Consider the following 70,752-nt stretch of genomic DNA (forward strand, 5'->3'; position numbering starts at 1 on the left):
TGTGAGCTGCTGCCACAGCATGGCCACTGACAGACAAGTGGCGTAGGTCCATGCCTGGGAACCGAACCCGGACCGCCAAAGCAGAGCACGCTGAACTTAACTGCTGGGACACCAGGTCTGGCCCTCTCCCTCTTTTGGAAGGACATTTTTGTCATATATAGACTTCTAAGTTGGTATTCTTTTTTCTTTCAGCACTTTAAATATATCATCTCACTGCCTTTTGGCCTGTAAGATTTCTGCTGAGAGATTCACTAAAAATCTTATTGAGGACCCCTAGTATTGAATTGCTTTTCTCTTGCTTCTTTCAAGGTTCTCTCTTTGTCTTTTGACAATTTGAATATAATATGTCCGAGTGTGTGTATCTTTAGGTTTGTTCTGCTTTGAGTTCGTCTAGCTTCTTGGTTTGTAGATTCTCTTTTCTCATTCTTTTTCTTTTTGTTCCCCAGACTTAATATTTTCCAATGATCTATCTTCAGGTCCACTGATTCTTTCTTTTGCCTGTTTGAGTCTGATATCGAACTTCTCTAGTGAATTCTTTACTTTAGTTATTGTATTTTTCAACTCTAGAATATCTGCTTTTTAAGCGATTTCTCTTTATTGATATTCTCATTTTGTTTATACATTATTTTCCTGATTTCTATTAGTGTTTGCCCCTGCTTTCCTTTTTCTCTTTCAGCATATTTAAGACAGTTATTTTAAAGTCTTTATCTAGTAAGTCTGATAACTGTTTCTTCAGAGACGGATTGTGGAAATTTATTTTGTGTCTTTGAATGGGCCATATTTTCCTGTTTCCTTGTATGCCTTGTGGTATATTGTTGAAAACCAACCATTTGACAAAACAGCCATCTCTCCCGGTCCTTATAGACTGGCTCTGTACAGGGGAAAACTTCAGTTATTAGCCTGGTCTGAAAGCTTATGGCCTTTACAGGTTTTTCTGGGCATGTTTCCTCCCTCAGCCTCTCTGTGCTTTTTCAATTTCCTCCATATATATTCCTGCTTTTAAATATCTTAATTTCCCAAACAGTGTTACCCCTGCTTTGTCTCAGGGCCCTAGCTATTCTGTTCTATTCCTCCGCCAGTAATGTCTTGTTCCAAGTACCTGTGGGCCGGCAGGCCCCTGCATCTTTCCTGAGCCATGCTCACTGCCCTCCATGGTGTCCCAGCCTAAGTTAGCTGTCCGTGCTCTCAGTTAGTGAAATAGAGACCAGTCCTTCAGGCAGCCCCAAGGCAGATTAGAACATTGCAAATTAGGTACACTTTGCTCTCTCCAGTTGAAGGAGGGGAACTGGGGACTGGGTCATCACATCCTTTAAACCGTGTTGTACCACACCAGGGTGGGTGTGGGGCAAAAGCAAGTAAAAACATCACAAACTTTCCTACCATTTCATGGCTTTTTCTTGATTGAGTGTCTGCTTGGTTGTCGTAGATCTTTGACGTCAAGATCTCTTATAAAGTGATTTTAGTCTGCCTCTAGTTGTTTGCTTAAGCTGTGTGCAGGGGAGCACGGGCCTGGGACTTCCTAGGCTGTCATCTTGCTGATGTTGCTCCGTTCTGAACATCATCTCATTTAACCTCATACCAACCCTATGGTGTAGCTACACTATTAGCCCCATTTCACAAGTAGGAAACCAAAGCCCAGAAAATTTAATCAACTTGCTCCCAGTCTAGGAGCAAGTAAAATGCAAAGTGGGATTCAGAGCAGGCAGCTTGGCTCCAGAGTTCACCTTCTGAACCTTTCCACAGCAGCTTTCTCTCCTCTCATGAATACTTGAAATTAGACCATGTAAGGGCCCTGATGTCAGTAAATTCGCTGGGACTTAGAATTCTAAATCGGTTCTTGTTATTTATAACTCTGTCCTAACAACAATGCTCTGTGTCATGTCACATGTCATCTTTCCAACGTGCTTGCGGGTGCCACACGGGGCGGACAGGAAATGGCATTTAGTAGTCACCTCTTCAAAAGAGTCTCCAGTGGTGTTTTCAGAGCCCCCAGCTTCTGTCCGCCCCCCAGTTGTGCAGGGCTTATCTTCCCTGAGGTTCAGAGTGTTAAGTGAGATGAATTATGTAAAGTGCTTAGAAGGAAGCTGCGCACAGTCCAAGCCTTTGACACACAGTAGCCTTGAGCGTATCTGTATTGTCATTATGGCCTCTCTCCCGGCACTCTCCACAGCCCGACAGCAAAGGCCCAGAGCTGGCGACGCTGACCCACCTTCATTGGAGGCATTTCTCCCTGGTCCAGACCTCTTCTCAGGGATATCCTAATTGTGCTGGATTGCAGTTTTTCTGGAATCATCCACTCAGGCTTGCCTCCAAAACTGGGTTGCAGGAAAGAGGTCTGTTAGGATTGACCAGGAACAGGAAAAACGAAACAAACCCAAACAAAAGACAGCGGACTGCAGTTCCAGTCTGGCCGGAATGTTTGCCTGCTGTAGTCTCCGGATAACTTTTGGAGAAAGCTAGTAATCTGAGACGTGTGTTTATTTTCTCCTAAGAGGGGCTTAACATCTTTGTTTTGGGAATGGAGTTGGAGCTGGTTTCAAACCTCAGGGTGAGAAGCTTGTAAATTCGTCTAGTCTGATGATTTCGTGTGCTGTGGCCCTGGAGGTGAGTAGATTAGGGGTTGTGCACCAGGGGTTCAGCCGGTTCCTGCCTGGGGCTAGTAAACGTTAAGTGTTCGTTATACATGTTCACCTTGTCCAGTGCTCATCCCCCAGAAGCAGGGACCCTGGCGACGTGCTGAATGTGCAGGCTGCTCTGGCCACAGCGTTGCTTGGGACAGGACCACAGTTTTCCCCCTAGGTTTTGCTTTATGTCTGGACATAAATTAACACCGAATTAACACCCTTGAGGACACCGGCCTGGACCTTCCACGAGTGGCGCTTGGAAGGGGCAGAGGCCAGGTGAACAAATCTGGGCCGAGTGTAGAAGCTAATTACTGCTGCCCAGTGGCCGCGGATGTGTGCCGCCACATGTGCATGGAGACCTCTCTAACAAAGCCTTGTGGCCGGGAGCCCTTCACACTCAGCCTACTGAGCAGTTTTAACAACCATAGAAATGGTTTCTCGCTCAGCTTGACCGCAAGCGGGGCCATGCCAAAACCTATTTTGAAAGCCCTTCTCACCACAAAACCACCCCAGTTCTGAGCTCTATCAATGATCAATTTCTAATAAAGAAAAGAAGCCAGCTACCCCCCCACAACCCCCTAGTTTTGCCTCTTCCTCCATGAAGTGATTTGATCTCTTTGCCAAGTCTTCCCCGAACTCTTGTGTGCTAAATGTCCACGGTGTCTCAGTCACGGTACGGCCTTCCGCTCAAGGCAATGGACCTGATGCCTGAGATGATAAACCCGGCGATGTCTCGTAAACCCACGTACTGGAAGAGGGCTACTTGAGATTGATAGTAGTAAATATGAAGAACTGGTAAAGCTTTTCCTACCATTCCGGATTTTTCTCCCATAGATTAAAAAAAAAACTCCACATTTTTCTGATTCTTAGGGGAACAGATGTTCACAGTAGAAAATTTGAAAATATAGGGAAGTACTGAGACGCAAATAAAACCTCCCATAACCTCGGCAGAGAAAGTTGATGTCAACACCACGCAGGCATTTTCCCAGGTGCTCACTTGCAGGCGTGAGCAGTTAAGCTGAGTTAGAATCGTGTAGAATACACTGCTGTGCATTCCTGAAACTATCTTGCTCTATGGTGATTATTTCTCATGGCGGAAATCTTGTTCTCAGTGCAGATGTGGGTGGCTGCCTCGTCTTCAACTGTACGTGGCCCCAAAGTTCATTTACTGTAGCCCCCGCAGTTGACCACGGGAGCTGTTTCCAAATTTTCACAACTCTAAATAAAACAGGGGTAAACACTTTTTTTTTGGTGAGGAAAATTGGCCCTGAGCTATCTGTGCCAATCTTCCTCTATTTCGTATGTGGGATGACACCTCAGCACAGCTTGATGAGCAGTGTGTAGGTCCACGGCCGGGATCCAAACCAATGAACCCTGGGCTGCTGAAGTGGAGTGCACGAACTTAACCAGTACACCATCAGGTCGGCCCCGACAAACACTTTTGAATGTACAAGTTTGCATTTAACGCATTATTTTCTTAGAATAAATTCCTAGGATTAGAACAACTGGGATAGGTTTCTGGGGCTCGTTGCCATTTGTACCCCAGAAAGACTGTACAGATTCGTCTTCGCATGCAGTCTTGAGACCTGCGCCCCGCCCTGCAGCCCTGGGTGTGCCCTGTGTTGCCCACGTGAATGCTTAGAAAGGTAATGTTTGTGTCCTTTTGTGTGACAGTCAGGTATGGCCGTAGGAGGAGACACAAAAACCCCCAAAAGTTATTATACTCCCAGGTCCTAGAGAGGGGCCCCCATGTGCCACGCACGCTCACTGGGTGAGAGTGGGGGGAAGAGCCAGGTTTTAGGAAAGACGCAGAAGACAGGAGTGAGGGGTGAGCTCAGGCCACATCTTTCTTGGGGTTTCCGTGGGAAAGGCAAGACGAGGCGGAGAGACCAGTATAGGACTGGCTAGTCTGAACAGTTTCTGTGGGCTCTAAGCTAGGCAGGGGTCTCTAGGGGCCAGGCACCTGGCTCTGGGGCGAGGAAGATGAGGAACGTTGCCTCCCGTGGGGCATAGGCGGGCAAGAGGAGTGAGGCTCTGACTCGGCGAGTGTGCCCATCAAAGGCACGCTCCTGCTGGGGCCTTTGCTGTCTTGAAGAGTTGGCTAGCCCGGGAGGGGCAGTATCTCCCCAGCCAGAAAAGCTTTTTTTTTAGATGTCAAAACATCACATTATACAGAAAATAAAAATTGATACCATACAGGTGAACCCTGTTCTTACATCTGAACTGCAAACTTAGGAGCCCACCTGAGCGCGGGGATCCCAGGGCCGCGCGCCTCCCGCTGCGGGACTTCCACATGCAGCTGTGACTAGTCTTGAGAGGATGGAGCAGAGTCTGTAGTTTTGGGGTAGGTTTAGCTGTCAGTCAACATCTCCTGAGTAGTTGATAGAAAAAGGAAAGCACTTACCCCAAGATATACCCCAGGCACTACGTCTGGCACTGGACCCTCCCTGCCAGTCACGTTAAGTTGCATTTTTGGTTTAGGATGCTTTGAAGAGGAAGGGCATGGGGCGGGACACAGGACAAGGTGGGTGTGTGAGGGCTGGCGGAGCATCACGGAGGTCCACTTTGCCCATGTCCTCCCTGGCCAAGCTCAGTCCCCTCCAGGAGCCCAGTGGAGTGGGAAAGGCTCTCCCAGCTGCAGAGGACCTCCCTTCTCACAATGGTGTGGACAAGCTGGTCTCCACACCAGGGGATCTCAAGGCACCTGTCGGAGACCACAGTCATCTGCTGAGTGTCCCCCTGGCTTCAGGGCAGTGACGGAGCTTGCTTAACAAGGGGCGTGAGCTCAGCATAGTACACAGGGGGGCTGCTCGCTATGCAGGGATTCTAATCATAGGAGTAATAACAAGAGTGCCAACAGTAGCAATGAGTATGAAGCATCTCTTGGCACCAAGCACAGCTGGCAGAGTTCCCTACATGTCACGGTGTGCTGAGGAGATTATCCAAGCTCACATGCATTGTCAAAACGATTGTCACAGCAGCCTCATGCGGTAGGTAGGAAAAGTGACATTTCCATCCCAGAGGTAAGGAAAATGAGGTGTAGAGAAGTTAAGTGATTTTGCCAAGAGCTCAGGGCCATAATTTAATGGAAACAGGAATTATCCAACTTTATTCTAACAGTTAGCCAATACTCGCTCCACTATTAGGCACTGCTTCTATCAAAGACTGGAGCACAGTTGTTTTGTGATTTTATTGAGTCTGTAGGGGCAACAAGACGTATTCATGACACTTGACTGGATTTTGGAGAACCTGAATCCTTGCCCTGCACAAATTTGCCCCCAGACTGAAGAGCTTCCTGTTTGAGGTGTACGTAGAGGGGCCTGTGTGCCTTCATTGGGCAAAGTTTGCTCATAGCGGCACCAAATAGCTTAAGCCAGAAGTCAAAATCCATCTCTTTTCCTGAGTTCTAATGGATCTCTCATTTTAACAACATTCACAGATTGTATTCAGGAAAGTTACAGCATTTGTGGTTAAAATTCATAGACAAAGAGCCATATCTATCAGTTCCATCCATCCATCCGTCCATCCATCCATCCATCCATCCATCCAGTCTTTCATTCATTTATTTATTATATTTTCCTATTGGGCAGCTCAAAAATGAACAAGTTTTGTATCAATTAGGGTAAGCTTGGTTGTGCTACAATAATTCACTCTTAGTGAATTTAAACAGGAAAAGTTGACTTTTTATGCACATTACATGTTCACTACCAGTTGTCTAGGGGGCTCTGCTTACTCTGGGTCCAGGCTGATGGAGTGACCCCTCCCTGGAATGTTGCTGGTCACTGTAGCAGAAGGAAGGGGGGCGGTCTGAGGCAGTTAAATGCTTTGGCACTTCCCTGTTCTAGCCTGGAAGTGGCAGATGCCATTTCCATCATGAGTAATTGTGCAGAGCCAGCCCCATGGCCGCCCCTACCAGGGGACCAGCAAGGCCAGTCCTTTCTCGAGCCTGGAGGGCAAGAGTGGCTAGTGTTTGCTGACAGTGTTCCTCACCACAGAGCTCCCTTCTCATCTGTCAAGAGATGGTTTCCAGTCACACCTGGTGATGCGACAGTTGTCCACATTGGTCAAAACAAGTGTCGTCCTCCAGTATGGGGCTGAGGTTAGCAGGAGGAACCAAGACGAATACAGACTGTAGGCCACCGTTTGATAAACCCCACTGTCTGGGAACAATTTTCCTCCTGCAGCTTAAATTTTTCTTTGCTACGTATTTCAGATGAGGGAGATAGCAAAGGGAAAAATAACATGAAATGAGGCGTGCACGCACTCCACCCCAAACCCTCCCGCTTGAGCCTCACGGGGAGCTCCCTCTCCGTCCGTTTCGACTTGTTCTCTTTCTTCCTCCTCAGCTCACGGTATTCACTTTGTTCAGGTCATTTTAATCACTCTATTATTTCCTAAGTTAAAAAAAATGAGACTACTAATATTAGAGAGACTTAAAAATTGTTCTTTTTTTTAAAATACTTCTTTGGCTCCTTGTCTTTGAAAGTCTTGGCTTTGCTGCTTTATTTCTTTAGACGCAGCCAGAGCAAACGCCCTCCCCCGTGAGGTGTCTGCAAGGTCTGCTGTCTTTCATGCTGGTCAAGGGCCGGGAAGGAGCTGCAGCCCAGTGGCCATCTGGCCTCACGTCTGACCGTCTGACTCGGTGCTGGGGAAACCCCTCAGGGACAAGGTGCTCGGAGCCAGAGACAACAGCTTCCCCCTGTTTCTGGCAGCCACTTAGTTCCCCCGAGCAGGTTGTAAGTCTCCTATGGTGGGCTGACCCTCCTTGAGGCCTCACGGCTTCTCAGAGATATGAAACAGTTAGCAGAAGGATTTGGGACAAGTGTCGTCTTGTTTCCGCACAGTTGTCACCTTGGGCCCCTCGTGGTCTTGGCCCTCAGGAGGACTTCTACCTGGAGACACCAGTGCTTTTCCCTGTAGATGTGCCCCTTACCCTGGAGAGAAACAAACTTGATACAGCTGCAACTAAGGGTTTTCTTGAGTCCTTGTCACTGGTGATTGCGTAAAGCGAGCATCTGGAGTCACAATTCCTCCCAAGACTTCAAAGATCTGTCTCAGGCCTTCTCAGCAGGTCTGGGGGCCAAAGAGAAACAAATTCCATGCCCCCACCACCATCCCCGTGCACACCCTCGCCAGCTCTCTCTGCGCTAAGCTTGCCGTGACCACAGAGACTCTGACACTGACCCTGACCGGAGGCAAAGCCACGCTGTCACCAGCCGGCCCTGCAGAGTCTTTAGCCCACTCCCAGAGGCCGACTGTAATCCTGACCTTCTTTATCCTGACAAGACAGAGGTCCTCAGCTTCCACCTCGCCTGCCTAGAGGTCCCTGTTTCTTTTGAAATCCTTCTTTTCTTTTACATTCTGACTCAGAGGAAGGAGTTCCCGCAGGTGCGTCCCCTCACCTTCTCCGGGGTCCAGATCCACCAGCTCCATCCTCTCCATCTGGAAGCAGCCCTCCTCCCACATGCAGACACAAACATGCACACACACCACACACACACACCACACACATGACACACAGCACACACGCAAACCCACACATATACACACTGACACACAGACACCACACAGCCACACACACCCCGCCCTACACACACCCCGCACATGGCGGCCAGCCTGAGAACAGAGCTACGCAGAGCTGGACCCTGAAGGAAGCCGAGAGATCACCCTGTTCATGTCGCTGGCTTCAGAGGAGGGAAGGAGAGGCGGGCGGGTCGTGGCGGGTGGGTTGCAGCAGCTGTGCTGTCCAGAACCATCTCCTGGCATTACTCTCTGCTCCTCTGCCTGAGGGCTGCCCAGCACCTCTGGAGCCTGCTCAGCCTGGACATGACTGGGGACACTCAACCCCAGGGACTGGAATCCGTGGTAAGACCCCACTTTTCCATCCCTTCATGCGTCAATTCTGAGTTGCTTCCTACCTCCTTCCTCAGAAGGTCCTGGCAAGACTGGCCCCGCTTGCCCCCGTGGTCCCCATGTCATGATGTGCCCTGCCCTGGGCTCCCCTCCTCCACTGTCTTGCTCTCCCAGCCCCCCCCCGCCTCCTGGGACCAGCCACATCACAGTGCTCCCCAGTCCTTGTGTCAGGGTCTCTAGGGGCTCCCGGCGACTCTGGCACAGCTCACACAGCTCATTGGATCTCTTCGGTGGTCTCTCAGACTCTTTCAGTGGTGGCTCCCATCTCCCTTCCAAAACTGGATCCTGTCCTTGACCTCTTATCTTAGGGGTTTTGGGTCTGTCCTCTGTATGGGCTGAATTGTGTCCCTCAAAAAAACTACACTGAAGTCCTCACCGCCAGAACCTCAGAATGTGGCCTTATGTGGTGACAGGGTCTTTACAGAGATAATCAAGTTAAAGTGAGATCATTAGGGTGGGCCCTAATCCCAAGAGGGTCTTTATGAAAAAGGGGAAATTTGGCCACAGAGGCAGACACATGGAGAGGGAAGACGCTGTGAAGAGACATGGGGAGGAGATGGCCTGGCCGCCAAGATGTTTGCCTGGAGCATCAGGTCTGGGGACCAACCATGCTGCCTGCATCCTTCACTCCTTACAACCTAGCCTGCCCGCAGGCGCTCAGAAAAGTCTCTGGGCGATTCGCACCATGAGGGCAGGTGGACAGGAGCCTCCATGCTCTCCTGAGGCCTGTGAGATGCCGCACAGCAGCCCTCACTGTCTCCCTTCCTGCAGGTGAGCGTGGCTGGCGACAAGGTGTTATTTTAATCACTCCAGGCCTATCTGCAATGTGACTGTGGGCTTCCGGCAAGTGGTCCGCAGACCCTCGGTCTCTCCCTGTAAGATGTGAAATGGAACTCCTGCCTTCCCAGCCGTGACTGGGGCGGCTTCCAAAGCCCCCTTGAGGAGGGAAAGCATCATTAGAGAAGGCGCGTTGTTGCTGCTTCACTGGTCGGCCCATAGGTCAGTGTTTCCTCAGATTCCAGAAGCCCTTGGACCCTCCTGGAGGTGCCCTGCTGTGGTGAAAAGAGTGTGGACAGAGTTCAAATTCCAGACCCACTGCTCCCTGTCTTTCTGACTGACCTGAACAATGGGGACATGCCTGTGCACCGCAGAGATCTTGTTCTGAGCCCTCGGCACCATGCAGGCACACTCTAAATGTGGTTATCAATATCCTAAAAGATCGCAGTGGCAGCCAGTGACCCAGGGATAAAGCAAAGGTGGGGAAAACGGTGGAGAAGAAACTCGCTGGGCCCCTGAGCTACCAGGGGAAATTTGGGTAGGTGCTTCGGAAAAGCATCAGGAGTTAGCCAAAAAGGTCTTTGGAAGGAAAAAAATCAGGCCCTCAAAGAATGCCTCTTCACACCCTGCGGCCAGGAGGGCACCAGAGGGCTCAGGCCCTGATGTTCGTTCATTCAGGGGCGTTCTTGCCCCGGGAGTAGGACTGACCGCAAGATGCAGGAGGGGACGGGGAGCGGTCCACCCTGTAGTGTGCAGCCTCCAAGATGCCAGAGGATTTTAAACATCCTCCCCGGGGCGGGGGCGGAGCTGGGCCCTGGGTGACAGACCTCAGGTAGAATCCTGTTTTCTTTCTCTGTAACAAGCATGTTGGGGGCAGCCTGATGGGCCATCTGGTCTGGGAAGGAGCCCCATCTCATCAGTGATTTGCAGCTGCTGCATCTGTTCTTCTCTGGGAACAAGGCGGTTGTCCTCAGTCGCCCCCAGGATGGAGTCTGCAAACAAAGGCATCTCTTGTCCAGAGAAAGGGAAGGGGCTGCCCTGGCTCCAGGTATCTGACGGGCCGCTGGAGCTCTCTGGGTTCCCAGGCAGGGCCTGGTCTGGGTCTCCTGGGTTGGGCTGGCCTTCTGGGTGGCTCTCAGTGGGACAACGCCCACCCAACGCTGTGACGGAGCTGCAGCGCGCAGTCTGTGGTCCAGCATTTGGAGAGGGACCGAGGAAGAGGGCTGGGCGGTGAGGAGAAGGCCGCTCCCCCAGTCCCACACGTGGTCCGCCGGCAGCTGCTGTGGTCCCAATGCTTTCTTCTGACCCTCACTGTGACCTGGCTGTTCCCTTGGAAAGGTTTGTCCAGGAAGCTGCCAACATCCAGGATGGAGACTCTGGGGACGCCGTCTCTGGAGCAGCCCACATGTAGTTTTAGCTAGAAAGAAAAGGATAAATTTCAAAAACCAAAGCAGATCTTCTGTTCTTGGCTTTTGACAATTCCTATCACTCAATGTTCTCAGTGGCTATTCACAGGCTCTGTCACCTCCGAGGAGGGCTGTGGACTCCTGGTCACCTGTGTCCTTGTACAAAGTCTGGACAGCTCGCAGTTGACCTGTTTTCCTCCTTGGGGTCATTTGTCCCCACCCCCTGTGCCTTTCAGCTTTGGGAAAGGTGACTCTAGAAAGGATAACTTCTGGTGTGTGCAGTGGCAAATTCGATCCCAACAACCATCACGGAGTGCTTGTTCTGAGCCAAGAAGCATGCTCCATGTGGGACGAACACTTCTCTCAGACAGGGCTGGGCTCCGTACCAGCAGTGCACCACAGCCCAGGTAGAAGCACGGATGTGGTTCCATGCCCAGGGGTGGAGATGGTGCCAGGAGAACCTTCCTGGAAGTCTTCATGGCAGAATTGGGTTTTGAGGGATGAATAGGAGTCTGGGAAAGGGGGAGTGTGGGAAGGGAGAAGGAGGACATTGTAGGCAGGCCATACAGCATGTTCAATGACACAGACAGGCCACTGTGTTTAGGAAACCAAGCAGCTCAGACTACAGCAGGCTACACTGTGAATGGGTCGAGAATACAGTCTGAGCCTCCTGATCACCTTTTCCTTCCGCGTTCTCCTCAGCCCAGCGTTCAGCCACTCCTATAACCCAGGTTCCTAGAGCCCTCCTGCTGGCTGCCACGTAGCCTTCTGGAGCCCTCTCTGTCCAGGTGCCCATCACTTGCTGTATGCTCAGCTGGTGATGCTCTCCTTCTTCTGCCACCAGCAAAACGTGGGCATCAGCATGGCCAAACCTCCCTACATACCAAACTCTGGATTCTGAGTCAGCTGTGCTTGCTGGGGCGTCGGGACCTCTCCCCTGATTCTCACATTTGTCCCTGAGAAATGGGTATTCTGAGCCCCACGTCCAGGTGAGATAATGGAGGCACCAAGCTCATGACTTGTTCGAAGCCAAAGGGCCAGGCAGAAGAGAAGCAGGGCCTCCGAGCCTGCCTTGGAGGAAGTCTCCCCAGCACGCACGCCCGTGGCGCTGCAGTGTCAACAGGAGGCCACCGCAGCGGGGAGGGACTTTCCCCTGTCCCTGCGAGTGGGACGGGTCCTACAGGTGCAGGTTTGAACCCTTTGAGGGGCTGAGACCCTATGAGGGTCGAGGCCGATGCTTTCGGAACCCCCACTGTGCCTGCCTTCTCTGATTACTCCTCCTCACTCCTCCTAATTACTCCAGCTTCTCCCAGCTCTTCAGGCGAGGGAGCTGAGGCTTGGCTGAGTCAAGCGACTTACCCACGTGGCCAAGTCCGCAGCCTGGACAGGAAGGCTGAGCTTGCTCAGGCCCTCCGCCCTGGGGACCCAGCCCCCGTGGCCGCTAGGAGCGGAGGGCAGATAAGCAGCTGGATCCTGCTGCTGCTTCCCCAAGAGGCAGGGGGAGGTGCAGGGCAGCCCGTGCCCGCCCACCTCTGGCCCTCAACCCCATGGGCCTGCCGCCAGGATGTGCTCTGGCTGGGAGAGAGCACGAATGCCCAACCCTAAAGAAAGAGCAGCTCCAGCCTGGGCTCAGGAACGGCTGTGCTGTCTCAGCCATGAGCCTCCCCTCTTCAGGGCTGGCACAGTGGGCTGGCACACCGTGGCCTTTGAGGAGGGCCGCCCTTCCTGTCCCCCTCCCCTCTCTCAGGCCCTTCACTGCCCCGAGCACATTTCGATTCCTGGACAACTCGGATACAGTGACCAGCACTGTGGACGGCGTAACGACACACGGTGATTAACAGTGGGATTTGGAGACATTGACTCTGCACGTGTGGAAGTGCTTGAAACTTGGTGTTCTGTTTCCAAGTTGAAAAGTAATCATAACATTTTACAGCTGGCGGGCCTCAGATACCATGGAGGCTACCTCCTTCCTTCACAGCTGAGGAAACAGGCCCAGGCAGGCATGCTGTGTGGCCGGGGCTGGTGGCTGTCCCCACTGTGGTCTGGAAGCCCTGTCCTGTGATAAAGAGGTGAGTGCTGGAAGCATCGCTGAGCCCCCTCCCACCCCATGCCCATCAGACACTGGGATTCAGCCACAGGGGACTGAGTGAGTGGCTGAATGCAAAGACAGATGGATGAAGGAATGACAGTCCAGTGGCTCCTGGAAGAGAAGCCCATGGTAGCTACAGGAACAGCCCTTGGATTGCTAAGCAGCAGAAGAAAGCATCCTCAGTTGGACTGGGAAAGACGAATAGGTGGGGTCCATAGAGAGGCAGACCCGGAGACGGGAACAGCGTGCAGGACTCACCGTAGGCGTGCTCCCAGGGTCCCCCAGCAAGCAGCCAGTGGGGCGAGGAGCAGCTGTCTCCGGTGTAAGTAGTAGAACTGGACAGTGCCCTCCTCAGCATCTGGACAGCAGGCTGGAGGCTCTGCTTGGACCCGGTGGGACTGGGCCATAGCACAGCATGTGGAGAGAGGACGCAGGCAGCTCTCAGGGGAGGCCCTGACTGCTCCAGAGCTGGTCCAGCTCCCACATTGGTTTCAGGACCATCCTGTGGGAACAAAGGGAAGTCTGATCCATTTTTTGTGTCGTAGTCTTCAGGCTCACAGACTGAACCTTTCTGACTCCATTTGTTTTGTCATCAGAGTCTGGGAGGTGGAAGCATGCCGGAGAGGTAGCCAGGGGCTCGTCACGTGGCCTTGTGGGCCGAGGTAAGCATTCCTGATTATATCTTCTCTAGGTGTGATGGGGAACCATTGGGGGTTCTTTCTTTTTTGTTTGTCCTTATGCATCCAGAAAAGTAGGTGAATGAATAGATCTGGATAGTATTTCAGTCTTAGCAATATTAAGTCTTCCAATCCATGAACATGGGATATCTTTTCATTTATTTAGATCTTTAATTTCTTTCAGCAATGTTGTGTAGTTTTCAGTGTACAAGTCTGTTTTTTTTTTTTTTTTTGGTAAGGAAGATTGGCCCTGAGCTAACATCCATGCCAGTCTTCCTCCATTTTGTATGTGAGATGCTGTCACAGCATAGCTTGATGAGCGGTGTGTATGTCAGTGCCCAGGATCTGAACCTGTGAACCCTGGGCCACTGAAGTGGAGTGCACAAACTTAACCACCACCCCACCAGGCCGGCAACTCAGTGTACAAGTCTTGTGTGTCCTAAGTTGAATTTATTACTAAGTATTTTGTTCTTTTGGATGCTGTGGCAAATAGAACTATTTTATTAATTTCATTTTCAGGTTGTTTACTGATAGTGTATAGAAATACAGCTGATTTCTGTGTGTTGATCAGGAGTCCTGCAATTTTGCTGAGTGTGTTCACTATCTCTAATAGTTTTTTTGTGGATTCTTCGGGGTTTCCTATATATCAGCTCATGTCATCTGTGAATAGAGATTATTTTACTTCTTTTTTTTTTAATCTGGATACTGGTTATGGGCTGCATTGTATTTCCCCCAAATTCATATGTTAATGTCCCAACCCCCAGTACCTCAGACCATGACTGTATTTGGAGATGGGTCTTTAAAGAGGTGATTGAGGTGATTAAGGTGAAATGAGGTCATGTGGGTGGGCCCAAATCGAATCTTACTGCTGTCCTTGTGCAAAGAGGATATTTGGAACAGGCCGCGTGTGCACAGATGGATGCCATGTGAAGAAGCAGCAAGAGGGTGACCATCTGCAAGCCGAAGACAGAGGCCTCGCGTGAAACGAAGCCTGCCCACACCCTGATCTCAGATGTGCAGCCACAGAACTGTGAGAAATGAACATCTGCTGTTTAAGCCACGAGTCTGTGGTACCTGTTATGGCAGCTCCAGAAAACGAATGCAGAACCTTTGTTTATTTTTGAATAACGACGTTGACCCTCCAGGAAATCGTACCTCATCTGTTTTGTGCTGCAGGGACCCAGGTCAAGTCTGCAATGTGAGCCTCCACGGCCTAATGAGGCCCCAGAGCAGGCAGGGGCTGGGTGTGGCTGATTTTCGGTCAACATGGAAGTGGTTCTGTGTGGGCTGCGGAGGCCCTGCCTTCGTCAGCTCTGACTTCTCCGTCTTCTCACCAGAGCACTCGGTCCGTCCTAGTCGTCCTGCTCATACATCCAGATTCCGGAAGGTAGAGAGGATGTCTCCCTCTGAGGGCCCGGGCTGGGCTTGCAGCTCCTTTGATTGTTGCATCCGCTCCATGATCTTTGCCAGGTCACACACCGGGTCTTTTTAGGGACTTGTCTGCAGAGTTAAGGCTCTGATTAGGATTTTCTGACAGACAACTTGTAGGTCTCACACTCACGTGGGGAGAAAACCTAATGGGGGCACGTGGGTTTTCCTGGCAGGGCTGGCCAGGTGGAGCTGCATCCTGAAGAAGCAGAGCCCTCTCCTCTTTTTCTCTCTCGATCCCCAAGCCAAGTCCCTTGCCATTGTAGGGTAGCTTTGCCCTCCTCCTCACGTTCACCACCCCACACCCACGATGTGGGGACAAGTTACCTTGATGACAAGGTACATCATGCTCTTCTTCTCAGGGATGGCGGTGCCCCACTCCCTCCTCTCTGTTATTATCCATTCCTGGTGTTGGCTGTCATCCCAGCAGTGACCGTATCACCTCTAGGGTTCCCCAACCACCAGAGCCCCTGCCTCACACTCTTCCATGCTGGGCAGCCAGGATCCAGGAAGCCCCAGCCCTGCCTGAACCACCTTCCAGTGGCATGGAACATAAAACCTAGGAAGGGGGTGGGCATCCCATTCTCACTAAGGTTGAGGACGAATGGTCCCACTTCTTGGACCTCCTATGACATCTCCCTATGTCCTTTGGTAGACCACTGAGTTATTCATCCAGTGCCATCTCCCCTTCTTGTGAAATGGGAATAATGATCTGGGCCACCTACTCCCTGTAGGGCTCAGAGTCAGCCAGTGCAAGAGGTTGTAAATGCAACATGAAGGAAGGACAACTTGGGGAAGATGCCTTTTCCAGACACAGTCCATTTGGAGCGTCATTCCGTCTGTAGATTGAGAAGTCACCTCCCAACATGGAGGAAACTTCTCCACATAAGATTTTTCACTGGTGCAGAAAGAAGAAAGGCTCTGTGTGCACCTCTGAAGGCTGGAGCGCTCTGTTTCTGCTGCCCTGCCCTCTGGGCCGGGTCAGCCCTCCCCTGGCTGCTTTTCCATCTCCAGCTTGTTTTTAGGTCCATGATCCTACTCAAACTTGGGTTTGGATCCCAGTTCTCTCATACCTCAGTTTCTGCGTCTGTACAATGGAGGTGCTCATGCCTGCTTCATGGTGTCATTGTGAAGATGAAGTGGAGCAGTAGCTCTAGATATTGGATCTAGAATGTCCTAGGAAATTCATCCTAAGAAAATAATGAAATTATTTTGTACAAGAATGTTCACCAAAGAGTGGTTTATTAGAGAGAATAATCGGAAATGATCTAAATGGTTATCCTATGGGAGTCATTAAACCAGTTGTTGAGGTACATTCCATTATAGGATACCAGGATGTGGGCCCTACGAATGATGATGCAGCTGTACCTTCAATGACATGAAAAGGTGCTCACAAGAGATTGCAACTTCTTAAAAAACAGGTTATAGAGCATTTTCTTTTGAATGGTCTTTGGTGAAGGGGTCGTATTAGTCATGCCAATCATTTTCCTGCCCATAACACTCCCCAGGGAAGTCTCCCTTTGCCCACAGCCCAAGTGGCCAACTTCGTGTCAGAAACCAGGAACGGATAGCTGAGCAAAGCTGAGCCAACCAGATTCGTTCTTTTGGGAACACAAGCGAAGAGTCCTGGCAGGCTGACCATGCTGAGCACCAGTGCTGTTGCACGCGGACCCTCCAGGAGGGGGCGTATGTGCAGGGAGCCAACAGGGGAAGTGGTTCTGTCTCAGGGAGACCCGACTGGGGATCATGGAGAGGGAGGGCCTACAGCCCTAGGGAGGGGGAGAGCAAGGGAGATGGAGAGATCAGGAGAATGCCACCCAAGGCCTTGTTGTCCTCATGGGGCTCATCTGCACCTCCCTCACTGAGAGAGGCCTCTGTGCCCCTCTAAGAAAATTCCTTTTTACTTGACATACTTTCTGTTCTTTGCAACCAAATGATTGCTGACAAGACAATGCTCCGTGAACATGCGTAGTTAAAATGCTTATCGCTAGGTAGAGATGTCTTAGATAATTTGAGTTATCTTTCTAAACTTCTCAGTATTTTCTATTTTTTCTTGATCATTCACGTATCGGTTGTTTTTTAAAAATTAATGGCAAGGGCATCCACTTTGAAAACAGCTTGACAGCTTTTTATAAATTTAAACCTTAACTTACCAGCAATTCCACTGTGCAATATTTGCCCAAAAGAAAGGGCAACATATGCCCACACAAAGACCTGAACACAGCAGCTTACTTCACATTGGCCCCAGAGGGCACCAGCGCAGGTGTCCGTTGGAAGGAATGGATAAATTGTGGTCCACCCATCCGGTGGAATCTTACTCAGCAATAAAGAAGAATGGCTACTGAAGGCTGCAGCATCACAACACGGACCAAAAGAAGCCAGACACAAAGGAAAACACACTGGGTGATGCTGATTATGAGAAATTTGGAATACGTAAAAGTAATGTATGGTGACGGAAGGCAGATCAGTGGTTTCCTAATCTGGGGTGACTTCGGTGATTTCGAAGACACGTGGGGGAACTTTGGGAGTGATGGAAATATTTGATATCTTAATTGAGCTGGTGGTTACACAGGAGCATAGGTTTGTCAAAACTCACTGAACTGTACACTTAATGGTTTATTTTACTGTATGTAGATAATACCTCTATAAAGGTAAAAAATTGCGGAATAAAATAAACTACAGTAGTCTCCCCTTATCTGCGGGCGATACGTTCCCCAACCCCCAGTGGATGCATGAAACTGTGGATAGTGCCAAGCCCCAAACATACTATGTGTTCTCCTATACATGCATACTTATGTTAAAGTTTAATTTATAAATTAGGCACAGTAAGAGATTAACAATAGCTAATAATAAAATAGGATAATTACAACAATATACTGTAATAAAAGTTACACAGATCTTAGCAATCTCAGCATATGTTTTTTTCTATCTTGTCAAGTCCAGCACTCTCACCTTCTCGCTTGAAGGAAGCACTCAGCAGCTTCTTTTTGTCATATTCGCATTGCTAGCATCACTGCCCTTGTACTTTATGGCCATTGTTAAGCAAAATAAGGGTTGCTTGAACACAAGCACTCCTATACCTCGACAGTCGAACTGATAAAGCGGACGGCTACTGAGTGACGAATGGGTGGGTAGTGGATGCAGTGTGGACATGCAGGACAAAGGAATGGTTCCCGTTCCAGGTGGACAGCGTGAGATTTCATCATGCTACTCAGAATGGCATGCAATTTAAAACTTATGAATTGTTTATTTCTGAAATTTTCTATTTCATATTTTCAGATCACAGTTGATTGCAGAAAGTGAAACTGTGGAAAACAGAGGACTGCTGTGAAACAAAACACCCTGGGAGGGCACATTTAGTCATTATCAGCTGCTAAAATATCTTCGTGTGAATTAGTTGAGCTCGGATGAGCCTGCCAATCACACCCGGCTCAAGACAGGCGAACCGTGCTAAGGACGGAGGTCAGGAAGGGAGGGAGTGGTCAGGCTGGAGACGCAAAGGTTGGAGGTAGCTGCCATCATCAGGGTGGTCCTGGGCCACCTGGGCAGGGCAGAGCAAGAATGTGAGGCACACTGTTTGTATGGAGACCAGAAGCCTAAGGATAGAAAATAGCACCTTCCACACGCCATGAGGGTGATGGTGTCAGTGTCTGTCTGTATCCCTCACTTCACCAGTTCAGGGCACGCAGGCCGGCTTCCAACCGCCAGCCCTTTTGTCCTCTGCCTGCGGGCTTACTTAGGCCACAGCAGCCTGCTGGAGTGCTAGGAAATTCATGCTTGCTCCCCCAGGAGCAGGGCATGTAGCTCAGAGGCCCGTGTCTCCACTGGCCCCTAGTTGCCCACAGTGATAACCAGCTTGCCAGTACACCCTCTGTGGGCCACCTTCCTTTCTCTGTGTCTCTTTCTCACTCCTCTACTTCTGCGTTCTGGGATCAGATAACCTACTTACACCCGCATCCTCATCCTGGGTCTGCTTCTGGGGGTACCCAGACTGCAGCGCATCACCAACTTCGACTTCTTCTGCCCTTTCTGGTGTCCCTGTAGACATGGCCTTGCACAGCTGACAGAGGGAGGAGGGGGTGCTACGGTCTGAACGTTTGTGTCCCCTTCCAAAATTCATATGGCGAAGCCTGTTCCCCCCGTGAGATGGCGTTAGGAGGTGAGGCCTTGGGGATGTATTATGTCGTGAGAGTGGTGCCTCCACCACCGAGATTGGTGCCCTTATAAAAGAGACCCAGAGAGTTCCCTGGATCCTTCCACCACAGTGAGGGCACACGGCCATCAGTGAACTAGGAATAGTGTCCTCGCCAGAAACAGTCGGCACTTTGGCCCGGGTGTCCAGCCTCCAGAACTGTGGGAAATCCCCTTTGAGGCTGAACATCACGGTGAGGAGAGACACAGAGAAGGCAGGCCTGGGACAGAGGTGGAAAAGGGAGTTAGAACCGGGTGTAAACAGTGAAGGAGACAAGGAGAGAGGAAGAGAGATGGCAGGGAGAGGCCACTCTTCCAGAGTGAAAGGAACAAATCCTGAGCCATAGCCACACGGACATTTTGGTCAAGTGGATGGATAAGGAATAACACGTGTTTATCAGATAGTCCAGGAATGTGTGCTGTCTTGCTCACAGCTGATAACTTTTCCTGAGAAAACGTCCTGAATGGACAGAACTGGCAGGGGCAGAGAACACTCGGAGAAGCCAGCGTCCCACCCCAGCACAGCCCCACGGTGGCCCTCCCTCACCTGGTCCCACCAAGGACAATCACAATCAGTGACGGAGCCAAGTCTGCAAGACAAAGTGCCGAGGGGACAGCAGCCCTGAGCTCCCGGCCAGCAGCCTGCCGTGGGGCGGTGACAGCGGCTGTGGCTGGCACAGAGCTGCGCATATCAGCTGCCAGGCCACTTCCCCAGGACGGATTGTGGGGCTGATTGCTTTGAGCTTCTTTCCCTCCCCTTCATTCTGTTCTGCCACCAGAAGGCTCCAGAGAGCAGGAGGGAGAGGCACGGGGACGCAAGTCCTGTGGAACGCAGGGGCTGACGGCTGGACCTGTGTGCCCTGGGCTGTGGGGGCTGCAACCTGCTTGAGTTCCTATGTCTGCGCCTGCCTGTCACTCCGTTGCCCCTGCTCAGCCTCCAGGTGCCACCCAGCCCAGGTTAGCAGAAACTGGGATGCTCCCTGGCAGTGCTCTCAAAACTTGCTCCTTATCAGAATCATCTGGATTGAATCCAGATGCCCAGGCTGCACCCCAGGCCTGAGTAATCAGCCTCTGGCGCTGGGGCATCGGCATCGGCATTTGTAAAGCTGCTAGGTGATTCTCGCGCGCAGGCAGACTGGGACTCAGGGCTTTGCAGGGAAAAGAACTGAAAGTGCCTCCTGGGCTCAATTTCCAGGTCACCAGTGTGTCCCTGGGGCCTGTTCACGTCCCCTCCCTAGTGCTTCTCCAGCTCACCTGCTGTCTCCATTCTCGTCCTGGGCGGCTCTGCGTAGGTGTGGCAGGGCCTTCCTCTGTGATTCTCAGCTCCTCTCAGCCGTCCCCCTCCTCAGTGTCCAACAAAGTCACCTCCATTTATGCCCCTTCCTTCGCCTTCTTAGGACACTTCAGTGACCTCTCCTTGCTTTCAGGACCAAGACCAAAATGCCAAGAATGGGCTCTAGGGCTCTGGCCTCCCTCATAGCCTCCCGCTGCTCCCCTCTCCTCCTCCTTGACACCCTCCAGCCACAGTGGCCTTTTCTTTCAGTTCTTCAGTTGAGCTGGCCTTGTCCTACTCAGAGGTTTGCACATGCTGATCCCCCTTCTGAAAACCACATTCCACCCTTTAAGCCATTCTTCCTTCGGATTTCAGTGTAGCACCACGTCCTCTGAGAAGCGTTCCCTGACCAGCACCCCCACGCCACTCACAGGAGACACACTCCCCATCATGGGTCTTGCAGCCTTTCACAGTGTGCATTCATGTGTCCATGTGTGTGCCTGTATGTGCGTGTGTGTGTGTGCGTGCATTTGCGTGCACATTCGCAAGCACGCATCCGGCTGGGGGACTATTTGACCCCGTGCCATCCCCCAGCTCCGCTGCCAGCTCTGGGAGATTGATGCAGTGCCCGTGTGCCTGCAATTGTGTCCTCAGCACTCTGCAGGGAGCCCGGCTCATGGCAGATGCTCACTAAATACTTGTTGACTGGAGAAAGGATTCTTGTACTGGATTGGGTGAGAAGATGCTCACTGAACCCCTCCTGAACCACTCCTGTGGGTCTGTCTGGTCCCTGTTCCCAGGCATCTCTCTCGTATTGGCCCCATCCTGCTGCCCGTGGGGCTCTGTTTAGCAGATGTGGCTTTCAGCTCACCCGCAGCTGGCCTGGGGTGCAGTGAACTGTCACTGCTGCCCTTTGCAGCTGTCAGCCTGGGGGCCCGGGGGCCGTCTCCAAGGAAGATGCTGCCCTTGTTCTGCTCTGGAGCTCCCTTGGCGACCAGCTGTCAGATTCGTGGCTCAGCCTTTATCCTTGAAGGATAAAAGTTCTACTTTTTGGAAACTGCGGCATATAATTGCGTGTCAAACTGGCTGGTAAAGCTGTTTTGGAAAAAGGGCAGCTGTTTGATCACAAAGGATCAGTGTCACTCTTCCTTTGAGGCTTGTAAATGGGTGCAGAGGCAACTCCAAAGAGAGAAGACACGGGGTGTGTGCCGTGACTTCATCTGTAGCTGGCCATTCTGACGTCCGCTCTGTCGCCTGTCACAGGACACCTGCCCAAGCCCCGTTGGGTTCTGAACTGGAGGTCAGCCAGGCTGCCTCCTCCGCCTTGCCTTTCAGACTTGTTCCTACAGAATGCTCTGACTCCCACGACGTGATTTCCCCGGGCTCCGCGAGGCCTGGCCAGCAGAGGGCACGGTCCCCTGCATCTGGGAGTTAGGAGGCAGGGAGCTGCCTCTCAGGGCCTTTGTTTTCCAGGCTGCCAGGGGCCACAGGAAAGGATGGGCCTGGCAGGAACTTGCAGAGGTCTAAGTGTCCCCAGGGAATTTCACAGCAGTGGCTTTGTCCCCTACAGAGGGGTCTCCATTACAGAGCTCCCCTGAGCTGGGTGCCCAGATGCCTCCTTTGCTGCTGCTTCTGCCATCAGTCCCGGCCTAGGCCAGGGTCCTCCGTCCCAGAGAAAGACCCGGGTCCATCTGGATTACGGGTGTATCCATGGGTGGCAGCTGGGAGAACTCAAGGAGAGACCCCCGATCCACTCTCCATGTCTGCTGCGGGCTGGGGCGGAGGGCGGCAGGAGCAGCCCAGGCAATTTCGCATCTACGTTGACGAAGTCTGTTGAGTACCTTATGACAAGCCGGCCACAGGGCCAGGTACCAGGTGAGACAGAATGTTAAGGCCTGTCCCTCTTGTGCTGTGCTGTCTGGTTGGAGAGACAGACATTCAACACATAATTGCGTGAATGGCTCCAAATTACAAATGTGATGAGTATGACGGGGAGCAAGAAAGGGTACCGTGAGAGAGGAAAATTGGGGGTTCACCTGCCCTAGGGGCTGGTCCATGAGGTGCTCCTCCTTTTGAAAGTTCAACGCCAGGGCTTGACCTCACTTGTCCCAAGGTAACCCATCCGTGCCAACTGTCCCTTCAGCAGAGCCGTCCTGGCCTCACTTCTCCCTCAGAGAAGTCGCGTTGGCCTCTTACAGGCCCCCCTGAAACTCTCCTCGGCTGTGGAGCCACCCATCCTGCTCTGCTCCACAGGCCTGCAGCCTCTTCAACTCCCGGAGGCTCCCTTAGCCCACTTTGTATCATTTCCAGCACTGTTTCCTGGTAACGTCCCGTGTGTCTCCGCTTTCTCCAGATTGGGTGTGCACTCCCCAGGGAATGGTATTCCAAGATGGAGGGCATCAGACTGTCTGGGGACCACCCCCGCACTCAGCAGTTATTTATCTGTCAGGCGATGGGGAGCCAGATAGATGCCAAAAAGTGGGTAAACGTCCCAGATTTTATTAGGGGAAACGCCTGTGTGAAAGAAAATGAGGTGAGAACCGGGACAGCGGCGGCGGCTGCTGCAATCTCAACCCGGGGATCAAGACAGGTTGTGTCCTCTGAAGCAAGAGCCACACCAAGATCCCTTGTTTGCACAGAAACTTCTTGCACTCATGCTCACATGCTACTGTTACTCAAGACTTCCAAACTTCACCGTCATTATGTGGTCACCCTCCGTCTGAGCCCCTGTGATCTCAACAAAAGGTGGGTCCCGGCTTTGTGGAAAACCAGGCTGGGGGGGTTGGAGCCCCCTCAGCCCAGGGCAAGAAGCTGGAGACAGCCTCCCACACTCACCTGGTGTCTTGCTTCATCCCTCCCGTCTTCCCACCCGCCAAGGTGCCAGCAGAGGTGACTTAAGGCAGGGGTGACACAAAGGCAACCAGGACGCTTACTTGGTGGCACAGCCTCTTGCATGAGTTTTTATGGGCAGCGACCCTGGAGTGCTCCACCGCACAGACCTGAGACTTGCAAGAGAGTGTGGTGAACACTCAGGATTGTGCTGTTTTGAGAGTCTCAGAGATGTCCTAGAGGGGACACGGTCACCCCCAGGAAGAGTGTCTCTTCCGGGAAAGGTTTGACTGGAGTGGAGGCGCCCTGGCTGGCACGTGTGAACGTTGGCTCTTGTTTGCAGAAGTCTGCAGAGCCTGGCCAGGCAAGTGCCAGGGCAGCAAGATTGAGCCCCATGAGAGAGGAGCTGTCCAGACAGCATCCCCCTTTCCTTCTCTCCCTGACATGCTGCCTAAGAGAAAGAATTCTGCGTGTGACATCTCAGCCCCACCCCTTGCTGGCTCCTGAGGGGGTTTGGTGTTGGCTAGTCGGACTTGGGTTGCAGAAACTGTTGAGAGGATGGAGAGAGACAAGCCTGGGTGCGTGGAAGCCAGGAAGGGAAGGAGGTTCTTGCTTCTTGGACTGGCCTCTGAGCCGTCTTTTGTTTTGAAGAATTCAGGTGATGGGCAGAGAGGGGGACAACTTTTCAGTCAACGTAAAGTGCTGATGGGAAGCAGGTGAGGGATTCGAATAGGAGAAACTTAAAGGCTGGAGGTAGGAGGAGTTTGTGCCGTATAAAAATGAGAGGCTACAGAATTCTGGAGGAACAAGAGAAGCAAACAGAGAGAATTTTAAGTGCTGCTCTGGTTCGTAAATCGGATCCCCTTTGGCATTCTTCCAGACACCGAAAAGTGAAAACTGAAACTAACTTTTCAGACTTTTGGTTTGGGGACTGCGCTTCTTTGAATGTGACTCCGTGTCTAGACTGGGCCACACCCAGTATACGAAGCTCCAATTTATATTTGGGTTACACACACACCTACAATATTAAAGTTTTATTCCCTTTACTGGCTCATTTATTCTTCCCTTCTAGGCAGAGGCATTTGAACTCCAGCTACCTTCAAAAGGGGTGACACCCAGGCGAAGGACGCGGGTGTCCTCTCTGCTTTAACCCACTGTGAACGCTGCTGCAGAGATAAATCACAAACAGAGACACTCTCTGGTCTGCTGCAGACAGCCCCAAAGTGGATCCAGCCCTGCCAATTAAAGCCACTTCCCCGGGACCGGGCCAGCCCTGGGTGACGCAGACTAGTAGTGCCAGACTCCCTGGCATCTGTGGATGGAACAGCTGCCTGGGCAGCCGAGAGCGGATGTGCCAGGGAAAGTGAAATCCAGTGACGAGACGGATGAGCACCCTGGCTCCGGGTTTTGGGCCTAATTACCGAGAGGAAAGGCCAACAATGGGGACTGTAAATTGTCCTTGGAAAACAATCCTGGGAGTGGCTCTCCCCTCCTCTGTCCCCAGGCCAGGCCTCCCTGCCCCGGCCCCGGCTGGCCACGTTCCTGGGGCTGGATTCTCCCTGGGCCGGGAGTGGTCTCTTCCTAAGCACCCCTTCCAGGGCTCCTGCTCCATCAGCCCTGCCCACACTTCCTCGGCATTTCCCTTCTTGAAACAAGGTCCCCCCACCCACTTCCTGTTTCTTGGTCATAGTGACTCCAAACAGGGAAGGGAAATATACACTGAGCCCTGTCCTTGCCCTCCTGCTACCTGCCCTAGCACCTAGGTCCACTCCACGACGAGAAGAAGTGCCTCAGGTGTTTAAGAAACGGGGTGCAGTGAACTGAGGACTTGTTCTATCGCTTGTCTTGGGAGAGTCTCACGGTGCTCTGGGCCCCTGTCTTCTGGTCCAGCACGCGCCTGATGGTGGGTCAAAGTGATGGGGTACCACATCACCCACAAACACAAGCTTTAGTCACTTTAATGAGACAACAGCTAAATAGCTTACAGCCTCAGATATTAAAATGAAACATTGCAAAAAACTAATAAATGAAATATGATTTCTATTTTTGACGTTTTTATCCAAATGTTGCCAAAGGCAAATTTTAGAGACTCACACAATATACTCGTCCCAAATTTTTGGACCCCACTGCTATGTGTTGTCCCAAAATCTTGGCGCCAGTGCAATGTAAGTTCTCCAGAATTGCTTCCACGCCTGGTAAAGAATTCCAATAGCTGATTTCTTACCCAAGAGACACAGCTGGGGATGAGGAGGGGTAGAGGAGGGGTCTGGCTCTGTGATTTGGTCTCCCCCATTGAGGAGAGGGGGGTAACGAGATGGATGCTCCATGGTGTGGTGCATGGAAGCAACATGAATCCCTGAGTGGCTGCTTCCCCTCATTCCTTAGGCCCATGGCGGCAGTTGGCCTTGTCCCTGCTGCCCTCTTGACCTGAACATCCCTCCTCAGTGTAGAGAAAAGGGCTGGAAAAGCTTCAGAGGCAAGATGAGGCCATCCAGGATTTCTCCTTCCTTAATCTCTCTGGATCTGCACAATTGTGTTTCCACTGAGTAAATATTTTGGCACAGTCTTAAAACAGAAGATGCTCTGGGGTCAGTGGAGATGCAAGTCAGCAGGGCAGAGGGGCCTTCCTGGGCATCGTTGCTTATTTCTTGACCATGAGTAACAAAAACTAATGCTCACATGGTCTTTCAAGTGCTGCATACATTGCACGCATTTTCGTTTCCTTAAATCTCATTTAATCCCCTCTATAATGCTGAGAGGAAGTCAGGAGATAATTGACCCATTTTGTTGAAACTGAGGCCAGAGAAATCAAATGATTCACCCAAATTGACACATTCATTCAGCACATATTTATGGATCATCTCTGGGGCCCAGGGACTGTAGTTGGCTGTGGGCATATGGGGATGAAAACCAGCAGTGTCCCCTGTCTTTCCAGCACCCACAAGCTGCCCCCAAGGCTTCCCGAGAGTGGGAACACATGACAAGCTAATCGCAGAACAGAACCGGGAGCAAAAACAGCATTTCTCTGGATGTCACTTTCCAAATAAACCCTGCCGCCATCTAGAGACTTGCTGCCTCATCGAGATGCATGTTGGAGCACCTAGGGCTGGGCTTCCATTCCGGGAGGGAGTGGGTGCTTTGGTCCCCGTGTGTATCAGTTGTGTGGCACAGTGTTACCCGCGAGTTAGCGGTCTGCAGAGAATCAGAACATGGGGAAATATGTTTAACCCCATGACTAGAGAGAACCATACCTAACCCTTGGAGGATTTAGAGGACACTCAGGGATTTTGCAGGGCTTTAGGAAAAAAAAATGTATATGAAAGAGCTTTTTGAGGGAGGGTTAAACATTTTTCAAATGCAATTTGTACTCTCTTATTTTCTAAAGATTTAAGAAAATTATAATAAAAGAAGCAGAGAGATTAAGATGAGTAAAAGATAAAAGTGAAAAATAAGCATCATGTACTGAAAGGGAAGGGAAGAAAGAACCGTAAGATAAAATCTGTTCTAAGGACGACCGCTGAATCAAGCACATAGCTCACATCTGAGTTCCCTGGTAGCCGGGGGAAAGGTGAAATGCCATGAGCTACATGGCTTTTATTCATGAGCTAACTAGACAAAGCATGCCAGGCCAGTTGTAACGAGACACACCCCCTCTGCACTGGATTCCGAGGGTGTCCTTCCCCGCATCTCCATATAAAGCACCATGAACACAGGCGGAGTTCTTCAATAGCTTTTCATTTAACTAGAAATATTGTCCATGTGATCACTTACCATAGCCAAGCATTATTTTTAAGAGCCTTTGAATTCCTGTGATTTCTGAGTCTGTTAAAATGTTGGCTGATAGAGCCTGCTGGTAGTGAGAATACTGGATATTGAGGAACTGTTTTTGGAGACAGTGGCCTCGTGTGTGAGGTCTTTGCAGAAGGCGGATTCCACTCGTGGGCAAAGTTTGAAGCGCCTTCTCTAACCCACACCGTCCACCCTGCAAGGCCGCCTGACTTGACGTCTCTGGTGGCCATCTCACTCTGGACAGTTCTCCTCTCCATGGTACCATGTGTCCTCTCATTGCCCATCCATGGCATAAGCCAGGTGGCCCAAGCACTACCCACCTGTGGGCATTCCTGATACCATAGACCAGGCCCCTGTCTGTTAGTCCCCAGCTGGATGCCCCGGACAAACATCCAGCTTCTCTGGAGAAATGAAGAAGGTGTATCGAATGGCTGTGGGATTTCCTTTCAGCTCAAATGTTCTGCCTTTTCTTCAACAGTAGATGCTAGGCCCTAAGGTGACACTCCTTGCTAAGTGGAGTGGCTGCTGACAGTCTGAGAACTACTTCTATGGTTCTTAGAGGAGACGACGTGGCCTTTTGGATCAGGGGCCTGCTCTGGCTTTTGTTTTGGTCCAATGATGGGGCTCCGGCTTTCGTATAATCAAACTGTCACCAACATTTATTCGGAAATGGCGATGACAGGAGGATGCTATCCAGCTGTGCCCAGCATTTGGGTCATTACAGATTGTTAATTGCCTTGAGAATGGACTGGGTACAACTTCTGCTGACTCAGCTGAGCTAAAACAACACGCAGTTGGACGACACGCTGAGGTCAGGCTGATGGGGGACATGATCTCAAATTATTCCAATGAGGCCCTCACCCCAAGTGAGCTCTCTCCACGTTATTTGATGGAATCTTTACTGTACCAGTGAGTGAGCAGAATAGGGCGGTCACGCCCTTAAAGACAAGAGCTCCTTCAACAAACCGCCCTGCGGTGGCTTGCACGGGCGGTGGGTTGCTTGCACGGGCTGGTTCTTTGCCATGCCCTGGCTAGTGGGAAAATGCAAAGTAAAGAGCTCTCTCCCAACTCAGTCCCCACCTCCCTCCAGCCAAAACCTCCAGTGAGGAGGATGAAATGATCGGTGTATTAAGACTCCCTTACAAGGAAACACACCCTCCCCTATTGCTACGAGGTTGGAGGTGGAAGTGGAAAGAAGAGGCTCCCCGCTCTTCTCTGTTGGGGAGTGACAAGCAGGGAGGACCAGAAGCCTGGGCCTCTGATTGGAACCCTTTCCTGTGAGCCACCAGCGGACTCATTTTTAGACTTAATTGTCTCGCAGCATCTGGGAGTTTGGAAAGGCCTCTCCAGGGTCTCGCCCAGAGGGAATGTGGCTGGCCCACGGGGCACGGTGGCCAATTTCTTTTCTTTTCAATACGGCAAGAGTGCACTGACTCAGCACTCGCTTCCCACAGGGTCCTTCAAACTCCTGTTCACACCTCTAGCAATTCCCAAGCGGGGTGTCCTCTTATTCAGTCCAACAGTTTGAATGGGACCACCTCTAAGTAGAAGAGTGGTTCTACTGGGGCTGTGCACCCTTGGGCTCCTGGCTCTCAGCACAGGCGGACCCCGGAGCCCAGCTGCCCTGGGACAGGGAAGCCGCCTCTCAGCAGCAAGGTCTTTTTCTTTTCTGGGAAGAGGAAGAACATGGGCCTGCTACTTCTCAGACCCCTCCCACGCCCTCAGAGCTGGAGGCTCTGTCCCCTCTGCTTTGGGGAGGATTTGCTCAGGCCCTGGGAAGGAGAAAGGGGGCTAAGGACTGGTGTCAACTACAAGTCATCTTATTTTTTCTATTAAATATTTTTTTAATTTTTAGTTTTAAAATTGTTTTTCATTGAGGTAACATTGTACATCTACAAATTTAAACTGTGCATCGTTATATTTCCACTTCTGTATAGACTACATCATGTTCACCACCCAAAGTCTAATTGCCGTCTATCACCTTACGTATGCGCCCTTTACTCCTTTCACTTTCCCCCGCCTCCTCCCCCTCTGCTAACCACCAATCTAGTCTCTGTCTATGTGTGTGTTTGTCGTTGTTGTTTTATCTTCCACATATGAGTGAAATCATACAGTATTTGACTTTCTCCCTCTGACTTATTTCACTTAGCATAATACCCTCGAGGGCCGTCCGTGCTGTAACAAAAGGTAAGATCTCATTTTCTTATTTCTGAGTCATATCCATTCTGTATACATCGCGTCTTCTTTATCCATCCGTCCACCGACAGGCACTTAGGTTATTTCTATTGGCTATTGTGACAATGCTGCGATAAACATGAGAGTGCAGATCCCTCTTCCAGATTCTGTTTTCCTTTCTTTTGGATATACACGTACCCAGAAGTGGGATTGCTGGATCGTATGGAGGTTCTAGTTTTCCTTTTTTGAGAGACCTCCATATTGTTTGCCGCAGTTGCTGCACCAATTTACATTCCCACCAACAGTGAGCAAAGGCCCCCTTTTCTCCACGTCCTCGCCAGCACTCGCTATTTCTTATCTTTTTGACGACAGCCATTTTAAGAGGTGTGAGGTGACAGCTCATTGTGGTGGTGATTCACATTTCCCCAATGATTAGTGACGTTGAACATCTTTTCATGTGCCTGTTGGTCATCTGTGTATCTTCTGTGGAAAAATGTCCTTTTAGATCATCTGCCATTTTTTAATCAGGTTATTTGTTTTTTTGTTGTTGAGATGTATGAGTTCTTTATATATTTTGGCTATTAAGCCCTTATCAGATATATGTTTTGCCAATATCTTCTCCTAGTTGTTAGGTGGTCTTTTCGTTTTGTTGATGGTTTCCTTTGCTGCGCAGAAGTTTTTAGTTTGACATAGTCCCATTTGTTTATCTTTTCTTTTGTTTCCCTTTCCTGAGGAGACATATTCAAAAAGATACTGCTAAGACCTGTACACTGAAAACTATAAAACATTGCTGAAAGAAATAGAAGAAGACACAAAGAAATGGGAAGATAGGGCCGGCCAGGTGGCCCAGTGGTTAAGTTCGCACTTTCCGCTTCTCGGCAGCCCGGGGTTCACAGGTTGGGATCCTGGGTGCGGGCATGGCACTGCTTGACAAAAGCCATGCTGTGGTAGGTGTCCCGTGTATAAAGCAGAGGAAGATGGGCATGGATGTTAGCTCAGGGCCAGTCTTCCTCAGCAAAAAAGAGGAGGATTGGTAGTAGTTAGCTCAGGGCTAATCTTCCTCAAAAAAACACAAAACAAAAACAAGAAATGGGAAGATATTCCACGTTCATGGATTGGAGGAATTAACATGGTTAAAATGTCCATACTATCTAAAACAATCTACAGATTCAATGCAATCCCTATCGAACTCCCAGTCGTGTTTTTCATGGAAATAGAACAAAGAATCCTAAAATTTATATGGAACAACAAGAGACCCTGAATAGTCAAAGCAATCCTGAGAAAAATGAACAAAGCCGGAGGCATTATATATTTCAAAGTATACTACAAAGCTGTAGTAACCAAAACAGCATGGTACTGGCACAAAAACAGACATACAGATCAATGGAACAGAATCGAGAGCCCAGAAATAAACCCACACATCTAGGGACAGTTAATCTTCGACAAGGGAGCCAAAAACATACAATGGAGAAAGGAAAGTCTCTTCAATAAATGGTGTTGGGAAAACTGGACAGCCACTGGCAAAAGAATGAAAGCAGATCATTATCTTACACGATTCATCTTAAATGCTGAGGGATCTTGCAGATTTCAGCCTGACGCCCATCATCACAACGGAATGCAGGCTGGGGTGGGGGTGGGGGCCCTGTTTCCTTCTCTTGGTGCTGCAATGGAATAAAAGAGGCCTCTTGCTAACGTCCTGACTGCTTCCATAGGAAAAGGGCTATTTTAACCCCTTCAACATGCAAAATGGTTTGCCTGTTTCCTGTCGGAGTCTAATAGTGCCTGGGGCAGCAACAGGTAAAATTCTACCCATGTTATTTATTTATATCCCATCCCTTTTTTTTAAAGATTGGCCCTGAGCTAACATCTGTTGCCAATCTTCTTTTTTCATTTCTTCTCTCCAAAGCCCCCGAGTACATCGTTGTATATTCTAGTTGTGAGTGCCTCTGGTTGTGGCATGTGGGACGCCACCTCAGCATGGCCTGACGAGCGGTGCCACGTCTGCGCCCAGGATCCGAACTGGCGAAACCCTGGGCTGCTGCAGCAGAGCGCAAAACTTAACCACTTGGCCACAGGACTGGCCCCTGTATCCCATCACTTTAAAGAAAAAAGACACACAACTTCTAGGAGGTAGTTATGTTTATCACTGTGTTTCTTTGGGTCATCCATGGAAATTTTAATAAAATTCTAATTTTAATATAACTTTTGAGCTTATCACAATAAGGCATTTTCTATCTATGGGCAAATGATTTTTCTTTTGTTGGTTCTGGGTTGGGATGCCACCTCTAGATGCCCTCAGAGGGATCCTGGCAAGTGTGCCAGGACCAGTGAAGTCTCCTCCCACCCGCGTCCACCCCAGTCCGCAAAGCCTAAGCTCCAGGAGGAATCCTGTCTCCCCGCTGACCCAGAAGGAGGAATCCCTGACGCTGCCCAAGGCCCAGAGTTAGACTCTAAGGACACGCCCCTTTCCCTTTCCTTCCAGACAGTCATTTAGCCTTCACTGAATATTGTTTATATATGTCCCAAATGCTTACATTTTATTCCTCATTGAAAACAAAAATTGTTCCAGCCATTTTACTTGAGATACGTGATTAATGCTTATTAACCAAGACGCGTGTCCAAAAGCTAAATTCTAAAGCCTTTAGTCACAGCTCACAAGGTGCTGTGCTCAGGAAGGCTGGTCATCGGGCTCCCCCTCCCTAGGAAGGCTGTGTCCCGGGGAGGCATGGACGTCAGGGTCGTGTCTGTGACACAAGAGCCTGTGCTTTTGACTAACAGCTGCTGTTTCTAGCCAGTCTTAGCTAAGTGACCTCAGATCTTACGCTAGTCTGAACAGCAGCCCAGCTGACTGCAACACGCTGCCTCTGCCCACTTGGGTGGGAGACCTACGTCACAGGCTGACACACGGTGACCACAGCAGAAAAGAACAGCATGTCCCCCGATGCAAGTGCTTCCTGTAAAGAGAGTCGCTGGTTTGGTGGCATTTGGCACATAACGAGATGTTTTCCAAGGATAAAACCCTGGTCAGTTTCCTCAAGAATATAACAAAACTGTAATAGAATTTTTAGGTAGCTAAGATGAGAAATTGTCTTTTCCTAGTGTTTTTACAATTCCTCAGAACAAGTGGCCCCATGATAATATCGTTGGCTCCTGCTGTTTACACAGCTCTCATCTCTTTTAGTGGGAACTGGGGTTTGTTTTCAGACTCGAGACACTGAGAGGAAAATTGTCCAAAGATGGCTTTCTAGTATTGATGCTCTTGTGTTGTCCCCTCCCATGGCGAATCTGGACTGGCCTCATGACCGAGAGAATGCAGCTGAAGTGACTGTCACTTCTGGGCCTAAGCCTGTGGAAGGCCTGGTGGCTTCCTTGTTTGTGCTTTGGGAGTCCTGAGCTGCCATGAAGTTTGGCACATGCAGTGCCAATCCCGACACTACACCGAGTCCTGGCTGAGGCAGCCTGCTGGCCATTCCCCACGGCGCGAGCACCATCTTGGATGTTCCACCCCCGGTGAGCCCCTGATGATGCAGCCACAGCCAGCAACATGCTCAGCGAAAGAGCCACAAGGACAGCCAACCCACACTTGTAAGAAGTAACAATTACTGTTGTTTTAAGCTCTAAATTTGGGAGTGGTCTACTTTGCAGAAGAGATAACTGAGACAGTTGTAGGTAAAACAGACAGGCCTTGGGCCATAACTCAACCTTAGTCCCCTGCAGGAGTGCAAGGAGGCTCACTAAGCTGCCTGTCCACACTGGCTCAGACCACATGGCTTCCTCCTACCGCAAGGCAAGAGTAAGTTCCCGGATTAAAGGAAGGCAAGGTCAGGCCAGCAGGGGTCTGGGCAGAGAGCTCTTGTGCTGAAACTGATGTACGCCTCACAGTGGCTGTGTCCCCAGTCCAGGCTGAATGACGGGCAGCAGGATTCCAGCAGGCGCAAAGACAGAGACCTTGGTTTTCCTGAGTCAAGGAGCTTTGGGTAGAGTTCTCCAGGGGCCCAGCATCCCCAGCTGAGGCTACTCTCCTGGGAGGACCTCACAGCTCTGGGAGGGACCTCCCCATGCCCAGTGCTTAAAAAGCAGGGGACCTATTCTCTAAGGGTTTTCAGTAGCCACCGCAGAGGGCAAGGCCAGGTGTGGGGTACCAGTGGGTGTGTGTGTGGGAGGGGATCTTCTCTTGGTCCACGTCATTCTGGTTAAAGACCAACCTTTGAGTTGTAAGAATGGAATCAAGAGCAGGTTCCTTTTCCTCTAATTGAGTGGGCCTTTAACAGAAGAGCAAAGGTGAGCTTCAGGGCTGTTCTGTCCTCCCCGAATGGCAGGAGGACAGGGCTCAGCTCTCAACACCTCCGCGAGGGATGTCTCATACTCACAGAGAAGGAGGGGGCTTCACCCTCCTCATCTTGGAGGTACTGGACCTGCTTCCTTCTGGAGTTGCCTGTGGAGAGGGTCAGGGTCTTGCTGCCCACTGACTGGCTGGGCATTGGTAAGTCACACTCAGTGGCAGGAGAGCAGTAGGCACCGTCATCATCCATCCCAGGGGCATTGTGGACCCCGTGCTGCTCACCTTTGGTATGTGAGCCTGAAGGTGGCTGCTGGTTATTGGCAACTCATACTAGTCCCCTGTGCACAGATTCCTGGCCTTGGGGATGGGGTGGAGTCTTGCATCCTCTGTGTGGTCAGCCTAATGGGGCAGCAGGTGTCCCTGCCTGCTCATGGGTCACAAATGTGGCTCTGGGCCAAACAAATCCTCTCAGGCCCGAACCTCACTGGAGATGCATTTTAGGGGCCAGCTCATGCTCAAGGCCTTCCCCTGTGGTTGGGCCCTCTCTCTGCCCCTCGAGATCTGTCACAGCGCCTTTTAAGTCTTTATCCTCTTGGTTGTATATCTTCATAGTTCCTGGAGGGCAGGGCTCCACGTACCTCGCACAGCCCCTGGTGTACTAGATTCAGCTGAATTTTCGAAGGTCCAGCAAAAGGGCTGTGCCTCGTCTCAGGAGCCAGCTCTAGGAGACTGGAGGAGAAGCTTAGAGCTGGATGTTGAGAAGGATTCTGAGGGGCAGAGTTAGCACTGCGTGCTGGGGGTGTAAGGGGTGCATGACAATGGGGTCAGGCCTTGGAAAATTCCTACTCCAGCCATCTTTACCATCTAGGCTAATGCCGGATGCTCTGGTTTCTTCCTTCTATTTCTCCCTGCAGATTTTGTAGTCTTTGAGCAGGACCACTGCAGATTAAGCAAAGTGCCACAGAAAATCACTGTGGAAAGTGACCACCTCTCTCTAGGACACATAAAACATGAAGAGCAGCACAGGCAGACGGGATGATGCATCGTGAGTCTGGCCAGTGCTCTCAGGTGAAAATCGTGTGTGGACACCAGGCCTGTCCTGGCTGTACATTTAGGGCATGGGTTCCGAGAACTTGGCAGCGCCCAGGAGGGTGACCTGAAGGTTAGAAACAAAGATTTTACCTTGTCTAACAAGGGTAGTGAGTCAACTTCCAGCTAGGCCAAATAAACTCCTGAGATGTCAAGGTTAGACCCAGTGCCCTCCGCCTGCCGGGGAGGATGCAAGTCTTGAGAGAGCTTGGTCCTGGGCCCTGAGCAAGTTAGAACTTGTGCAGCCGGTGGGTCCTGTCTTTGAGGGTCTGCAGCCCAGGTGGACTTGGCTCTGCCTAAAGTTTCCTGCAAGGGGTCTGTTTCCTAGAGCACTTCACTTGTCAGACAGAGTTCAAGCCAAGTCACTATTTGGTCATTCACTCATTTAGCCAACATTTACTGAGAAAGGACTGGAGAGAAGGGAGTCTGGGAGGTGATCCTGGGAGCAGGTGAGGGGCAAGAAGTCATGTGGGGAACATGGCAGGAAGGCTGGGTTTTCAGAGACCCCCAGAAGCAGGCAGACTGCCTCCTGGACTGTCCCTCTCAAAGACATGCCTGTAGCCGCTAGCTGCTAACGTGGGGGGCCTACCCCAACATACTCCCCAGCGTGGCGCCTGCACTGGCTGAGTAGGAGTTATGCTTGGGAAGGGCACACTCAGGGAGCACAGATGAGCCACCCCAGTTGGATGGTGGCCATCTCTGTCCCAGGTCCCTGTGGTAGCCATTGGATGCCATAGTAAGATCTCGCCCTCCACCGCATACCACCATCCCGCTCTGAGCCTTTGAAGGACACAGTCACGGACATGCAGAACCACAGGTGGAAGCTGGGGAGCAGGTCACTGTTGAGGCAAAAGCACTCACTGCCCTTGCGGTGACCCAGGAAAGAGGAAGTCGGCCAGCGGCAGGACCACTGATCTGGTCTCTTAGCTCTGCCCAGACCTCGTGGCGGGTCCTGGACCCCGGGCAGAGCGCGGTCCTCTTCCGGCGGTGGTTTCCTGGCTGCGTTGTTTGCTCTGTAAGAGGTCCGTCAAGGAGGTGCAAGGAGAGTGAGAGCCACAGCCACAGTTAAGCTGACGTGCGTACAACAGGGAGGGGCTCGTCCCGCAGAGCCGCAGAGAGTAAAGCCAGGGACACGGGTGGGGTGTGTGTGAGAGAGAGTGACAGTGTGATACATGAATGATACGTATGTGAGCGAGATATGTGTGAGGGTGAGGGGGTGTGTGTGAGAGAGACGGTGCGTGGGTGTGCAGGTGTGTGAGAGAGTGTGTGAGTGACAGCGTGTGGGTGGTTTTGTTTTCTGGGACTCTGCCTTTTCCCCGAAGACTCTGAGAGTGGGGTAGAAGTAAAGGAAAACATGAAAGAGTCTGTTGGAAGACCACTGGTCTTCAAGGTGCCCTACTGGAACCCGCTGCATCAGCATCTTTTGGGAAATGCAGATCCTTGGGCCCAACCCAAACCGGCCAGACCAGACACTCTCGGGGCGGGGCCCAACCGTGTGTGCTTTGACAAGCCCTGCAGGGGACTCACCTTCAGGTGTGAGAACCACTTCTCTAACTAGAAGGAAAAGGTCTTGCTAACAGATACAACTGTCAAAATTGCCACGGCTTTCCACATGTGGGAGTGAGCACCCGTCTCCAGAAGCATTCAAGAGAAGGCTGAGCAACCCATCAGTGAGATGTGTTGCAAAGGAAATTACCACATCAGGTAAGGAGTTCGAGGGAAGTCACTTATTTGGCTTCTCACTCATTTAGCAAACGTGTCACGAACAGTGTGATGAGGCAACATTCAGGGTGACAGGGGTCAGGAATGGAAGCACAATGTGAGCTCCCCGTCCCACTGACATGGCACGCTGTCACAGGTCTGCGGAGTCCCGCAGCCTCCTCCTCAGGCTGTCCACCTAGCACTGCCCTTTGTTTTGACAACCAAACACTGAGTGGCCTCGATGACTTACTGCCCTTACAACAGACTCCCGTCCTGAGGTTTCCCCAGCGGACCCACCTCAGAGGGGAGGGTGAAGCTGAGGAGCCCTGGCTGTGCAGACCACACATGGAGCCCCAGCGAGAGGACTGTGGCAACTTCCGGTCTTGCACATGATGCCACTTTCTTGGTCCTTATGAGTCACCCCTTGTCACCCTTGTCACATTAGTCACTCACTGGAGTCAGAATCCAGCAAAGAAGTTCTGAGGCCTGGGTGGGGGATGAGGCTGAACATCTCATCATGGAGTTAGTTCTGGGGGACAATCTCTCAGACAAATGAGTGTTCTAGAGGACTGAAGCTTAGCACTTCAAACAAGTAACAAAGCCTAGGCTTGTTTCCAAGTTATTTTCAAAAAAGACGTTGCATAAGCGATACACATTTGTCAGAAGAAAATTAGCAATACAATGAGCAAAACCAAGACAAAATAAATAAATTCCCCTAAAGTCCACCACCTAGAAACAAATTGCTATCACCGGGTTGACACGGCTCCTTTCTGGCGCTTTGCTGGGCGTTTCTGCGAGTACAGGCGTGACCGTGCGTGTCGGTGCCTCAGTGGACTCATGCTGGGAAACTTGACTACCTCAAGCTTTTCCGTGGAAAACACATTATGAACGTCTTCCATGTCAACGAATTTACGTCATCAATTCCACTCCACTGGCATGGATGTAAATTTTTCTCAGGCTGTAACCACTTTTAAAGAAATCTTTCTAAAATGCATCACACCACACTCTCCTGCCTGCTTCCCTTCTATTTCCTGATCATAGTGGGACAGTGACAGAAGCTTTCTCTGGGGTCGCAGGCTCACCGTGAGCCAATGAGCCCAGGTAGTTTCAGGGAGGAGGCAGTGTGCCAGAGAAAATGCGACCGCAGACCGGGAACAGAATGCGTCACCCCAAAACACACCTCTTTGGCATAAGAATTATTTTAGGCCGATTATTTTTAAGAAAGCGCAGACACAGGGAAAAGCTCTGAAAATCTAGTAGAAGTCACCCATTTGTAAGGAAAATTTACATTTATAAGAGAAATCTCCGTTTGTAAGCGTTCCAGGAAGGAGAGGATGACCAAATCTCTAGAAAAGCTTATCAACAGATAAGGCAATGACTTTCATCTACATGACGACCTTTACCTGGTTTACTGTGCTGAGCTAGTCCTAACAACAGGATGCTGAGCCTACACTTCAGGGGTAGCGAGCCAGTCAGCAGTCTGCACAGAAGAGAAAGTTTTGATCTACCTGTCGAAACTCATCCTGCCAGTGCTTCTGCATTCCAGCCTGCCCTCCCTGATCCCTTAAACCCTACGCCATATCCTGGATCGGGGAGACAGAGTTGAGAGCCTGGCCTCCCGTCTCCTTACCAATCGATTGCATAATAAACTTTCTTCCCTCAAAGACCGATGTACACAGTATTGGCTTCTGTGCCCAGGAGTGGAGAGAGCGCTTGCTCAGTACTGAAAGGAGCTCCAGATGAGAAATCAGTGTCCTGGTCTAACCACAGGTTAGCTCTGGCCCGTGGGTGCGTTATCTACCCCTGGGCCTTGTTTTCCCAATTTTGGAAGAGGGAGGGCTTCCCCCAGGATGCCTCAATGCTTCCTGCCCCAAACAGGCCTGCATCTGCTTCCAAGATCTTCTTTCTCTTCCCTGCAAACTGAGCAGTCCTTGACGAGTGAGCAGAGACTCCTCACCGTCTCAGTCCTGGCCGACCCTCTTCTTGGTTCTCAGCTCCTGGGAGATGGGAAGGATTTTACCTAAAGCAGAATGGATTGTGGAAGGGAACTCCGTTTCCCCGTCACAAAATGGGCCCAAAGAGACCTGCTCCATCTGGTCATATGCAGTACCTTCAGGCTTACTGCAGCAGGACGGTTCCCGGACATGGTCCTTTGCTGTGAGGGCACGCAGGCCTCTGCAGGACTGGCCCACCCCAGCAGCTGTCCTTTGGAGAGGAAAGAGTCCACGGATTGGGAGCTGACACAGCCTCAGAATTGACCCCAGGTGTTACTTACGGTGCTGGCACAGAGCTGCTGGCCTCCATGTCTCCTGGGGTGTATTCTAAGGATGATACTGGCTCAACAGGAGGCTGACAGAAGGGACGCCATATTGTAGAAAAGAAACCATACTGTAACTTTGAATGGACTCTGATTAACTAATGCAGAAATGCTCTGTGGATTTTAAGGCCCCTCCCAGCTGCTCTAAGTTGATTAACTTTATTCTTTTGAGTTCCTTAGGAATGTGATGACCCCAGGCAGAGAGTCTTTGCTGGTAGCCATCATCAATGACAACTGAAATCTCTGGTGTGGTGACTAGGGCTAGTCCTTATAATTAAACTGGGGATCAAGTGTATTTCTAAAACAATCTCCAAACGGTCTGTGTCAGTGACTTGTCACCTCCCTCTGCAGAGTCATAGTGGCAAAACACAAGTGACTCTGCTCCATTTGATGGTCCCTCTACCCCGACCCCATTCATCTGGAAGTAGCCAGACAAACAACGATGACCCTGCTGCCCTTACCAGCATGTGATCACGCTGGGTTACCGCTGCCAGTGGGGGGAGTTGTGGGCGCCATTCATGTAAACAGTAATCTTTACTATACATATTAAAGATTTTGTTCTTATTATCTGTAAACTAAATCAGAGTATAGAGCATTGCTCCAGTCTCTGATGCATATCCAGTAAAACAAAAGATTATCAAGAACTAAGAGGAGATGTCTGCCCCCACCCAGAGAGCAGCCCGTACATAACTGGCCTGTAGTCTTTGTTCTGTAAGATGGTTCTTTTGGACGTTAGTCGACCATCTTCCCCCTTGCTAGCAGGCTGTAATAAAACCCTTTCTCTCCTACCATCTTCCCTTTCAACTATTGGCATGTCTGGTGGAGAGCAGATGGCCTGCCTTGGGCAGTAACAAGGATGCAGATTCCTGGTCCCCAGACCAACTCCTCTGCACTGGAACCTGTGTGAGTGGAGCCCCATTATCGTGCTTGTACACCAGCACTCCTAAAGCTTGCCAAAGGGAAGGAAAGGGAGTTCAGCTCATTGCTCCACTCCTAAAAGGTTATTTCTCCTAGGGTTTGGGATAACTTTGCACTGGGAAGTGCCTTTAATTGTTGGTTGCTGGCTGGATGCTTGGCTTGGAGTGATCGGGGATGATGAGAGGGAGAAGAGGGATGGTAACTGATATTTTTCTCTCAACATCCATATAAATTCTTCTATGTTTCTCTCTGGCCTTTGCAGTTCTGCACAGTGAATTTGTCTCCTTGATTTTCTTTTCAGAATGCCCTTCTTACCCAGATACTCACTGATTCCAAAGCCCATCCTGCCCCGGCCCAGACTAGTCCCAAGTCCTGAACATCGGAAGTGGTCCATGCCCTGATACCTGCCCCTTCCTGAGGACAGGAGAGCGCATGCAGAGAAAAGACAAGAACGTGGCCGTAACTGTGTGGGATGCCCTTAAATTGATTGCTTGACTACTAGGAGCAGATGTTACCCGGGTCCTGGGAGGAAGATTTTGCAAATCTGTGTGGTCTGAAAGGACAAGTTCATCTAGATTATGTTGGATTTATCTTGGCTCTGCCCAGAGGCGATTTGGCTCTGATAAGGAGACCTCTCGCTGAGTCGTTTGGCTTCTGGGAAGTGGAGGAATTGTTGAGATCGACCTGATCCTCCAAGAGAAAGAGCCACATCTTATATGGCTCTATTATTTCCTTGAGATCTTGGATGAGTGCTTTCATTTGTCCAATAATGTTTATTTACTAAGCATCTGTTAGACACCTGATAGATGCCAGAGGCTGTAGGAGGTGGTCACATACTGGAAGGAGTAAGCGATTGGCTCGTTATGGATGACCTTTTCATTCTTCACAGAATTGATGATATGATTCAAATTATTCAAATGAAATGCAATCAGTTTATATCTGTCATGTTAATACATTATTGAATGGACAAAATGATAGTTATTCATTACTCACTCAAGCTCTGTTTTCCCTAAGTCTATTTTTCATTTAGATCAAGCGTTCCCAACATTATAAAAGCTATTTTTGTGGAAAACTTTCACGAACAAATTGCGCATTTCTACTTTCTTAAACAAGATGTTCTTACTCAGATTTTAACTTAATTTTGCTTATTTTACCAGTATAAAACTGTGCGGGGAGGCCGGCCCTGTGGCTTAGCGGTTAACTTTGCAGGCTCCGCTTGGGTGGCCTGGAGTTTTGCCTGTTTGGATCCTGGGCACAGACCTAGGACTGCTCATCAAGCCATGCTGAGGGGGTGTCCCACATGGCAGAGCTGGAAGGAGCTACAACTAGAATACACAACTATGTGCTAGGGGGCTTTGGGGAGGAAAAAAAAAGATTGGAAACAGATGTTAGCTCAGGGCCAATCTTAATAAATAAATAAATAAGTGAGTAAATAAATAAATACATAAATAAAACCGTGATGAGTCAAATGAACCACATAGCTCTCGCACCCCCAGTGACTGTGCCAGGCCAGGATCGGGGCACTGTCTGTCTTTGTACTGATCCAGTGTTCCCATTGGTGCCCATTTGTTGGTGGTTACCTGGCCCTCGAGCACGTGCTCTGCTTACTAGCCCTCTTCCTCAGTGCGACATCCTCGCACTCGCTCTATCTTTCCTTTACCTTCAACCCTGTTGCTGTCATCTTTCATTTGTCCTCTTGCAGGATCCTCAAGAGCCCTCCCAGCCTCCAGCATCCTCCACCTGCAACACCCCCTGCCCCGGTCCAGCCCATAGGGTACCCACTAATGAATGGGGGGTTATTGACATGGCAGCCCTGGAAGTTCAGGGGAATCTGGGTTGTCTGAGCAACATTTTTCTGCCTGTAGGGAGCTGCAGCCCCTACCTGGGGCTGGCTGGCTTCCTGGGCCGCACTGAGAGAACGTTTGGGGGTCCCGTTACAGCAGCATCCACCTCAGAGAGTTGGGGAAAGGCTGTGTGGCAGTTAGCTGTTCTGGGGCAGTGATTTTAGCATGCTGAGGTCTCCTTGGAGCCTTTGCGAGCCTAGGGTACGTGCTGGATCTCCAAGCCCAGAGAGCGTATTTTCCAAAATTTCCTGGGACGAGGAACCTTTTGTATTCCCCAGAGCATCTCAAAGGACTTTTGCTCTGTGGAGCACACTTTGGTAAACACAGTTTTGAAGAAAGAGAAATGATATGGTGGGTGCGTTACTGGGTTCCTGAGCACGTCTCATGTTTGGGCCTGAGGCCAGTGCTGCCTGCTTGTGGTCCAGCCCGCCCACCGTTCACGCTGGAACTGGGTATCTGAGCTTTGGGTAACCCAGGTAGACGCCTTGAATTTGGGAAGGCACAAGCTCTACTCCCTCCTGCAGCCCTGCAGGGGCAGTCTGTGCCCAGAGTGAGCAGCCCTGACCTCCGAGGCCCTTACATACGGGAAATGGAGTCTGACAGGCCTGGAGAGAGAGCTCTGTCTTCAGAATGGCTCATCTGCCTGTTCCGCGGCAGGTCTCTCTGCAAGATAGAGCGGCCTGTCCAGGGGCTTACATTTACTCAGGGCTGAGCTGCCAGGTGTCTCAAGGTTAGTTCCCACAAAACCACACCAGAACAGGCAGGGCTTCCTCAGGAAAGGAGTCTGGAAATCTGATGGACCTTATGTGAGAAAGCGTGAGAGACGAATTTGCCAAAAGTATGACGTGAACCTGCCAAGTCAAATCTCGCTTCATTTATTCTTCCACCAGCCCTGCAAATGGCCAGCTCCGTGCCCGGGGAGAAGGGCGGTGGGTATGATTCAGACCTGAGTGGGGCTGACGCCAGGTTAGGAGGGCGTCTTAAAGATGTACACACACGAACACACATATACATATATGCATACACGTATACACACGCACATAGACACATAAGCTCATTTACACACATACACACGTACACATGCCAAGATGCACACATATACACATACAAATACACACAGATTATATACTATATTCCCTTCTTTTTCCTCTCTTCCTTCCCTCCTTCCTTCTCTTCCTTGAAAATGGAATTTCCCCAGTATCACTAGCCTCTAAGAAGCCAAGGGCTCTCAGATTTTTCTTATTGTCCACGTGACCTTCAGTTTGGCTAGAATCATTCCTGTTCCCCCTGAATCATGTACTTTCTATAAACATGTACAATTTTGTACAACATCAAAACTTGGTTTTGCAACTCATGAAAGAAAAGATATTACACACACAAAGATATAAGTTTTCATTTTTTGGTTTATCAGGTAACAGAATCCCAAGGACAAATGAAACTTTCTGATGATGCAAAACACTTTTACTCCAAGGAAACTATTTTAAGGTTTTCCACAAAATGCCATGAATTCCTGGTGTTCCCTCCCTCAAGGGTCCCTTTGTCTGGACTTCTGTGTCCTTCCTAGGAAAACTAGCAGCCACACAGGCCCTAACACTAGCTGACAGCCTGTGTCATCACGCACTGGGTGATGAGCAAGCCGCATCGTCTGCTCCAACACAGTAGGAAGTCACCAGCTCTCAGCAGTGCCATGTGGTTGGAGGTCTTCCTGATTGTTCCACACGGAGATGACTCTTCTTCCTGCTTCGGGATTTTGTTTTATGAAAATCAAGAGTGTTAGCATTCAGAAAAAGAGCTTCCCTTTTAAATGATACATGCCCAAATAAAACATTCAAACAATGTGGAAAAGCACACACAAGAAAGTGAGGTATCAGACAGCCAGCATCCAGAGGGCGTTATCGCTTAACAGGCCACAGAAACTTGGGAACAGAAGGTCTCTGTTCCCTTCATAGTGGTCCCATTTTGTTGGCTCAGTCTGCTGTCAGAAATCAGCAAAAATCACCGCTGCACACAATGTTCAGCTGACGTGGACTTTGCCTCTTGTTCACGTGTAAGGCGCTGTACAGCTATCGCCCACCTGTCCAGCCAATATTTACTGTGCCCCATCTATGCCGAGTCAGGCTGGCTGTGGAGCCAGCACTTCCCAGAGCCTCTGACCCTCACCTGGAGCACCCCTAGTCTTGTTGCAGTGTCCTCGGGAAAGCCTTCTGCTGAACACCCTTCAGCCTGAGGCTGCTGGGCTGTCCTGACCAGGCCGGATGCTGCCAGGCCAGCCCGGAGCCTGTCCAGTGGCACTGATCTAGAGTGTTCCCTGGACTGGCGTCTGCTGACCTAGGACCCTTCCCTGGTGGGCTCCCTATGCCTAGTCCACTCTTTCTTTCTGAGCATCTCCTGTTTTAGGAAGCCAGATGTTACATAAGACCTGCTGTGAAGAAGCTGGAACTTAGTTCTTCCAGCAAGTTTTGTTACTCACTCTAAGATGTCACATCAGTCAAACCCGTTCTACGACCTCTGGACACCCAGAGCTCCAACGTCACCTCCTGGGGCTACTTTCCTGAGCTCCCTGCTCCAAACGTCAGCGCCATCCATCTGGAGCCCCTGCCTTTATGTATTCTTGTTCATAGCATTTACCTACTTGACTCCTTACCCACGTCTAATTGTGTGCTGGCTGTACCCTACTAGAAGGCCCCAGCCCTGTGCAAGGCGGGGGCGGGTGGTGAGGGAGGGGCCCGGTTTGTTCATCCTGCATCCCTCGCACGTCACAGTAGGCACTCGATCAACGTACTCTGAATGAATGAGTGCATGGATGAGTGCATCGTTCCAGACGGGCTCCTCCCTGTGACACTCTGCTTAGGCTGACCCAGAGCCCCTGAGACGCCCCGTGGAGAGGGAGGCCAGGGCTGCGCTGTTTCCTGTGCAATCTGACCCTGAGGACACCCCTCGGCTTTAGCTGACAACGTTAGGTCATTTGGCTCATGCCATAACGGCTCATGCCTCCCAGTCTAATGATTTTTTAAGTACGCTTTTGGATTTTCCTTTCAAATAAACTATCTCACCAGCTCCTGGTGACAAGTTGAACACCTCGGAGATCACAGCACTGAGTCCTGGGGGTCAAAAGAAATCATTCAAAGCTGAGAAAATCAAGTAGTATTAAAAGGACAGAAGCTAACCCAGAGAATTTTTTAAATAACATGATAAACTAAAATTGGGTAATGGAGGGAGGTAGAGAAAGTGGCGGTGCTTCGGGTGGAGTAATAAGTTCTGCCTAATCTGAGCTACGTTACCCCGCAGAGCAGTAGTGTTATGAGGGCAACGGCAAGATGAGCCAGAACCGAAATAATCAGCAGCAGCACATGCACCCAAGATGAAGAACACACAAACTATAAACCAGGCAGTAAAAGAGAAAACATGTAGAAAATAGGACAGAATTAAGACCAAGTAGCTCCAAAATTTGACAGGGCTGAACTGAGCATTTAAATATAAAACACAAACCCGCTAAAAGTTAAACCATGAAACATCTAGAAGGAAACATAGGAGTTAGAAAAAGGAGTAATTTTGGAGTGCAGATTAGAAGTGTGAGTAAACGTTAAGACACCATAAAACAAAAGATTAATATGCTGACCGTATACAGATAGATAGAAGAAATCTGTAGGTCAAAAAAGGAAAAGATGAATGAAATTTAAAAAGGAGGACCAAGCATGAAATATACTTGCACCACACATCAGAATCAAAGCAGATGGTGTCTTCACTTCCTGTTGCATTACTGCACATTAATGACGAAAAGACCAACCACTCCACAGCAGGACCGGCAGGGGAGGTAGAGACGGAAACAGAAATAACTGCCTCTCGTACACAGGGAAAGTCAAGAGAAATGTAATCAAAACTACACTGAGATGCTCCTTCCCCACATCGTAGTCAGGACACACTAGAAAGCGTGCAGATGTCTCGCTGCCCTAGAGATCCCTCTAGGTGCCCAACTCGCTCTCTTGACCTGGGGAGAATGCTGTGCATCTGTCTCAGCTGTCTGGCGCTGATTGCTTAAGAAGCTCAGAAACTAGATGGGCACACCGCAGCCTTGAGGGGATCCAGGTGAGGCTGGGCATGTCCTCAGCATCTGGATCTGTGGGGTGCAGGAAATATTCATCATGTGAGTTTTGCAAACCTGCTCTGACATTCTTCACATTGATTTTGCAAATCTGCCTGTCTGAACTCCTAAGGATTTTCTTTTTTGCAATTTATTATTATTAATATTTAGTTAGATCATAAAAAATGCAAGCAAATCTAATCAGTCCAACTCTGTCTGTGGCAGGTGATGATTTTTGGCTACTACAAAAAGAAATATGGATCCAGTTCGACCTCAGATGCAGGGTGAGGTGAGAATGCCTGAGCAGAGATGCTGGCGTGTGGACTGGGAGGTGTAATGAATGAGACAGAAGGCTGTTGTCCCTCAGCCCCCAGCAGCTGTCCTGCCAGGAGCTGCCCCCAGGGGACTCAGGGCCCACCACACAGCAACTTACCTGCTTACACCAAGTGCGCAGCGTCATGACAAAGGGAAACCTCTCCCAAAAGACAGAGCGGGGAAAGAATCGTCCAGCCTGTCTCGCCTTCCTGTAGAAGGAAGAACAGTGGGACAGCGTTTACACTTATCTGAACGTTGGTTCCTGGTGTTCAGGGCTCTCCACAGGTCTCAACCTCCCTGCCAGCCCCTCAGGCATTCCCTTCGTTCGTCCTCTATTCTCACTCCACATTGGGAATATCTCCTCTCCTTCTTCTAGAGACAGGCCCAGGCTCTGCACAGTGTCCTTCCCACTCCTGAAATATGCTCAGGCTTTCCTTGGAATCTTGGCAGGCCAAGGCCCAAGCACATCCTGCCCAACTTCCTGTGCGTAGGTTTGCACTGCTCCCTCTCTGCTGGCAGCTGACGTGCTGCCGGTTCCACCTGGGAATGGGATGGACGACTTCTGAGCAGGGTCAGCCCTCCCTGAGGTGCACTGTCAAATGTCGAGGGAGCCAGGGTGCCTCTCTTCTCAGGAAGATGCTCGTGCTTGCCCCGTGGCCCCTCGACAGCACCACATCCTGAGAGGAGAAAAGTGAAGGCTTAGCAGGCGAGATCACGCTGCCCACGATCTTGGCCCGGGTCCCTTCAGTGCTTCCTGGTTGTCTCCTCGTCAGCACAGATGGAGAAAATAACAAGACGACCAACAGGCTGAGCTGGACAGAGACCTTTCCTTTCAGCATCCTGTGAGCCAGCCAGAGTAAGTCAGGGTGCCGAGGGGGGTCGTTAGGACATCTTCCCTGTTCCGGTGGGCCCCAAGTGTAGGCGTCCCCAGCCCAGTGCCACTGAATTCCTTTATATTTTCCTCCAAGAGTTTTATAGTTTCAGGTCTTACATTTCAGTCTTTGATCCATTTTGAAATAATTTTCGTATGTGGTGTAAGTAAGGGTTCAACTTTATTCTTTTTCATGTGGCTATCCAGTTTTCCCAACTTCATTTGTTAAAAAGGCCATCCTTTCTCCATTGAATAGTCTTGGAACATTGTCAAAAATCATTTGACCATATATGTGAGGGTTTATTTCTGGGCCATCTATTCTATTCCATTTGTCTATATGTCTGTCTGTATGCTACTTTTGATTACTGTAGCTTTGTAGTAAATTTTGAAACTAGGAATTCTGAGACCTCCAACTTTGTTCTCCTTTTTCAGATTGTTTTAGCTATGCAGGAGTCCCATGATTCCACATGAAATTTAGGTTGGATTGTTCTATTTCTGCAAAAATTGCCCCTGGGGATTTAAATAGAGATTCATTGAATCTATAGATTGCTTTAAGTAGTAACAACATCTTTACAAAATTGTCTTCCAATCCATGAACACAGAATGTCTTTATATTTGTGTCTTCTTTAGGTTTTTTTTGGCAACATTTTGTAGTTTTCAGTGTTACCAAACCAGGTTCATTTTGTCTACCACACAAAATGCCAATCACCAAGACGACGAGTTTGCAGTAGAGAAAGGGATTATTCACAAGGCAGCCAAGCGAGGAGACAGGAGAACCAATCTCAAATCCGCCTCTCTGAAAATGGGGATCAGAGATGTTTATGGGACGAAAGGGCCAGGCAGTCTGAAGTGTGGAGACAGAGGATTGGAGGTGAGGAGAAGTGAGGTAATTGATGATCCACGCAAGTGTGGTCCAGCTTCATAGCTCCTCACAGGACATGTTCACAAAATGGCAGCGTTATCATGACCTGAGGGTGAAGTTTTAGGACCCCTGACGTCAAAGGGTCACCTATGGGGCATCCTCGCAGCCCCAGTTGGTGAATCAGTGGTCTTAACCAGCCTGAACTGGACAAGGAATTGACTCTCAGTTCTCGAAAAACTTAAGCACCCCACCTGTTACCGTGGTTATCCCGGTGCCAGAGATGTTATCTGCAGGGTCGGCCTTAGCATTGCCTTATCTAAATACTTTTTCAAACAGACAAATAACTGAATGTGGTTAACGCAAGGTGGCGCCTGGTCTCATCAGTGTATGTCTTTTGCCTCCTAGGTTAAGTTTATTCTAAGTATTTTATTTTATTTTTTTTTTGAGGAAGATTAGCCCTGAGCTAACATCTGCCACCAAGCCTCCTCTTTTTGCTGAGGAAGATTAGCCCTGAGCTAACATCTGCCACCAAGCCTCCTCTTTTTGCTGAGGAAGATTAGCCCTGAGCTAACATCTGCCACCAACCTTCCTCTTTTTGCTGAGGAAGACTGGCCCTGAGCTAACATCTGTGCTATCTTCCTCTACTGTATATGTGGGACGTCTGCCACAGCACGGCTTGACAAGTGGTGCACAGGTCTGCACCTGGGATCCGAACTGGCAAACTCCAGGCTGCTGAAGCAGAGTGCGCGAACCCTACTGCTACGCCACCAGGCCATACCAGTATTTTATTCTTTTTGATGCTATTGTGAATGGAATTATTATTTTAATTTCCTTTTTGGATCCTTCATTGTTAATGTATTCTGCATGGGCTTCCACCCTGATGGGCATGGAGAGCATGATCCAGCTGTGTCCATAAGATCTTAGAACACCTGTACAGCTGGAAGAGTCCTGGCCAGCCTTGGTTGACAAGGACTCAGACTTTTCCAGGAAATGGACTGGTGCCCAGAGAGGTCAACTGCTCACAGCGTCTGCCTAGTAACCAGATCCACAAGAGCCAAGCTTGGCTCCAGTCCTCTCTCCTGGCCCTGCCACACGCTCCCAGCATCTATTTCTTGCAACTAATGGTGCTGAAAACTTAATATCCACACCTGCTGATGCCTGTTGACATGCGAAGTGAATCTGCACCAGATCAGTGATGCTTGTAGAACACAAACACAATAAATGGATTCTGATGCTCCCTAAATGCCAGCCAATCTCTTTCAGACCTCAGCAGGAATACACTGAATTGATAAACAGACGTTAAATAAACCTCACCTGAAATCACAATGTGGCCCCTTAGAAAAGAGCCAAACCCCCTCCATCCACAATGATGATGTGGGTCAGGAACCAAACTGCACACAACCCTCATCCTGGGCTCTGAGGGTGACGCGTTTGCTGCCATGGAAAGTGTTTGGGCTCCTCGCTCCACCTGTATCCTCAGAGGCCTTATCTCCAGGGCAAAGGCAGCCTTTCTGGAGGTGGAGACCCACCATCTGTTATCAGTGCTCTCTTCTTCCCTGGCCTCTGAACTCTGCAGCCCCAAACGGAAGCCCTGAAAGCAGGCTGTGTGTGGTTGCAGCCTGGTGAGCCCCTGCCCTGAGGGTCCTTATCTGCAGCCACACTTCTGGAGCCAGGCCAGCGACCTTGCTCCACCGATGAACTTCCCCACTGACTTCTCAATTCCTGGAATTGTTCAGAAAATCCCATTGGAAATCCAAGGACGGCTGCGTCTCTCAGTGCTGCTGCTTGTGCACAGAGAAAGGAAGAGCTCTGGCCTGACTGTGGGGCTCTGGGGTCTGGGAATCCCACACTTTCAGGGGCTTGTGGGGAGGGGGCTTAGATTCTGTCTCCTTCTGCTGGTCGTGGTTCCTGGAATGTGGAAGCAAGCCTAGGTCCTATAGAAGCTTCTCAAGTTCTTGGCCCTCCACCCTCTAAAGGGAAACCTTTAGGATAAAAAACAATTCACCTCATTAGAAAGCACCCCTCTTTTAATATGAAACACAGAAATGAAGAAGACAGAAAGGAAGGATGAAAGAAATATGAAAAGGTAGCACCTTTCTGGCTCTCATTATGTGTTTGACACTGCGCAAAGGACTTGATCAACACAGACCTCATTTCGTTCTTATAATAACCTAGGAGACAACCATCACTGTCACTCCCATTTTACAGATGCGGAACTAAAGTGCGGGGCAGCTGCATATCCAGAACAGCCCCTTCAAGGCCCGTGTTCAAACATCGTTAAGAATTTCAAGATGGCGACAGTGGAGCATTAAACACAGCATGGGCCCTTCTGGGCGCGGGCCACGTGACTCGTCTCAGCGAGCAGAGGAGGCAGCCTCTGGAGGTAGGCCCGAGCTCTTAACCACCATGCATGTTGCAGGTTTCATTACAAATAGAACTTCTTTCCTTCTATTTTGCATTGGTCCCCTGCAAGCTGGGTCCTGCAATCCTTCAGTCATTCAACAAATAGTCACTGAGTTGGGACTAGTGGCACCAGAGAGCTGGTGTTAATAACTGAGGGGACCCTCCTGTTGGCATGGCCTCTTGGGTGACGCCTGCCATGTTTGAGTCTCCCCATTAGGGGACCAGGAGCTGGCCTCTCCTGCCTGAGCTCTGCCCCCTGCACTCCTTCCCCTGTGGGACGGTGTCCAGAGGCCTCCAGAGAGAAGTTGTCACACACATGGGCACTGTCTCAGAGCTGCCAGTGACTTAAGCCTTGAAAGAAAAGTTTCCTAATCCTCTTGGAAAATGGAGTAGGAAGCACTTTTGCTGGCAATTAAGTACTATCCTTTCCTAGGTGTATGTGGTAAGCGCTTAATAAATGCTGTCTCTTTTTTTTTTTAAGATTAGCACCTGAGCTCACATCTGTTGCCAGTCTTCTTTTTTTCCTTCTTCTCCCCAAAGCCCCCCAGTACATAGTTACACGTTCTAGCTGTGAGTGCCTCTGGTTGTGCTATATGGGACGCCTCAACATGACCTGATGAGCCATGCCACGTCCGCGCCCAGGATCCGAACCGGCAAAACCCTGGGCCGCCCAAGCGGAGTGCGCAAACCTAACCACTCGGCCTCTGGGCTGGCCCCATAAATGCTGTCTTTGAGGCAAGTGCGAATGGGGACGAGAGGGTGAGCTCTGACCTTAGCCCTGCATCCCTGGGTCTGAGATCTGGTTCACCAACGCCCTCCTCTGGGGACCGTACAGCCCCCTGAAGACTAAGTGGGTGGACTGCATCTCAGACGAGACTCAGGTGCGGGACACTCGTGCCGTGTGAGCTCTGTGCCAGTTCACTGGGACCACGTTCCAGGCAGAATAAATCCATGCTGAGGCCAACTTGATATCCAGGCTGTTTTTCTTGGGTGTAGGGAAAAGATAAGAACCAGGAAATTAAATAGTGCATGATCCACACAACCAGAAAACAAACAGTAATGGCGCTGACTATACAATGACAAGAGGTGGGGCCTTCCCAGACACAGGGAGGGGCCGTGGTGACGGGTCTGCGGCCGCCTCACAGGGCAGTCATCATTGGAAGCTTCTGTGAGCCTGAGAGGCCTGACCAGTCGCTTCACTCACTGGAGGGGCTACTTTCGGTCAGATTATCAGAAGGTTCTTGAGGCTCAGGTCAACTTAAGCTAGCGGATGCCATGTCAGTCTGACGAATATGACAGCTGCCCACCGGAGGAAACACGGGCAGTGCTTGTGTGGCTGAATCTTTCAATTATGGTTGAAATAAAGACTGGTTTGTGGAGAAATACGAAATTGGGCTATTCTCCAGGGCACTTTAGGAATGCTTAAAAGAGGTAACTGATGCCCCCAAAGCACAAACACTGGATGCTGGCTTCTCCATGCTTCTCAGGATGCCAAACATCTGGATTAAGACTCGATTAAGACTCTGGTTTAAGACACCAGAGCACTGGCAGACAGCTTCATTACCCACAGTGAGCCGTGTGCAGGTCACATGGGGCACTCAACAGTGACTGGTTGATGGAATTGACAGCATGACCTGTGAAGTCCAATGTTCCCCCAAGATGCATTTCTAGAGCACCAGTGTCCTACAGGACTTTAATAATTGTTACTCAGAGAAAAAGCTTCCATGGTCCATTGAGTTTGGAAAACACTAAAGTAAACAGTTTTCTTTCTTTAGGATTTACTGGTGCCTTTAATCTGCTAACAGGTGTTTACTTACCCAGAGGGGGTAAGTATGAAGCTATACACAGATTTATTAGACAAAACGCTCAAACCTCTTTTCTTTTTTAAAAAATGTTTCTGGAACATTTATTGACTTGTGGAAAATACATGATCCAAGGAGAAGAGCTGGCCCAGTGCTGCTGGAGAAAGCTCAGGCTCCCCGCTCCACACTTGGCTGCACTGATTTGAGGTCTCATTCATTCTGCTGCATTCGAATCCTTGTCAGGGACATGGAGTACCAGGAAATTTTGTCAGAGTTTACATATTTGACTTCTCTAAGGCCTTTGCATCCTGTTCAGAAACCTCAAGCCCGGGCTGCATCTTTCCAGGCCTATGAGTGAGAAGCCTGGAATGGTAGGCCACATGAAGATGGCCGTCTGGATTTTGCCCTCAGCTTTTCCATTCTGAGGCTTTGGGGAAAGCATGTCACAGGAAGCCAAAAACACTGGATAAGAAAAAGGAAGCGTTGGGATGTGATAAGTGTAGTGTAGGTTTTGGCCAACACTTTTGCCTTCCTAGTTCTTTTACGTGGGCTGACGATAACGTTTGTTCCACTCCCACGCGCGTGCGAGCTGGATGGCCTCGCTCCCTGATGGCAGAGGTGGGTCCTACATCTGCACTCTGTTCCCTGAAGGGGGAGCTGACATACGGAGGAGCTGTCTTGGGTTGGGACCCTATAACCTGCACCTGAGATGAGTTTGCTGGCGAGAGATCTCAGGAAGTGCCAGCTAGGAAGTGAGGGATGAGACGGGTTGAAAGGAGCTCAGACAGCATGCTTCTGTGAGCAGAGCATCACGGGCTTTGTCCTGCTGGGCCACCCACTGCCAAGAGTGAGAAGGAGCCCTCATCTCTCTGGCTCAGACCTGCTCCCAGGGATGTTAGCTCCTTGGCTCTTTAGCCAGAGAAGGCCCTGGGGAGATGCAGAGGCTGGCCCTTGGCTGCCCAGTGTTGTCAGGGTGCAGAGTGCCCAGGAACTGTGGCTGGGGCCTGAGGTGACACGCCTCTCCAGCATTTTTAGTTCAGAGCTTCTTGGTCGTGGATCACTCTGCGACGCATCTTCTTTGGGTGACGTAATGGCATGGCACTCGGCCTCCAGGGAGGACTACCCTCTGGAAATTCTCTGCTCCTCCCGCTTCTCCTTCCTTTGCCCCTACCCCCACCTTTCAAGCCCACCTCTGCCCTTCGAGGTGACACTCAAGTCCCATTTACCTCAGGGATGCCTCCCAGACAGCGCTGGGCACCTGGACCAGAGATGGCCCTCCATGGACCCTGGATACGCATTTGTGGGGTCCTCTCCCTGAATCCCGACTCTAACGTCTGCGCTATGGAGGGTCTCCAGTGCTCATTCTGTACCTCACTCCCAGGACAGCACCCAGCGCACAGGGGTCTCCTACTGGGAGGTGTCAGTTAGGCGAGGACATCATGCGGGTGGTCCACACCCTTAGCTTGGGGATTTTTACCCGTCACCACCAGGGAAAGGGCAGCCACCCCAACATTGCCGGTGAGCCCTACCCTCCCTCTCCAAGTGACAAAGATGGCTGGCCACATGGTGGAGGGTTCACAGGTGGGGTCCATGTGGATTCCCAAGTCTCTGGACTCTACCGCTTGTCCCATAAGTATTTATTGCCCAGTGCCAGTTCAGAGTTCAGATGCTAGGGTTTGAATCCTGCCTCTGGTGCTAGTTTACTACGTGACCTTGTGTAAGTCACTCAGTGTCTGTGTGCCTCACTTACCCCATCTGTACAGTGGGTGTGACAAGAGAACCTTCCTCAGAGGTTTCTGTGAAGACTGGAGGAGATATGTAAGGAGCCCAGCATGTGCCTGGTGCAAAGGAAGACCTGCTGAGCTCTGGGCCGCCACCGCTATCGCTCCTGCAACTCCTGCCGGCGTGGGCCTCTTACGGGGTAGCAAGGTGACCCAGGCCTGGTCTTTCCGTGCCTTGAGCACAGACTTTTTTTTTTTTCTTATCAACTTTATTTAGGAATAATTTATGGGCAATAAACTGCGTCCATTTAAGGCGTCCATTTAAAATGAACAGTTAGGGAATTTTGACGGTTTTATGCACGCATAGAACCACAACCACAGTCAAGATACTGAACATTTCCGTCACCTCCAAAAGATTCCTGTGCCCCTTTGCAGACCCGTCTCATGCCTGGACCCAGGGGACCACTGACCAGCTTCTAGTCATTGGAGATTAGTTTTCTTTCTATGTAAATGGAATCGCACGTGTACTCTTGTGTCGGACTCCTTTTGCTCTGTATAATGACTTTGAGAGTCACAGGCTGTCGTGTGTGTCAGTGGTGCTATGGTCTGAGTGTGTCCCCTCGAGTTCGTGTGTTGCACCCTAACTCCCAGGATGGTGTGGGGCGCTCGGCCTTGGGGAGCACTTAGGCCACGAAGGTGGAGCCCTGCTAGCGCTTCCTAAGAGAGCTGCCACAGAGAGCCCTGGCCTCCTCCACTGTCACCTGGGACTCAGAAGCGCGCCTCGCCGGGCCCCACCTGCACTCTGATCTCTGACCCGCAGCCTCCAGGACTGAGAAATAAATTTCTGTTATTCGTAAGCCAGTCTGTGGTATTCTGTTAGTAGCCCGAATGGACTAAAGTTTGTTGAAGACAAGTAGTTTGTTCCTTTTAACTCCTGAATGCAAATTGCAATTCACAACAAGACCCCACACAGGCCCACGAGCGTGCCCAGAACTGGAAGGCTGCCCACGCCGAGCCGTGCCGAGACGTGGAGCAGGCCCCTCCGCGCTGTGCAGACAGAGGGACGGTTGTTTGGCCTCTTTGGAAAGCCGTTTGCAGTCTCCCTACAAGTTACATGTACACCTTTCATCCCACCGAGGCCACCCGCTGCTGGGGGAACACATGAGTACACGCCTTTGCAACGCGCACACTGCTATTCAGTTTTTCTCCTTGAAACTGGCCACAGGCGTCTCCACACTTCACGCCGGGCTAGCCTCGGCGCAGCCCTGGCCCCATCTCCACTTACCTTGGCGGCTTGCCCACAGGGCGATGTGCGGGGCTGGACAGCAGCGGCTTTCAGCCCACGTGTGCTGGGCACCGGAGCTTAACAAGGAAACCACAGTACGCGCTGTTTCCTCATAGAGCCACGCACAAGATACAGGACTGAAATCGAGCATGTCAGCCTCTGTAAACGCCCCAGTTCTCCCACAGTGTAGTTTTCCACAGCTTTATCGCTGCAGACCAATGTGAGGATCAAGTTAACAAAAATCAAATTAGATAAAATATTCAAATCTTTGGAATCCATCATAAGAAAACAGATGATTTTCCCCCACTGGAGCCTATAACGTCAAAAGTCCTTCTCGTAATTTGTAATTGGCAACGAGCTCCAACACTGAGGCAGCTGTGAGTCACTCCAAGGACCACACTGTGAAGTCTGGTGAGCTAGGAAAGTGTGTCAGAGCACAATGGCAAGTTCCTGCGGGTCGGGGAGAGGCTGGGCTCCCGCCCTGACTCTGGGACCCCATTACTTCCCTGCTGCAGACCTTGGTCAGGCCACCTTCCCTCTCTGAGTCTCAGTGGCTTCCTCTATAAAGTGGTAAAAGAAAACAAGAAACCAAAAGCAAACTAAACTAGCTGGTGAACGCCCGGTGTGGACTGTAGAAAACGGCGCAGGCCGCTGCGGCTGTCTCCAGCCCCTCGGAAATCAGAGCTTCCCAGACGTGGGGGGGGTGCGCTACTCGCCCAATTCTATACTCCTCCCTGGGTCCCTGACCTCAGCCAGCTGATGACCCTCCCACCCCAGGCAGAGTGATTGCCCTGACTCCCGGCCCTGGGCTCAGCCGTGAGACTGGCTCTGCCAGTGCATGTTAGTGCCCACAATGGGACAGAGGCACAGGATGGATGTATGCACTGGAGTTGGTCTCAGCCATGCCAGCCTGCAGCAGAGCCCCTGCCTCTGCGGAACACAAGTGCAGACTGACACTGGCTAGCGCCGTCTGGCCCCCAGGGTGTGGGCTGTGATAGTGAGGGAGCGCTGTCTGAGAGTCGAGATGGTTTGCTGCACAGCAATTGCCGACCGATAGAACATGGGTGTAAGACGTTGCCAGGAGCAACTGTGTTATGCGGGAGAAGATGAACAGTGTCACAAGTTTCCAAACAGGAACAGATTCACCATGGAGTTGAGAAATCGTGGAGGAAGGATCTTTGCAGTTGCCCCGAAGGCAGGTAGAAGAGGACATGGCGGGCAGAGGGGGAAGGATGGCAGCCGTTCTGCAGGCACAGGGCTGGGGAGCCTGTGTGCTAGGCCTGGAGGAAGGGACACGACCCGCCGAGGTTGGTGGGGAGGTTTGTCATGCTGTGTGCAGGGCCACAAGGGAGAGCGAGTTTTACGTCTCACTGTCTCTGCATGCAGCCCTTCCCAGCCTGGCCACAGGGCAGTGTCCAGCGGCCCTCGGCCCAGCACTCAGAACCTCTCCCCAAGCTCAGGCGGCCCCCTCCGGCCCCTGCCCTGATATGCTGAACGCTCCTTCCGGAAGGAGAGCTTGGCTTCTTGGGTTTGGGGCAAGTGTCTCAGGTGCCTGTTTCTCCACTAGCTGATTCCTCAGTGACCCCGCTCCTTCTACAAGAAGAAGAGCACTGGAGAGGTGGAGAAGGGGCTCCAGGGAGTGGGAGGAAAGCCAGGAGCAGGCCTGGAGGCCCAGAGAAGACAGTGTCCTAGGGAGGAGGCTGGGACACCAAGTGAGAGGAGACAGAGCTACATCTGGGCGAGGCAGGGCAGAAGTTGGCAGGGTTTGGGGTTGTTGAGAAGTGAGGAATTGGGGGCAGAGAGTGGAGACCATCCAGGTCACCCGCCACAATCCCAGGTCATGGGATCCACTCAGTCCACCCATGAAAGTTCCCTGAGTGCTAACCCCATGCCAGCCCCTGTGCCCACGCCCAGTGTGGGGCGGAGAAAAAGCCAACCTGTGACCCGCTGGCTGAGGGCACTGGTGGAAATGGTCGGTGAGTGTGGTCACCCCTCCATGCTCAGTGGGAGGCAGTGGGGAAGCCTTTGGGAGTCTTCTCCTTCATGAGCAGTCACCAAGCATGGCAGCAGGGCAGTGGCCCAACAAAGAGGGGCAACGTTGCGAAGACTGAAGCTGCCCATGGGAGGCTCATATCAGAGCGGCCAGGAGCCCCGAGTTAGATGAGCGCTGAGCTCGACTCTGTGCACAGCCTGGGGCCGGGCTCCTCTTAGCTGGCAGCCTCCCACGGAGCCGACCTTCCTGAAAAGCAGGCCCAGATGAGGCCTCGGGTACACACAGTCACTTTGAGAGGTGGTCCCTGGGTGCACAAGTGAGGGAGCAGTGGGGAGTGGGGCAGGGCAGGGGCAAGTAGATAGACCTGTGTTGATGATGTCTTGCTCCTGGACCCCTGGGCTGGGTGCCACAGGTCCCTCTGAGGAACTGTGTGGGATGTATCTTGGGGTCGTCTCAGCAATGGGACGGTTTCCGCTGATCCCAGGCCCTTGTTGGAGTGTTGTTCTTGGGGGCTAAGTGCCTTCTGCCTGCCCTGCCAGAGGCTGAGCAAGGCCCCCAGGGGGAGCTGAGATGGGGCCTCGGAGGAGGCCAGCTCCTGCGTGTGCCCACAGAGGCTGTCACAGCGGCAGGGGACTCCCAGGGGTGGAGGACCTCAGGGCGAGGCCTCCAAGGCGACTGCTCTGGACACACCGGCATCTAGGCTCTGAGGCAGGCCTGCTCTCCAGCTCCCTCCAAGGTGGCTGGAGGCATCAGGGGAGAGAGAAGACAGTGGCTGGGCTGGATTCCTGCCGGGGTGGGGGGGTGCATCCGGGAGTGAAGGCTGGAGGGACTGCACCTCTGCACTCTCTTAACCTATATGGGTCATTTGTGAACTCACTTCTCTGACAGCATTGACTGTGTTGCCCTGCAGGGGACCGTTCTGGGTGCTGCTGTATCACAATGGGCACAAGCGTCACTGCGTGCAGCATCTTCATTCTGGGATGGGGACAGAGAAAGCAAAGGGGAGTGGGGGCAGGAGGTGACAGGCTTCCTGGCAGAGAGGGTGGCAGGGTGGGCTTCCCGGAGCAGAGGCCGAGCTGGGTCTGGAGAAGAGGAGATGGTGGGGACTCGCTGGTTCCAGGAATAGTGAGGAGACTGCGTGCGGTGGGCATAGAGGGAGGGGTGAGGGTAGGGAATGGACTGAGGGCAGCCCCTGGACACTGTCAGAAGGACTTGAGACGCTGTCCCAAGTGTGAGAGAAGCTGGGAAGTTTTGGCACAGGAACGTGCCACTGTCTGAGATGCACTTTGAAAGGATCACTCTGCAGGCTGTTGGGAAGAGAAGCCAAGGGGCAGGGGAGAGGGGAGTGACCCCTGGTGTCTGCGGCCACTGTCTGGGCCCGGGGCGGAGGGGGCCCAGGCAGGGTTGGAGCAGTGTTGGTGGTGAGCAGTGGACATCTGGGGATGGAGGCACTGGGATTGCTGATGGAATGGATGGGGGAGAGACCGACATGGTGAGTGGGGATGCTGGAGAGAGCAGCAGGCCCAGTGGTGCAGCAAGAGTTGGGTTTGGTCCTGCAGAGGTGAGAGGCCACAAGGTGTGGACGTGCAGACCAGAGCTGCAGGCAGCCACAGCTAGAGGTCAGACTGAGTGTCCTCTTTGTCACACATACAGTGCTCTGGGGGGAACATGGGGAGTGAGTGGTGGTGGATGACTGGCTGGCTGCTGGGTCAGCCCAGGGCTGCAGAGTGGGCAGCGGTGTGCATGGAGGCAGGGCCTCGGCTGGAGGACACCGGGGATGACTGCAGACGCTATCGTGGCATCATGCTGGGCTGGCAGCAGATCTGTCTCCTGACCAAGCGCAGCACTTGGACGGACTCGCCTTCTGGGGTTGTATGCTCAGCATGCAGACGGCTTTCTTGTTCCAGGAAGGAAGGAAGATGTGTTACTTCACCGAGGAGCCTGCCTGACGGCGTCTGTCTGCCCACACTGCCCCTCCTCCCCCCTCACCGCCCTCCTTTTGGCGCTAGGTGTGACTGACTGGCCCTCTTCCTGCTTCTCATCCTGCCCCCCTCCTAAAATGGGCAGGTGGACCCCACAGGCTGGTGGGGGAGGGTCAGGGGCTGGGAAGTGGGGACTGTGTCTGCCCCGTTCCTGAGGGACCCCAGAGTCTAAGCAGGGCCGGCGGCCAGGGGCAGGCCAGGGGCATCTGTGGGCTCAGTGAAGGACCATCGTGTGAAACGCCTCCTGTGCCCGGACAGAAAGGCTGGTCCACCGGCAGCAGAGCAGTCCAGGAGGGAAGCGATGGAGAGCCTGGAGGGCAGTGGCCGGCGAGTCAGAGCCGCGCCCTCTTAGCTTGGCTCCTCACCCCCTGAGCGGCAGCCACGGCCCAGCGCCTGGCCCAGGAGCTCACAGCCGCTTCACAGGGGAGTCTGAAGCCACACATTCTCCCAGCTGGTGGTGACCCTGGTGCCACCTCGCTTACAGATGAGAAATGGGCCGCTACCGCCCCTGAGAACCACCGTCTACCTCTGCACACTGGCGCTCAGCTCCTGGCCCAACCCCTGGGCTGAGTCAAGGCCTCTTCCTCTGCGCCCTCGTCTGCCCTGCTTGCTCCATCTTCTCTCTGGTGTCCAGGCCCAGCCTGCCCCGTGCTTCACTGGATGACTGATTTGCGCCCCACGTCCCTGCTCCCCAATCTGGATTTGCCCACTGTGCCCCAGCAACAACCCCCAAAGACCCGTGGGGCGCAGAACCTGAAGATGCTGCTTTCGGTTTAGCTTCAGCTTTACGGCGTCTGAGTGAGGTCTGCTCCTCTGAGAGGCAGACACCAAGAGGCAATTGGCGGGGTTATGGGTTATTTGTATCCTCTCAATTTTCACATATTAAAGTCCTCCCCCCAGTACCTCAGAACGTACCGTATTTGAAAACAGGATTTTTAAAGCAGTAATTAAATTCAAATGAGGTCCTTAGGGTGACCGCTAACCCAATATAACTGGTGTCTTTATAAAAAGGGGACATTTGGACCCAGAAACAGACATGCATAGAAGGAACAATGTGAAGACCGAGAGGACGGCCATCTGCAAGCCAAGGGGAGAGGCCTGGAGCTACTCCTTCCCGCACAGCCCTTGGGAGGAACAACCCTGCCCACACCTTGACCTCGGGCTTGCAGGCTCCAGAGCTCCAAGACAATGAATGTCTGTTGTGTAAGTCCATCTTTAACAGACTAATGCAGACATGCAAGAGATTCATCCGGGGGCAACAGCTGTGAAGAATAAGGAGGAGGAAGCAGAGCAGGTGGGAAGGGCCTTCAGATCGTGACGGGGCCTGACCCTGTGCAGGAAGGGAGAAGGAAGCAGCCCAGGCAGGAAGGGCCTCAGACACAGCTCCAGGACGGTCAGGTTCTGGAGTCCTCATGAGAGCGCAGACCAGAAATGAGTGCAGTGGGGGCCCCTGTCATCCAGTCATTGGCTGGGACCAGTTCCCTGGGAAGCGTGAGCTCAGACCTGGTGGTGGGTCCAGAGGGCAGCAGCTGAGGAGCCGGTCAGTCACGCTCCCACAGCAGGAGATCTGAGTGTGCATCCCCACAGCGGGCAGCCTGCTTCCCTCCACCATCTTCTCACAAGGAGGCGGCCGAGGGCATGTCCGCCTGCCCAGGGGCATCGTATCTTCTTATGCCTGCATTCTCTAGGTCCCTGCTCTGCTCAGCCACCTCTGATGGCACCATCGTGTAGGGATGCAGTCCTAACTCCTCGCCTGGGCACACAAGAGTGCCCACAGTTCCCCCCACTCCCCTGCTGACGTATCTATGTCCTCCCTGACACACAGCTCTGCTCCGACCAGGCCACCTCTGGCTCGGCTGCGCAGTTTTGTCGAACTCCTACTGCCATCCTGTTTGGATCTACTGTAATTCCGGCAGCTCATGTCCTAGTCCCAGCTCTGTCCCTCCTCACCAGCCACAGCCCCCAGCTGGCACCCTTCTCTCAGTTTCTGGAGCACCTGCCACTGAGCAGTACTGCCCTGTATGCTGGCTGTCCTCCGTGTTGCCGTCTCATGCTTGGACTACGAGACAAAGACTTAGAGGAAGAGGTGTGGCTGCTGACTGGGGGCAGGTCTGCACATGGCTGCAGTAAGGCTCATGGCTGACCTTTCCTGGTGCGGGCCCTGAGGCCCTGAAATAGAATTTTGCAAAACCCATCAATTCTGGGCATATTTCAACAGAGTAGCCCCACATTCCATTCATTTTTGTTGTGTAAAAAACCACTCTGAAATGAAGTGGCTCAAAATAGCCACCATTGTAAGCACCGCGGCCTGTGGGCCAGGAATCCAAGTGTGTTCTGCTGGATGTGTCCTCTGTCCCCTGGGAAGAGGGCGGGGCTGCGCCATGGTGTTGGCTGGCTTGGGTCAGCCTCACGCATTCGTATGGCACTTTGGCAGGGATGCTGGATGGCCAGCCCAGGAGGCATTGCTGCCTGCAGTGCCCAGGTGAGGCCTCTCCAGGACAGCCATCTCGGGTGGCCAGATTCCTACAGGCAGCTCAGGGGTCTAAGAGCCAGTGTCCTGTGAGGCCCAGGCAGAGCCGTCGTCTTCCCAAGACCTGGCCTTGGAAGTCCCTGAACATCACGTCAGCCATTCTCTTGGTCAAGCAAATAACTAAGGCCATCCGGTACTCTAGGGGAGGGAAGGAGACCACAGTGCCCAGTGAGAAGTGGGGGACACTGAGCTCAGCAGACAGAATAACCAAAGGAGGATGTGTGTGCATCTAGATGGATGTATCTGGGTGTCCAGAGTAGTTCCAGGGTCTCTGGACCATAGGAACTGGGTCCCAAGTGACCCTCTGGAACTGCGTGGCCTACTGCCCTGGCCCTTGGATGCACTGTTACATGAGAGCCATCAACTGCTGTCCTGCTGGAGCCACTGCACTATGCAGTCTCTGGTTGGGGTAGCTTCGCTTGTCCTCTGACCCACACAGCAAAACATGGGGAGCCTGGGCCTTTAGGAAGATGGCCTTGGCAGGGAAGAGCAAGCTGGAGGACAGAGCCAGAACTCGCAGGAGGTAACACTGCCTGTCCTTCTCACCCCGCCTCTTGGCAACTTCTTATCCAAGTGCCTGTGACTTGACACTCGAATCTTAGATGCTTACTTGGGCCATCAAAGTCTGCAGTCCTTTTTTCCATTGTTTGAGGGAAGTTGGATATTCAAATCCATGCAAGAGAACTGGGAGACAGGCCCTGGCAGAGACGAAAAGTGCTGTTTTTGAGAACTTTGGCTCATATCTCCAAATTAGTCACAGTTAATTAGCTTCAGCTTTCCAGAGACTGTTTCATCATCCACAAACCCGAGAGAGGAAGCTGCTGATGGAGGCCATTGCGGATCCAAGTCCTGCTTCCTAGGGGAAGCTTCCCAAGGCGCTGGGGTGGATAATCTGACTGCACGCCAGTAACCAGACGGTGGTACAAAGAGCCAGGAGGCCCGGCCCTGCGCCATGCTATAAAGCCAGTGTTCCACATGGCGAGAGGACATTCTGCGCGCTGGAGTGGTTCGAGGCAGCTGGAAGAAGATCTAGCACCGGGAGCCAAGGGCTGCGGTCTCCCCCCCTCACCGCCGACTTGCCGACGCATCAGGAGGTCAGCTAACTTCTCTGAGGACCACCCATGTCCCTCCTGTAAAGTGAGGCTATTAATAGTGGCTCTCCCTGCGCCTGCCATCTTGGTTTTTTGAGAAAATACTTTGTACACAGTGGGTCGATGTCCTGGTGACAGGCATGGACTGTGTTGCATCTTTCCAGCCCACTGTACGGGGGCCTTCAGGGCATGCTCAGTCTCCTGGGTCACCCCAGACCTCTCCGCTGCTCTTTCCCTCATGCAGAACAAAATAAGGAAGAGCATGATGGAAAGAAAACAGCGTTGGGAGTTGTACACACCAGATGAGGTCTTCACAAAGGAGAGACAAATTCCATCAGTTTTCTGGAGCTCAGTGTGCTCGTCTTTAACATAGCACAGTAATAACCACCTTCTGGGGTCATTGTAGAATCAGGGTGATGTATGAAGGTGATAGACCGGCTAGGCGCTTACACATAGTGGGCACTCAGTAATGAAGACCTAGAAACAGAGACCTCTACCTGTTCCCTCAGAGAGGAAAGAAATGCGGAGCCAGCCCAGTGCGGGCGAAGCCACTGAAGGTCTGGTGACTGCCCTGGTCCTTTCGGGCTGCCTCAGGAACACCCGGGACTTACACACAATGGCAATTTATGTCTCTCCATCTGGAGGCTGGAAGCCAGAGCAGGGTGCTAGCACAGTCAGGCGAGGGCCCTCTTCTGGGTTGCAGACAACTGTCTTCTTGCTGTGTCCCACAGGGTAGAAGGGCGAGGGAGCTCTCTGGGGTCTCTGTTTTAAGGCTCTAATTCCATTCCTGAGCACTCCAGCCTCATGACCTCATCACCTCCCAAAGGCTCCACTTCTTAACACCATCACACTGGGCATTAGATTTTAACGTATGAATTCGGGAAAACACAAACATTTAGATCATAGCACCGACATTTCTTTTTGGCAAGAGCAAGGTTGATGGTATTTTCCAAAATTGGCCCTAGCAAAATTTCTGCTCCCACATGCTCTTCCCAAACCTCGCCACTCACCACCATAAGCCAGAACCGGCGTCCCCTGCCCTCATACCGCAAGTGGACCTTTGTGCCTGCCTCAGCCAATAAAATGTGGTGGGAGTCAGGGACACTGTGTGACTTTCAAGACGAGGTTGTGAAAGGGCATGAAACTTCAGCCTGAATCTCTTGAGTCGTGTGTCCTGGGGGACAGCCCCGGGGGACAGCCCTGGGGCACTCAAGGAAGTCCAGCTGCCCTGAGGCTGCCATGCGACAGGGAACACGTGGAGAGATGCCAGAGGAGCCTGCACTGACGAGCCCACGAACGAGGCTCCAGACGAGGCACCTTCTGATGACACCAGCCCAGCCCCAGCTGTGGCTGAGTGGAGCAGACATGAGATGTCCCCACTGAGCCTGCCCAGGTGGCGTACTTGAGCAAAGTAAATGTCACTGTTTATGTACCCGGGACTTGGGGAGGTTTGTTAGGCAGCAATACCTGACAGAAACAAAGGAATCCCAGAGTACCATCGTGAGTAGGTTTCTAATTTGCCAACATGGAACGCTTCTTCCCAAAGGCAACTTTACACCTAGGAGTGGTGGATGATTTGAAGGACAAGAGGGAGTTCTCTGGCCTCAAAATATTATCCCTACTGGCGTTTGCTGATGCATCCATTATAACTTATAGAGTTTCATTCACTGAGCTGGGGCATTTCACCCTTTCTGATCCCAGTTCCTGAAAACTGAAGCCAGTCATTTACACTTTAGCATAATTGAGTGTGGGGTGATCTTTCCAAAGCAGGGGCCTTGGGTGCCTGGAGAAGAGCACGAGGAGCCTCGGCTGGGGTATGGTACTAGGGGACCTCAAGGATAAAGTGTGATAGACCTGAACCTTGCTTTTGCCCTTCCCAACATTCCCTAGGTGACCCAGAATCTCCCTGCTTTGGTCAAAGCCGGGGCCCCTTTAATGGGAAAGCTGCTCCAAAGCCCTCACTCACCATCCATGACGGTCCACGCCCACTCAGGGCCATCTGGGGCTCCGTCCTGCCCAGACTCAAGCCAAAAGTTTTTCTGAAAAAACCTTCACGGCCCGCAGGCTCAGAGACCACCGTTCCCAGGCAGCCCTGTGCTCCTGCTCGCATCTCCCCGTGTGTGGGCCTGCTCCCGGGTGAGATCTCCCTCTTGGCTGTCCCTTCAGAGAGACAATGGATTTGTTTCAGACTTCCTGCTTTAGATCTTTCAACTCAGCTGCCACTCACACCGCACTCGCCCCTCACCTGCCGCGCTCCCTTCCCACCTCAGCAGCCCCAGGCCATCTCTCTGCTCTGGCTCAGCCTTACCCTCACCGGGAGCAGAGTGATGGCCAGAAAGTGGGAGGCCCCATGCCAGGGTGGACCCTGTTTCCCCTCCACCAAGTCGGTTGCGTTAAGACACCACACAATGGGGTGCAGCTGCTGCTGGGGATCTTAAACTCACAGCCTGGCGGAGGCCCGGCACGCTTAGAATATTCCATTCGGAAGTCAAGGCTGTGGCCTGTGGTTAAAGCCAGGATGAGGTGTGCTTGGCAGGCATCAGCGCTGCCACGCTGTGGGCAAGCAGCTGCTGCTCCAAGTCCCCATGTGTCCCCTGCCTCCTTCCTCCCTCCTCTGGGATCCTTCTCCCCAAGAGCTCCCTACAGCCCACAACCCACTCTAAGGGCTCAGGCCAGACTCCAGCTCTGCTCTGAGACGGGTGTTCATGCCCAACAGGTGGTACGTATCTTTCATACAACCCCTGGATATCAGCAAGACATGCCTCCAAAACACCAGATTCCCTGAGGGAAGCTCCCTGGACCCGCAGCGGCCACGCCTCACAGGGCAGCAAAAGCATTTCCACTTTGTTCCGCACAGACGCCCAAACGCAAGCCTCCACTTGTGGTTTCTGCAACGTTCCCCCAAACCATCACGAAAACTATGCCATTCCCTGCAAACACCAACATGTAATGCACTATCCCCCTCTCCTCCGAGGGACTCCAAGAGGCCAGACGTTAAAGGGAAAACGCCTGGAGTGAAATGATTGAGAACATGCAAGGCATGCACTCTGGGATCCGTGCCCACTGAATTCAACCATGTACACCCCGGGGCAGGCGTCCCCACGGAGTCACACGCCCACCAGCTGCCTGGAAGGTAACAGTGAACGATCACAAAAGCATAAGTCAAGTTCCTCCCACGCATGCAGGGCGTTCAACGTCGGTGTGGCTGTCACTGCTGGAGAGAGAAAGGCCCTAGCAGGACGCGAGGAAGCTGTGGGATGCGAACCGAGGTGGGCTCTGCGGTTTTCAGAGTCACGGGATCATGGGTCGAGTCCTTTATTTTCCAAATGGGGAAACTGGCCCCAGAGAGCTAATGTCTCCAGTTCAAAGCCACCCAGTTTCCTCCAAGCCCAGCTCCCCTGGTCTGAGTGGCTGTGCAGGGCCCTGCAGGAGAGGCAAGCTGGATGAGGCTCCACAGGTAGGCCAAAGCCCAGATCAGGAGCCCTGGGGCCGGTCAGCGAGGTAACGTGCAACCACAGCAGCCTCACTCGGAGCGGTCTGCTGGCTGTGCAACTCTGAGGCGTGTGCACACCATGCGCAGAGGGCCCAGCAGCACTGAGCCTGTCGCCCGTGGTGGCAGCTCACATGCCCATCTGTGTCAGCTCCTCCCTTCCCTGTCTCATCTCCCCATGCCCCATTGCTGCCTCCTGGATCACCTCCAAACAACCTGCAGGCACTTGGAGCCCTATAGGCGAACCGAACCCACCCCGCTTCCATCAAAGGATGGACGGGAGCCTTCAGAAGCGAGGCTGAGGACCATGTGGCTGGGTCAGTGTGGCCCCCAAAGCTTTCCAGTATTCCCTTGGAGTCACTTGCTTGACGTCACATAATCAAGGGCCAGAACTGGGATTGGAAGCAGATCACAGGGACATGGAGCCCACACTGTTTGCCATTCCAGGGGAATGCTTTCCGTGAATGCACACGTACACAAGTGGAGGAACTCACTGAAGACCCAGGATGCTAGAGAAAACAGGTGTGACTGTGACCATGATGTGGACTTGGCCGTGGGGAGTGGGGTGTGCATTGAGTCACCAGCCAGCCTCTCATTTTAGAAATGATGGCAGCTGCTTGTGCAAGAAATTCCTTTCTTCTGTAAGTCCATTCTCTTAATTAGCCCAGGCAAATGCATTACATTGGGAATCAGGAGACTGGAGTTTGAGTTCCGACCCAAGCTATAAATTTGCTGTGTGATGTTGGGTGGCTTGCTTGATCTCTCTGAGATTTCAATTTTTTGTAAATTATACAGTATTACCTTAAAGTATAACAGAGGTCAGAGAAAGTGGGGCTGCTTCTTAGAAGATGTCATCTCCTGGATTTAGAGCTGTGATGTTTATGTAGGTGCCCAGAAATGCCATGGCCCCAACTATAAATTATCCCATAGCCGAGATAACCACCTCAGGGAGTTCAAAAGCAGAACCTTCACTCAGTTTGGAGTTTTGATGTTTATTCTGGAAAAACTTTTAGGGAAATGACTGTAGTCAGTCACTCTCACACATGGGCAAGACACAGCCATTTTTCAAAGACAACTGAGTTCGAGTTAAATTAATAAGATTAATGTAAGTAACTTACTGGAGAAGAATTTATCAATTTGGATGGCCTTTTATTTTCATTTGGAATATAAGGAGAGACAAGTTGATGTTTTTCGTTTGATTTTTTTTTTTCTTACATTATAATGCTCCCAAAGGGACGTAACAGATATTTGGGGAAAAGTTGGAGGCTGAAACTTCAAAAATAGCAAGAAATTTCAGAGTCTCGAACAGCATCTCACAGACCTCAGTCTCAGGTTGGGAGACAACTGCTTGGGGATAGTCCATTTCTCTAGCAATAGTTGAGCTGTGGGCCAGTTTGAGGTGCTAACACAGAAGCTGGGACAGGAGTCAAGCCTCAGACCTGCCAGCGCCCCTCTCAGCCCCCGTGGCCCTACGAAGTGTCAGCAGACGTGTGTGGTCGTGGGTTTGTGAGAATGAATTTTCAGAGTCCCACCGACCAGCTGCAGGGCAGGGAGCCCACATTCCCGGAACATCTGAGAGAGGTGGGAGATTTCCTTCCTCCCAGGGGTTTGGAGTAACCCCCTCTAAACTCTGGTCTCCAACTGCCCAGCTGAGCCTGTCTCTCCTCAGACGGTCCCCCTGCAGCCAGCTCCGTGCGCCGCGGGCCGAGCCAGCCCCTCCTGCAGCCCCGGGAGCCGGGAGCCATGCTCATCGTCATGGCAGGGCTGAGGCCCCCTGACAGCGGTGTGCTGCTGGAGTGTGGTGGAACCCACAGAGGCTCTCCCGAGTGATGAGGAATCCTAGCTCAGGTACAAAACTCAGGTCCGGGAGACGCAACAAACCTGCTCCAGGTGGAAGCGGGGGAGCAGGTGTGGGCGGTGGTGAGGTGAGAATGTCTCAGGGTTCTCGACACAACCATGTCAAAACACCGTTGACCCCTTCACAGCGTCATGGAGTTAGATCTTATTAATACCTTGATTGGGTACCATTGAAAACTGACAAGCCTCCTCCAAAGTCCTTAAATTGACATCAAGCTTTATGACAACCCAGCACTGCTGCCTTCTAATCTAGTCATCTTTCTGAGAGTAGATTTTTAACGTGACGTATGATGAGAGGACAGTTACGAGAGTGAGTGCAGCCCGACGTTGGGGCAGGGCAGGCCCCACCAGCGGCCCTCACACTGAGCCATGCAGCCCTGGCTCACACGGCCGCTCCTGAAACATGACGAGGTTTCTGGGCCACAGAACATAAGTGATTTCCAGTTATCTCACGAGCCCTTGTCACCACTTCCCCTTACAGCCTCTGCTCAGCCGCCCAGGTGATCAGCAGTGGTCCATGGGCAAAAGAGCTTCAGGCCCCCAGCAAGGCCAGGCTGGCCCTGTGCCAGGCTGAGGGACAGGCACTGGGGGCTCTAGACAACAGCCAACGGGCAAGGCTGCAGATTTCCTGTCCTCATTCTAACTGAGGGAGCAACTTGACAGGCTGCCTGCAACCCACTCCTTGCACCAGCAGAAGAAAACCCTGGACTTCCATATTAGGTGCGAGCTGCAGCCCAGGAGCTGGCCCACAGCTGGTCCCCGACTCCATCTGCCCTGGGGGAAGAGTGGCCTTGAGCAAAGACTCAATCACGCCGCTCTGTGCACGTCTGTCTGTGTGTCTGCTGTCTGCTCAGTGCCAGGCAGGTTCGGCCTGTCACGTTCTGTCTCACCTGCTGCCCTTCTCTGCCTGCTGGGTTCTCAGAGCCGCCTGCCTCATGCACAGTGTGCCGGAGCCTGCTTGTGAGGCTGATCAGACAATCTTGGAGAATCACATGAGTTGGCTGTTAAATACAGCCATTATTAAAAATAAATTACGTAAAGTGGCTGGCCTGGTGGCACAGCGGTTAAATTTGCATGTTCCGCTTCGGTGGCCTGGGGTTCACCGTTTTGGATCCTGGGTGCGGACGTGGCACCACTGGCAAGCCATGCTGTGGTAGGCATCCCACATATAAAATAGAGGAAGATGGGCATGGATGTTAGCTCAGGGCCAGTCTTCCTCAGCAAAAAGAGAAGGATTGGCAGCAGATGTTAGTTCAGGGCTAATCTTCCTCAAAAGAAAAAAATAAATAAATAAAAATGAACTATGTAAACATAATTAAGTAAATTGTATGAAAACAACTCAAAGCTTAGGACTTCCTGATTGCTTTTACGACAATCTGTGCTCTTGAGGAGATTTACACCTATGGCGTCTGCATGGTGGAAATAAGATATGATGGTGTGCTGCTCCACGCCCAGGGACATCATTGGGCAGACTGAAATCAGCCACAGCAGAGGCGTTGCCTCACAGAGAAAGGCAAAGGTGACAAGGAGGGTGCTTCTCCCTGGAGAGCAGGGAGTTAGTAATTTTCCAGGACCGCCATGTGGATATTCACGGGCCGTGGCAGTGCCTTCCAGCACGTGGCCCAGCGCTGGGCACTGGGGCCAGGCGTTCTGCAGCGGCTTCCTCCAGAGGCACCCACTGAGCTTTCTCTGAGACTTGGCACCCGTGGAAGAACTCGCAGGGCGTCTCTGAGGGAAGCACCAGGCCCAGATGATGGCAGGTCCCTCTCCACCAGCGTGGCCACCACTTCAGCGGGTCCCTGGCCCTGACTGCTTGTCCCATGTTGCTGGGCCTCCAGCTCCGAGACTCATGGGCCAGGTGGCCTAAGAGGTCAAGGGCCCCAGGTTCAACGCCCACCTCAGCCACAACCTTAAGACAGGAGCCTGGTTCCTCGGTACCCCAATCTCCTCGTCTACTAATGGGGTGATCCTAGGAGTCCCTTCCCAGGGTTGTTAGGAAGATAAAAACATGTGAGAAAGGAAGGGTCCTGAAGTCACGACCGGTCTCCCTGTCACCTCGTGAGGAGAGAGTGATCCGGAAGTCATGACTGGTCTCCCTGTCACCTCCGGCTGAAGCCCTGGCTCCTCTCACAGGTGCTGCCTTGAACTGAGTCGGCCTTACATGGCTTCTAAGGGTCTCGGAGGGTGCCAAAGATGAGCAGGCCTGGGCATCCAGCCGGGTCCAGCACACTGCAGGGGTGGCACTTCATTGGGCTGTGGACGCAGGTAACCTGGAGGACAGGGATGTGTCCCTGAATTTGGCATCCAAGGGGTACTTCAGCAGGCCTGGGCAATACCAGAACTTATTGTTTGATCAGAAAACTCTGGAGGGGCAAATGTCAATCAAATTTTCACATGGACCCTCCCGATGAGAGGCACAGGACAGCTGAGCCAGCCTCGGCCCCTCATGGGCTCTGCAGCCAAATCGGCACAGAGACCCTCAGTCTGCCTTCTTCCTCCACCCCCGCCCTCCGCCCCGGGGCCCTGGCCTCATCTCTCAGCACCTGCCTCCTCGGCCATCGCAATCTCGGATAATTTCTGTCCACTGGGAGCCAACAGTAAGTGGGCCCTTGAGTCAGCTCTCAGCTTTGAAACCAAAACAAACAGAACATTTCCCAAACACCTTTTTATTTGAACAAAAGCTCCCTTCATTCTGAAGTGCGATTTTGCAGAGACATGTTGTTATCTGAGAGGCCGTCATAAAAGTCAGAACAATTAAACAAAAGGAAACTGAAGAGTTACAAGCAGTCTGGGAAGAGAGAGAAGCTTTATTCACAAACATTACTTCCTTCTGTCCTAAAGCCATTATTCAGTCACTCCTCATTTCATGTAATAAATGTGTTCCAGTGCAGCTGGCCACGCAGATTTGTTTCTTCAGAGCAAAGTTAGTTTCTCCACTCACTTCTATGTTTGCTTGTAGGAGAAAGTTTTTGTGGGAAAAGCAATTAGTCTCTTTAGCTCCAGTTCTATAGGACAAGCCTTTGCCAAGTCTTTCTTTACAATTTTCACTTTTTATTACTGACATTTTTCAATTGCATGTGGAAGTCAAGGGACTGATGTAATAATAATTAATAATATAATGACCTCCGTGTGCCCATCACCCAGCTT

At 51.5% G+C, this 70,752-nt stretch overlaps 3 long non-coding RNA genes across 4 annotated transcripts; 2 read left to right on the forward strand and 1 right to left on the reverse strand.

The window, feature by feature from the left end:
• Positions 1–12,288: 12,288 nt before the first annotated feature.
• On the forward strand, positions 12,289–17,817 carry LOC139040293 (uncharacterized). The gene is made up of 4 exons (XR_011494518.1): positions 12,289–12,550; positions 12,654–12,789; positions 13,406–13,471; positions 14,371–17,817. It is a non-coding gene; the product is annotated as an uncharacterized lncRNA (long non-coding RNA).
• Positions 17,818–42,707: 24,890 nt separating this feature from the next.
• On the reverse strand, positions 42,708–46,150 carry LOC106841800 (uncharacterized). Its single transcript, XR_011494519.1, has 2 exons — positions 45,837–46,150; positions 42,708–43,062 (listed from the first exon to the last, which is right to left on the reverse strand). It is a non-coding gene; the product is annotated as an uncharacterized lncRNA (long non-coding RNA).
• A 198-nt stretch (positions 46,151–46,348) lies between these two features.
• LOC139040294 (uncharacterized) lies at positions 46,349–50,821 on the forward strand. 2 transcript variants are annotated; one of them, XR_011494520.1, is made up of 2 exons: positions 46,349–46,574; positions 47,899–50,821. It is a non-coding gene; the product is annotated as an uncharacterized lncRNA (long non-coding RNA). The 2 variants fall into 2 exon arrangements; XR_011494521.1 differs by having other exon boundaries at positions 46,449–46,574; positions 47,903–50,821.
• The last annotated feature ends 19,931 nt before the right edge of the window (positions 50,822–70,752 follow it).

The sequence above is a fragment of the Equus asinus genome, chromosome 15 (genome assembly GCF_041296235.1).
Source record: "Equus asinus isolate D_3611 breed Donkey chromosome 15, EquAss-T2T_v2, whole genome shotgun sequence".
Taxonomy (NCBI): domain Eukaryota; kingdom Metazoa; phylum Chordata; class Mammalia; order Perissodactyla; family Equidae; genus Equus; species Equus asinus.